The sequence below is a fragment of the Grus americana genome, chromosome 2 (assembly GCF_028858705.1).
Source record: "Grus americana isolate bGruAme1 chromosome 2, bGruAme1.mat, whole genome shotgun sequence".
Taxonomy (NCBI): domain Eukaryota; kingdom Metazoa; phylum Chordata; class Aves; order Gruiformes; family Gruidae; genus Grus; species Grus americana.
The window spans coordinates 32,406,913-32,479,001 of NC_072853.1; the positions used below are offsets into that span (position 1 = coordinate 32,406,913).

The 72,089-nt window shown below is 41.5% G+C and overlaps 1 protein-coding gene across 1 annotated transcript; it reads right to left on the bottom strand.

Moving 5' to 3' along the window:
* Positions 1-454: 454 nt before the first annotated feature.
* STMN2 (stathmin 2) lies at positions 455-43,438 on the bottom strand. The gene is made up of 5 exons (XM_054818446.1): positions 43,123-43,438; positions 15,095-15,190; positions 14,298-14,470; positions 4,610-4,801; positions 455-1,806 (listed from the first exon to the last, which is right to left on the bottom strand). Exons 1-5 carry the CDS (start codon positions 43,139-43,141, stop codon positions 1,747-1,749), a joined length of 540 nt encoding a protein of 179 aa, XP_054674421.1. The 5' UTR covers positions 43,142-43,438; the 3' UTR covers positions 455-1,746.
* Between the last annotated feature and the right edge of the window lie 28,651 nt (positions 43,439-72,089).

The window sequence follows — 72,089 nt, forward strand, 5'->3', positions numbered from 1 at the left end:
GGCAGCTTCCCTAGCGATTTTGTGTTCTTCAATGAATCCTGTAAATGAATCCCTTTTACCCTGAAAATCAGTGTGTTAACAGCCAGGATCTTGCTGCAGCTATTCATGTATGTACCCAGAGTTACATTATTCACTTTTCTTTCCCGAAATTCCTTTTTTTTTTTTTTTTTCCCCAATATTGTGTCAGGATTAAGGGGTGCATGTGCATGTGTGTAGCTAGTGCTCTTTTTTAATAAACTCAGTGCTGGAGGTCACATTTATAGTTTATACAGTAATTTTTAAAACCAACTAGCCTAAGCACTGGAAAACACATTGCAGGGGTTACTCCTGTATTACCAGAGAAATAGGCTTGGTTTATTAATAGGTCTTATTTAAGTGTCATTTCCATGTTTTTATGACTACATCAGGTTTTCACCTCACAGAGAAGTAATGGAGCGAGAGAAGAGACAAGCCCTTTTTCAGTTCACAGAACCCCAATTCTTTATTAATCACAGCTTGCTCACAATGACATACAGGAAAATAGCACTAATGAAGAGTAGAATATGCAGGCAGCAACCTCCAGGGGGGTAGGGACAACTTCAAAACTGCAGCTATTTTGGGGATGATGTGTTAGGTTTGGTGATACTGTACTTGGCACAAACACCCTGTCTAGTCATTCCTCCTGCTTCAGCCCTCTTAGTCTTAGATGTCTGTCACTAGGTAGGGTCAGCTAACACTGAAGAGTAAAGGTCATGACGAATGGAAGTCAGCAGTGTCAAAAAAAAAAGGTAACAACTGGCTCATGGGTTCCAGGTGAAATATTCGGTAGCCTCTTGTACTATTAGACATGTAATGTGGTAGCATCAGATAAGTATCATAGATCATGGCACCTACAGATAAAGCCACTTGATGCTATCTATTAGTTGCTCCATCAATAAATTTTCAAGTGGTGAATTAAGCTCACTTTACAATTAGCATTTGTATGGCTGTTTGGCATCATCCAGAATTTGTCATAGCTTGATGGTTACAATGTGCCTCTTAAATTTGCCTCAAATGGATCCTACTTGCTTTCACTCTGTTGCACAGCTGTATTTGTTGCCTCTCACCGCAAAAAGCAGAAGCAACAAGTACTGCACCTGGCCATTTAACCTCAATTATATAGCGCACTACAGAGTCCTGTAGCGTAAGTTGCATTTGAAGAAACTACATTTTAAGAGCCTTTTGTCTTGGACAGCTGAATGTGAAGTCACGATACCTGTGATCTAGTCACTGTTTCAACAAAGCTTATTGATGGCAAAGCAGTCTAGGTTATTAGGCAATGACTGGTCTCTAGCACCATAGAACTACTACTGACCTCGTGGTGGTTGGAATGAAAGTCGCAGGGAATGCAATTAGACGTGAGGTGCTTCAAATGAACAGACCCAGCAAATTCAACTGAGTGGAAATAGACAACATCAGAAGCCTGTTACAGGACATGTAAGATTATGAAATAACTTGCATAATGCAATACTTGTATTTTTTAACAAAAATGTAAGTATTTACAAAATAAGATCCAAGTTTTTTAAACATCAAGCAAATCATTCTGCAAAGAGACCGCATTGTTTTTGTTTTTATTTTTGTTTCTTTTTTAAAGTTTTTTATTGAGTTCTTGATTTTTTTTTTAAACCATGTCATACATTTCCCATACTGATATCGCATGATCCATAATAATATAGGCAGGGGAAGTTTACTAATGGTGGGGATGGGTCACATCCACCATTGCTGTTTTCAGCCAGACAGTTCCACCTGGAGCTCCTTGTTTCTACGGACCTCTGCGGCATGCCTCTCCTGGAAAATATCAAGAAGGGAAAAAAATCAAACCTCTTTCTCATTTCACCTTCCCAGGGAGACTCCTGATGACAATTTGTTTAGGTTGTGCATTTGATGCCTGTGCAAAACTTATTTCGCAGCACAGCCATCTTTAAAGGATGCAGCTCAGGAGAGGTGTCATCCACCAGACCAGCCTGAGGCATTCCAACACTTACGTTCTGCTTATGCTCTGCAGCTCAGTCTTTTATCTGATATGGCCTTATAATCCTGGGCACCTCACAGAGTTTCATTTTAAAGGCCCTCATAGAGAGGTGCTGCTTGCAGCATAAAATGTGCCACGTGCTCACATTTGCTCTTTGAATTCCCAGGTGTTAAACTAAATATAGGGAAGGATGAGTGGGCTTGAATTAATTGCTTGCACACTGTATGGACAAGTGTTAGTTACTGTGTTATCTGTAGCATTTAGGAACCATATATAAAGGTCTGAGCATTTAGTTCCTCTAAAATGGGTCAATCTGAACATCTCAAATGTCCCTTTAGACACAACGATGAAGCTAGCTGTCCTCTCCATTCTTTCTCTGGCTGTGATGGAGAAGGGACACGGTTACCAAAAGTCAATGCTAGGCCCTTCTGTCCACTTCCAGTTGTGCTGTCTTCCCTTTTACAAAGGAGTCATAATTAACATAGATTTATTTGAGCCACTGTATATTCAGATAGGTCAGTGGAAATGGGCCTGTGGTCTGGAACAACAGCTGTCAAATGAATTTAGGAATGTTCTACTTTGGATGTGTTTATAAAACTATTATTTTTGGCAGCTTCTGGGTTTTAGGGTTTTTGGTTTATGCCTCTCTCCTTTCAACTGTCAGACTATCAGATTTTTACTTCTTGTGTCTGATCACTGAAAAAAACCCCCAGACAACCAATTGACAAGTACAAGGTGACTACAGAAGCACACATCCATCCCTAGCTGACTTCATTTTAAGGCACTCCCTAGGTATTTCCATGCATTGGAAGGTCTTTTATTGTAAGAAATTCACTGAAATCAACAATTACTTTTTTATTGGTTTTTTTAGTGTCTATGGATCACAGGCCAAGACAGCTTATTGCATCAACTGACTCTGTAAAGCAGAGTTTCTTATAATATCCGGATTTCCGAATGCTAGATTTTATACGGGACTTGTTCCTTGCTCCTGTTAACTGCAGTATACAGAAGTTAGCTTTGATTGTAGGCGCTTCTAGACACCAAAACCTCAGGGTGTCCACAGTTCTGTGTAGCTTTTGAAGATTTGGACCCAGATATCTCACTTCTTTTCCTGCATATTCAGGGTTCACTTTTTTGCCTGACTATACGGGCAAACCTGTATAAACATGCAATTTTAAATTACTGGTCTGTACAAATGTTCCCAAATAAGTTAGTCATCTTTGTTCAGAAGCATTCTTTGGATTTGATGAACATATGCCATCATATTGCTGCGGAAACAGGGCTTAATAGTCTTTTAACATTAACCTAGGATAGAGAGATGCTTCAGCTGTCCTTCCCATTTCCTTTTGGACCTCAAGGATGGCTAATTGGTTTTTCCTTTTGTTTTCATAAGCTTTGGGATATGTGCCTGCAAACTAATCTAATGCAAAAATGTCAAGTAATCTGGGTACAGTTCTTAAGCACAAGAATTATCCCATTTGCGTAGTCACTTGTAACATCATCCTTTGGTTTCTGTTGTTTTTTTCTGCTCTCTGAGACTTTTGTCTCCATCAGAGAAACAGGAGTGCTTACGGAGAAGATCTCACTGAAAGCCACTGAGAGCTATTTTCTTTCTATTAGTCAATTTACTAACATATGAGAAAGTTCAGCACTGAGAGAAATAAGTGATCACTCGTGCATGTTTCCCTCTCTCGTGTGGAAGTGGTGTTTTTTTGAGAAGGGCACGCTTGGTCCTGCATGGTGGAGTTTGTGATTTACCTGTTTCCTCTGGCTGTACCAAAGATCTCCACAAGAAAATTTAGTTTCTTTTATTTGCAAGACTTCTGGAAGAACAGACCCAAGATTTTTTTCCCCCTATTTTTTCATTTTTCTCCTGTGAGAAACCAAGAATTACAGACACAGGACAACTATTTGATTTGATTAATGCCTCTTCTTAAAAGCTGAAATCTAAACACAAGTGACTTTCATTCGTTCACAGCACTTCTCAGAAGCTAGAAAATCAACCTTTCTCTGGAGAGACTCTGGTGAAGGGCCATGAAGATTAAGGAACTGGAGCGTCTCTCAATCTCTGTTATGAGCAAAGATTGAGACAGCTGGGATTGTTCAGCCTGGAGAAGAGAAGGCTCCAGGGCGATCTCATCAATGTGTATAAATTCCTGAATGGAGGGTGCAAAAAGCCAGGCTCTTTTCAGTGGTGCTCAGTGACAGGACCAGAGGCAACGAGCACAGACTGAAACACTGGAAGTTCCCTCTGAACATCAGGAAACACTTTTTCACTGTGAGGGTGACCAAGCACCAGCACAGGTTGCCCAGGGAGGTTGTGGAGTCTCCATCTGGACATGGTCCTGGGCAACCAGCTCTAGGTGGCCCTGCTTGAGCAGGGGAGATGGACCAGATGATCTCCAGAGGTCCCTTCCAATCTCATCCATGCTGTGAATGTGTGATTACAGAAGTTCAGTCTTTTTCAAAAGTGAGTGGTGGTTTAGGTAGGCATCAGGAGCTCTGACTTAAAAATTGCTCAAGTGTAGCAACTGAGATAAGAGCTACCCACAACATCTCATCAAAATATTGATTATAATTTCCTCTCTAGTCTAAGGTGAGGAGTGATGGTGTGGTTACCTTTTCTTGGAGACGTTCAATAAGAGCAGCTAAATTAGCTTCACGGTTTTCTTTGATCTGTTCCATTTTCAGTATCAGCTTTTCCTCTGCCATTTTGCTGAAGTTATTGTTCTCCTCCAAAGCCTTTTGAAGCACTTCTCGCTCATGTTCTCTCTTCTCTGCCAGATGTTTCAGCACCTGGGCCTCCTGGGACTGGAAACAGAAAGACGTGCAGCTGAAATGAAATACTCATGTGGAGCAAAGTAATTCCCACAGGGCAACAGTCCACTGAGTTTGGAAACTGAATAAAAGTTTGTTGCTTTGTTGTGACATGCACTGTTTGGAAAGATCACTTCTGTGTATAAACCAGATTAGCTTCAATAACAGGGGCTTAGAGGCACTGGCTAAATGTGAGGTATGTGCCTCAGGCAGCGGCAGAGAAGTGTCCAAAGCACTTCTGTTAACAAGAAATGCTGTCGTGTGTTACTGTCCTGGGTTGTCTGGGTTACTGCGTGGTTGCTCAACCTCTGACAGCTGCAGTCTCTTAGCCATGAGAATTTTATTTGCAGAGATACGCAATGGAGGGCTGAAGCTATGTACAGTGTTAAAAGGGAGGTTGCCAACACAGGAGAGGTGCATTTTTCACCTAGGTTGGACTATCCTTTAATGTGCTCGAATAGTTAATAATAGACGTTGAAGTTTACTGTTGTGAAAGACAGACAGAATCAATTCAGACAATGCTTTTTTCCCATGCTATTTATGTTGGGCTTCATCTCTTTGATAAGGAAGGGAAAAAAAGGGGGTTATTCTACAGAAAATAACAAAAAAGCTATTTTTAGTTACAAATCCAAATTTTGCAAGGAAGATGAAAACTTCGGTAGGAATTAAATGGATGCAGCTTATGCACAATACTGTGTTATTTGTCTTTGTAAACTCATTGCTTAGAAGCATAAGCTTGGTTATTTATTTTAAATCAAATTACTAACATGAAACCACTGATCCTAGGAGACAAGCCAAAGAACTTGCAGCATTGGGCCCATCCTCCAGGCAAGTCAGTCGAAAAGACCATATGTTTCAAAGGGGTTATTTAGAAATGATAAACAACATTGTGTGCTTTTGGAGAAAATAAATTAGAGGGAGCACGAGAAGCAAACAGAAATCAGGGAATGAAATATGGCTCTGGGAAGCTTAGTGTGTATTTCATTGCAGATCACAATGCACTGTTGCCATTGTTATCCATAAAAATGAATTAGTTTAAGGCCTAAATTAAGGGCTTTAACCAATAATTACAATTAGTGATAATGAATCCTATTAAATTCTATCATGTGGCTTTAAATGGAGTGAAAAAGGCTGCAATTCTTTTACATGAGCGAGATCCAACTAGGAGGAGAAAACAAGTATTTTAACGAAGGTAAGATGCACATAAAGCCAAATGCACTGATGAGGCAAATTAAGCAGATTCTAGAAAAGGCTGCAAAAGCCAGGCAGAACATTTTGCAGCAAGACACTGGAGTAAAACATATCTGGTTTTGCAAGGCTGTAATGGCTTGCTTGAGATCAGAGGAAAAAGCTAATTTCATCCATCTTGGCCACTTAATGCACTTGCTTTCACCTCTGGCCTGGTTGCAGTTAAAGGCTCATTTCTCAAACTGTGGTGATGGGAATGGTCTGCTGAAACAGTTGGTACTTACAAAGGCTCTGCCTTGCTCTTATCGCCATTACAGCATACACTGAACAGAGAGTAATAGAGCAAGCATTCTTCAGATCTTTGACTCAGGGAGAATAACTGCTGTGCAGACCAAAAGATCTTGCAAATGTGAACAACACGTCCCCAGACAGGTGCAGAAGGAGTTTGCACAAGTACAGGTTAGGGGTTGACCTGCTGGGAAGCAGCGCTGTGGAGAAGGACCTGGGAGTCCTGGTGGACAACAAGCTCTCCATGAGCCAGCAACGTGCCCAAGAAGGCCAATGGTATCCTGGGGTGCATCAAGAAGAGCGTGTCCAGCAGGTCGAGGGAGGCTATCCTGCCCCTCTACTCTGCCCTGGTGAGGCCACACCTGGAGTTCTGTGTCCAGTTCTGGGCTCCCCAGTTCAAGACAGACAGGGAACTGCTGGAGAGAGTCCAGTGGAGGGCTACAAGGATGATGAGGGGACTGGAGCATCTCTCTCATGAGGAAAGGCTGAGAGACCTGGGGCCTGGAGAAGAGAAGACTGAGAGGGGATCTCATCAACACTTATATAAGTATCTGAAGGGTGGATGCCAGGAGGGTGGGGCCAGGCTCTTTTCAGTGGCACCTAGAGACAGGATGAGGGGCAGTGGGCACAAAGTGGAACACAGGAAGTTCCACCTGAATATGAGGAAAAACTTCTTCACTTCGAGGGTGACCGAGCACTGGCACAGGCTGCCCAGAGAGGTTGTGGAGTCTCCTTCTCTGGAGACATTCAAAACCTGCCTGGACGCAATCCTGTGCAACCTGCTCTATGTGAACCGTTCTGTGATTCTGTGAGTTTCACTGGTGTAGAATGGAAGGAGCCAGAGGGAAAAAATTGCTGGGCAAAGAAGGAATTTTGTAGTCTAATTGAAAAATCGTAAAAGCCTCATGAGTTTAAAAACATCAATAATTTTAATAATAATTTAATAAAAATAGTTTTTGTGGAAGCAAAATATTTGATTTCAGACACTTAGCATTTAACAGTTCTTTGTAGGCTATTTCAAAATGTAAAAACTTATTGAAAGATTTGGTACAATGTGAAATTGAAATAATTGAACATCTTCATCTTGCTTTACCATTTTTGGACCAACTTGAATGGCTCAGTTTGACCAGTGCTTGTGAAGTGATTCTGCGTTTTCTGTTTAATTTACTGTTCAATGGCAAGCTTTCATGTAATTTTGAAAAAGTTATCGTCATTAAACTTTGGTTGCTGATATGAATTTTGTGAATCCTTTGCTTAAGTGATCTAAAAGTAACTTTGATAATCTAAGAATCTATTTCCCTTCCTGTTGGGAGTTTGAATATAAAAGATAGTATGGTATTAACTGTAATATCCTTTCTCATGAAACATTTAAGTGACTTGTTAATTTGGACAGCTAACATTCCATGGTGTTTAAATATGTATATATAGAGTGTTATAAAATCAAGCATTTTTAGATTTGGAAAACAGACATTTCCAAGGACATATCCAGGCCCCATGGAGATGCTAGAATGAAAAGTTAGATTTGGACTGTGCCTATAAGCAGAATTTTTGAAAAGAACATTGGCTTTCAACATGAGCAAAATGCCTTTGAGACTTTGGGGCACTTGCCCATTTTTCAGGATTTGTTTTTTTCCATTCAGACCCTTTGCCTTCTGGAACTGCTTCTTATTATCATAAATCCAGGAGAACAGTGAAAAATTAGAGTTCCACATCAAAGTGCACACAGTTCTGGAGGCTATGCTGGCAGACAACACATTCAAAAGTAATTTGTCCACTAATGCATGATAATGAAGAAAATCTTTATACGCTAATTCAGTATTTACTGGATACGAATTGCATTGGCACCAGTAAGAGTCTGAACGAAAGCTAAACCAGGCCTCAGGAACCGACTGCACACCCCTAATGCGATTTTCCTTTACGATATGCCTTAAAGAGCATTCCTTTTCCTCCCTCAAAATGTTCAAGGTACCTGGGACCGGTTCAAAACAAAGGGACCCCCTCCCCACCACAAAACGTCCATGGGGTAGTGTGGCATTTAGACTGACACCCCTCTTCTAATACTGTTACACCCCAGCTGTGAGTCTGCCTGTTTCCCTGGGGTTCGGGCCATTTTTGAAATCCGCTTACGACAATTTTGGAAGGTGGTTGGTTATGTTTTTGTACTGGATTGACAAACGATTTTCTGTTTCCAACACATTTGGCAAAAGAACTTGGCCACCCTGTCTGTTCAAAGTGTACACATCCAGGAACGGCTAAGTGAATGACCCCAGATACCTAGTGGGGCTCCCTTTGTTTGTGTTGGCTTTTAACTGCTGCGTTTGGGCTCCCATGGTCTTGATACAGGATTCCAACATATGTAGGAAGTTTTTATTCCAAGTTTATTTTCGAGATTGTATTGTTTGAAATGCTGGAAAGGATATTTTCAAATCCTTGAGAGTCGATGTTCTAACACACTTGTAAATGGGTTATGATATGTGCTTTTTATACAGCTATTGTGAGGAAATGAGTAAAAGAGGCTGGAAATGGGGTGAAAGATAAAGAAGATTAATAAGGAGAGAAAATTATGGAATGGTGGAGAAAGGAAAAAGCAATCCTCAGGGGGGAATATTCAGAAGACTTCTTAAATATAACAACGCTTAATCAATGTAGCTACAGCTGCAGCGTCTAATGCTAGATGTAGAGGAATAAGAGTGTTGTAAAACATTCCTGGTACAGATACATTCGCCCCTAGAAATGTATTACTGTGCTAAAAGATGGCTAATACAGGCAAACTTCTATGACATTCATGTCATATTTCTAAAGGATCACGTGTGTCCCCAGTTTTCAGAGACTAGTGCTTCAAAAGGAAATCCACATCTCATATTTAGTTGGCCAGAGATAGATGCAGACAACTAAACATTCACTTAATGAGCAAAATTATTTATGGAAACTGGCTTTGGAGATACATATATTTTTTAATTATTACTCACAAGAAGAAAATTCTACTTATCTCAGTAACAGGTGTTTTATTTTCTCACATTTATCTATTTTTGATATGTGCATCCAAATACTGAAGTAATTTATGCAGAGATAAAATTAAAGGATTACTTCTATCAAGAAATGGGCTCAGACAACTGCTTTTAAAATGGGAATTTCAGCTTGAATGCATTCACCCGACCATCTTAGTTACTAGGATGTATGAGGCACACTACCAGTCGTGAGAGCTCTGCTTTCATAACACATTCATTCACTGGCTGGATTTTTTAAAATTAAATTGTTCAGCAGAAGCTGCATTAACCTTGGTATTCTTCAGTGTATTGTGTATTTAAGAGATACTATTAATGGAGCAGAATATGAAGACAGGATTAAAGGCTCCTACTGCAATGTAAATGCCAAGGTGAAGCCTAGGTATTAGTCAGAAAGAAATGGTGAGTTGAAGTAGTGATGTTTTCGGAGGAAGTAATTGAGGTTGGGATTTTTCCATGTAAAAGCAAGGGAATGGACTCAAGACCTCGCTCATGGCACTGGCTTCCTCAAACCTCTGTATGGTTACATCCTGTTCCTCACTGGGAATGCTATTATTTGTATTCCATTAGCACCTGTTCTGGCTGTTGTGAGGACTCACTGTCCCCGGCAGCGTGCAAATACACAGGGAGAGGCAGTTCCTCTCCCAAAGTGATGGCAGTCTAAAGAGACACGAAGAAGAGGGGCATGATCCTGCTCCATGGGATCACAGAGCAGAGGAGTGAAATGGCCATATGGCTGGAGAGCCAGAGACATCTGAATGGTAACCGTAGGTCAAGTCCTGCTTCTACTGAAACCAGATGGTGCAAAATTTTGTTTGAATTTAGATGAGAATCCCTTTTTTTTTTGTCCAGTCACCAAAGGACCTTTGGGCCAGAACTACTAAGAACATGAAGCAGAGTAAAAAAAATAAAAAGCCCATCCACAATGTGATTCAAGAAAACTCACTGCCTCTTCCTCAGCTGGCACAAAATTGCTGCTCTCGGGGTTGTGACCCATGGGAGTGAACAAGGCATGCTGGAGGGATGCAAGCGATATCACCTGAGCCCTCTACCTGACGTTCTCCTATCTGCTCATGAAGCACTTCTTGATCTGCTGCAGTCTGAAGCCTGGCATTTTAAAGTTAATGAAGATCAATGATGTCACTTTGTCTTATGACTGTTCATTAGCAGCAAAGCCCACAGTAGACTGTGGAGAGCAGCTTTGCCAGCACTGGGATATATGCTGTCTCTGCTCATGACTCCATGTGCTCCGAGACAGACCCTGCTGCCTAACAGCAACCCTCTGCTAGCTGGTAGCAAACATCTTCCATGGGCACATATCCCACAGGTTTATGCGTTTTGGATGAGGAGCTGCGGAGTAGCTTGCAGTTTTGGCTATCTTTTGTAAACATTAGGAGTGAAGCGCCACATATGGAAATGCTATGGTGTAAATCAAAATGGGGCAGAAATACTCAGTTCTGGTGCTGATTCCACACATATTGCTGGGACCTTTACATGGAAAAGCATTTCATGCTGTATTCCCCCTCCGCACAAGCACAGCTGAGGGCCAGCAGCAGCAGAAAGGGAGATGAGTAGCTGGGCAAGATGGGGCAAATGTCTCGGGCAGTGCCTGTCCTCCCAGCCTGCTCGCTTACAAATTACAGGAAACCAAGGACGGGAATAGGAATGAATTGGAAGAACAAAGAAAGCTCTGCTTTTGCCAGGGAAGGTGCTGATCCTGGCTGATCCTCTTGCCTGGAGCGGCAGTTTTGTAGGTCCCGCGCAATTTTTAGGAGGGGGCATTTGTTCCCCTCCGCCTTCCCGGCCTGGGTGAAGCCTTTTCCCTCACAGCCTGCTGTACCATGCGGTAAAGCACAGGTGATTTTTTCAATGCCAAAAGCGAGATGGATCGAGAGTATTAAGAAGTGCCTCTGGGCAGGCTGTGGGGCTGGCTCAAAGGGGCAGCGAGTCGGGTGCTGAAGCCGGACGCAGAGTGCGGCCACGATGCTGCAGAGACGCCCTGGGCTGCCTGCCTGCTCCAGGGAGCACAGCAAGCCTTGCCCAGGCTAGGCTGCACGGGGGGCTTATCTTGCAGCATTTCATAGTAATGGTATTAAAAACTCATATAGCTATAAGTCTATATCCAGCCACATGAAAGTTAAAAAATATGACTGTTCTCCTGCATCCTTTGTGGTGCTAAGCACTAGGGATGAGCCTGATTCAATTTCATCCCAATACAAAGCCATTAAGAGGATTTAATTAGATATGATTTCTCTCCCATAATCCAAAGTCCAGTAGAAATGTGCGTCACCTTAGTATTTCATTTTTATGCTAGTAAGTTGAATATGGACAATAAAGATACATAATTCAACATATGGTTCTTGAAGTCTGTACATCAAATATAATAATAGCTGAACATTCATGACCAATTGGATAAAAATTGATAAAAGTTAAAGGTTCTGTAACAAATAAACTTCTGCTGCTTACAATGTCACTGTGCTCTAATTTTTCAAGGGGGAAGGATGAAAAAATCTTTCTGATTATCCACCAAGGTGGGAAAATATAGCACACATATGCCAAAAAATTAATGGGATAATAATGACATGCTGTAAAGAGGATTCTATAAACAGAAAGGACAAATCTGTAACTAGCCAAAATGGGTCTCAGTATGTGGTGTAAAAGGAAAAAATGCCTCAGGTGAAACTCTTGGTTTGGTCTGAGAGTACAAGGTCACAGTGACTGTCAAGTGAGGTTGACAAAAAGGGGGAGAAAAGGAAAGAGCCCTGTAAAAGGTTATAAGGGAATAAACAAGAATGATAAACAGGAAACAGCATAAGCAGGAGACTTGAAGTGTATGTATAGCTGTTCTCATGAGTTTGAAAATTTATCAAAGAACACTGCCTAATTAACAGAGCAGAACCTAATTCTTAAACAGTGTGAAATCAATTAACATTTTTTTCCAAAAAGGCAATTCTTATCCATTAGTTATACTTGATTTTAATTAGAACTGTGCTGGAAGGACATGATCTAGAATGGTCATGCCTGACAGCTGCTCTACATAGATTGAAAAGTATGATAACAACTGCCATGCTGGATGTCAGAAAAAGTTTGTCTGGTTTGTCTAGCAGCAGAAAGTGGAAGATGCTTAGGGAAAGTGAAGACGAAGTTGGGCAAATCTGCCTGGTCCTCTCCTTGGAAGATATAGATATATATGTATGTAAATATATGTATATATATAGTTTCCTAGCTTTCAGCAGTCGCTAAGTTACATATTTTCTGAGCCAGAGGTTGCATTCATAAAATCATTTTCTACAAGGTAGCGCTCTATCAATTTTGCTAGTATCTTTTTGAAATAAATAATATTTTAATAATCTCTGAATAGTCTGTGATAACAGATATAGCTTGATTAAACAACACATGAAAAGGTGATTCCCTCTCTCTGTTTTGAAATTGCTATCTGATGCTTTCATTGAGTGTTTCTTCTCCTCTGGATTGCGTGAAACAGAATATAATTGTTCCTATTCATCTTCTCATTACCGTTCATGACTTTGTGGACTTCTATCTTATCTTCCATTTGCTGTCTCTTTCCAAGCTGAAAAGTGGACTATTTAATTTATCTTCTTAAGGAAGATGTTCTGTTCCTCTGATTGCTTTTTTACCCTTCTCCAGACTATACTCTTTTGCAGGCCAAAACTGAAGGCAATAGTTGAGAAGTGGGAGCACCAGGGATTTTAACAGTGAGGTAATGAAGTTTTCTGCTCAGTTCTTTGTTCCTTTCCCAGTTGCTGCAATGCTAATATGTGGAGGATTTTGCCTATTAAAATAACTCAGTTATATGTTCATTCAGAATGAATACAGTACCAAGGGGAAGAAATGGCAGGTGTCTGTATTGCTATCACTGATTACCAGTTTATTGCATAATGAGTTTTTCTTTAGGAAGAAATGAACAGTAATGAAATCAATGAAATTAAATCTCTGGGACATTCAATTTATATTTCCCACTAAGTATATGCATAATATCAGGCTTCTTAATTGCTGCCATTTCATTCTGTGTCCATATCTTTTCTTGAGTATTTGTACTCAGTACAGAGGCACTTCACAGATTCAGTCTTCGGGGCATATCATCATTTGGGTGTGTGAAAGCTCATGCTTCTGGGCAGGTGCAAGTGCAAATGCATATTCCTTTCACATACAGTCATGTCCTTTTACTAAAATGAATACTTTGAAAGATGTATTTATCTGAAAGCTCTTAAAGTAAATAAAGACCTCTGCAACACATTAGTCACGGTGAAAACCAAATAAATAGTGAAGTTGTGCTAACCTTTGTGAAGAATGTGTAACAACCCTTCCAAGCCCTATTTGACAAACTTACTGATTATGAAACAGTGTCAAAAAGGAAGGAAAGACTTACTCTGTTGATAACCCCACAAGACCAACTTCCAGCACTATTCATATTGTCTGCTAGAAATGTCTCTCTTACTAGCTGTGTAACTATTGCCTTCACTCAAGTGTGTGGTGAATGATCCAGAACGGTCTTTATTCAGGGCTGAAATACCTCTGTATTGCATAAATAAGACATTTAAGCTGCCTCAGGCAGGCCTTGTGAGTAATTTCCATGGGCACTACTAGGAGTCAAGATCTGGTAGCCCAGACAGTAGCCGTTTGAATTGCACATCCATCTCTTAAACTTAGAAGGATTGCACTGGTTTTTGGCCACTCTTATAGATGCTCTGAATGAACCACTCACACTCACACAGTAAGCATGCATATTTGAACCCATTTGGGTTTCCTATCCAAAGCTATCTGGATTTTGTGACTCATACTTCCCAAGCATCAAAACCAGTGAGGTTTGTTTGCAAGCTGCTGAAAGAAAATAAACTCATCTGTTTCTTTGCACATGTTAATAATTTTTGTCTGTGCAGGCCACTGTGAGTTGGTGATGGCAATGGAAAAAATACCAACGGATGGGAAACTTGGCTATTATTCTGTACACTAAGTCAGGTCTAATTACTTTTTTTAAGGAAAGATACCTTTCTCCTCTCCTCTGCAGCCTCCAGCTTTTTCTGGATCTCCTCAAGAGACAGTTCTTTCTTCTTTGGAGAAGCTAAAGTTCGTGGTGCTTCTGAGACTGGAGATGGCGGCTTTAGGATCAGTTCAAAGGCCTGGCCCGAGGCACGTTTGTTGATTTGTTTCACTTCCATGTCTGCACAATAAAGTGAGAAATGGTAAGCCCTTCAATACCTCAGCGGTATTGAGGAGAGAAGCAGCACAGACGTTAGTGTGGGATCAGAAGTACAGACAGAAGATTTAGCATCTTTGCCTCGGGCATTTTAAATGCAATGGCAGATTATGGGCTGAAAACTGTTCTCAGGAGAAGTACATTCCATTTTATCTGTAATAGCTTAATTATACCTTAATCTCATAAAGATACAAAAGTACAGCAGTTTTGGAAGCTTATTGGGGTTCTGTGTCATTTCACACCCCGTGTGAGCAGTGCCCAAGCTGATTAGTTTTTTAAGCATGCTTTCATCTTTTCTCGGTTTCCTTGGGAATTATGTCAGCTGTGAAGAGCTGTAATTTTCAAATGGGTAGTAGGAAAAGTAAAGCTCAGTATGAGAGGGCTAGCTTTAAGAGTTTAGGAACAATATCCAGCATCACAGGTAATACACAGGTAATACAAAGATAATAGCCAAAACCAGCAAACAAATTGTTAAATCAGCAAAACATCTACTGACTAACATTATGGACTGGGACGGTGAACTGAGTCATTTCCCAGCAGTAGCAGATTATCTGACCTGCAGGATGATTTCCAGAGAAAGTCACTCACCATCATATTTATAGATGTTCATGTTGCGAGGTTCAGGGTAAAAACAGGAGCAGATCAGAGAGAGCATGGACAGCTCCTTCATCTTTTCCTTGTAAGCTGAAACGAGAGACCACGTTAGCACGCTTCACTTCCCCAGCTCCTTCTTAGCGAATTTCTGACTGAGGTGACTGGCTGGGGACCAGCAAATCTGCTCCATCACCCACCAGGCAGATTTCTTTAGCATATTTACATTCACCTATTTCTTCTGAACGTTGAGCCTTTATCAAATCACACGTGAGATGCTCGGTACTGCAGAGACTGCTTCTGATCTCCTAAATGACCTCGGCCTTGGTTGTGATGCAGACAGTCCTCTCTGGTTTATAGAAAGTTAATCTAGCTTTAGCATTGGAAGAGTGCCATGACTTCACTCTCTCCTGGCAGGTGGAGAGACATGAAGATCTTACAAATTCTCTGACGTGTCCAAATGCAATTGGGAACAGTTCTGAAATGCTGCCCATGTGTTGTCATAGGCAGATGCTAAAGACATTATCTGTTACAAATGAAAATGTCATCCAGATAATTAAAAATAAAACCAGAAAAGAGGATACATTTATCAAATCCTTTGCATAATGTCCTTAATATGCGTAAGTACTTGAAACAAAGCTTTACCTTCTTCACTTACTGGCCAAAACATGTTGCTTCCATACTCAGGTTTAAAGTATATCAGCTGATGCAATAAATACCCTTGTAATTTACCTTTACGGTGTTACCTTTACTGACTTTGTAAGGCCTATAGGCCCCAGTCATGGACTGAGGAGGAGTTGGTCTAGAAATGGGGATACCAATACCTAACCATTAAATAATGTTCTGCGTTCACCCTTTCTAATTGTTATCATCCGTAAGCAGGAAAACAGTCTTGTATCTGGTCACTTGGCAAGTCAATGACAGAGCTCAGACTAGAGCCAGCTCCTGAGTCCTGGGGCAATACCCTAGTCACTGCACACACTGCATAAAGTATATATGTTGAGGGGAGGTGCTTTAAAATTCATCTTGGCACACACAAACCCTGCTACTATCAAAATCATATCTACAGAGACAGACACACTTGGTGCCAGCACGTGAAAAGATGGCTTAAAATATAACTGTGGATGAAAGTATTGTACTTAATAGATTAGACCAAATTAGAATCATAGAGTCATAGAATCTTTAAGGTTGGAAAAGACCTCTAAAATAATCAAGTGAAACCGTGAACCCAACACCACCATGTCTACTAAACCATGTCCCAAAGTGCCACATCTACATGTTTTTTGAACACCTCCAGGGATGGTGACTCAACCACTTCCCTGGGCAGCCTGTTCCAATGCCTGACCACTCTTTTGGTGAAGAAATTCTTCCTACTATCCAATCTAAACCTCCCCTGATGCAACCTGAGACCATTTCCTCTTGTCCTTTCCCTAGTTACTTGGGAGAAGAGACGAACATCCACCTTACTACAACCTCTTTTGAGGTTGTTGTAGAGAGCGGTAAGGTCTCCCCCCAGCCTCCTCTTCTCCAGGCTAAACAACCCCAGTTCCCTCAGCTGCTTCTCGTAAGACTTGTGCTCTAGTTCCTTTACCAGCTTTGTTGCCCTTCTCTGGACACACTCCAGCATTAATCCTTGATGTTACTAAAGGAAAATTAGACAGCCCTTTAATCTTCAAATTGTGGATACCTATGAAATTGTCATTCAGCCATGGATGCCTTTGTGCTTTTTGAATTTGATTTTCCTACTCAGGAAGGCCCCCGAGGCTGATGAGGGCTTGAGAGCCTTTGGGTGCAGCTCAGAATGGTAGTATTTGAATGACCCATCAGTTCAGAAATGGATTTCTAACTGCCAGTGGATGATTAATTAATCTAATTAAGCTTTGCATGGGGGTCTCTAATAATGGACACTAAATAACCCACCTAAAGGACATATAGCTTTTTGGAAACCATTGGTGAAAGCCAGCATCTCAGGTCAAGAGTGTACTTGAGATTTTGCCTTCTGTGAACTGAGGTTGTCAAGGAAGAACTTGGACTTGACAAGTTTTTTTTGTTTGAAACATAAGTACCAACTTGCAAGGAATAAGTCAAAAATCCTTTGAAGAGACAAATCATGTCCAACTTATGCCTGTTAATAGTCAAACATAATGATATGTTCATTTAGGCCTCCACCCAACAAAGCATTTAAACACATGCATCATTCTAAGCACACAGGTGTGATAGTCCAGACTGTCCTTTGAGAAGGGCTTGCCCAGCCAGCTGCCCACACCACCAAAATTGCATCCTTTTCAGCAGGGAGGTTGTGGAGTGGGAGCTCATGAGACCCTGCATGCTGCCTGGGAAAAATTCACATTGATGACACAAGCTGAATTCTTGTATAAGCTCTGCTGTATCACTGTTACGATGTTTAACTTGAAATATCTTTATAGAAAGAGGTATGCAAAGCAGTGTCCTAGGAATCCAGCCTTTTGGGGCCATTGTTATTATTTTTTATATTTGCTTGACATTAAATATGTCTTGTTTTCTAACAGCATTTAAAACAATTAGTAAAAGTTGTTTGTTCTCCCAGCCTGTCATCTGCAAACCATGGCTGGAGAAAGATAAGAACGTGCTCAGCTCTTTTTCCTTTCAGCACAATAGCTGCACTGAAAGCACGCTGGCGAAATGATCGTCCTATTTCATTCTGGCCACTGACAGAATTAGGGTGACTTTCTATGCTTTACAAGCATTACATTTTCTTTTTTCATGGTATTGATTTAGTCTCCATTTGCCCTAGAAAGTCCTTCAACTATAGCTGGAACTTGTCTTGAATACTCACAGCAAGTTCTGGAGGCTGCTGCAACCCTGGGAACCAAACAACCTGCCGTGCTGACAAAAACTGTCTTTCCTGTTGGAGACTTTAGGGTGAGGTCCTCAAAGGAACTGAAGACCTACACACCTCCTCAGGTATCCAACATCAGCATTGTGATGACTTGTGCCTCTTGACCAGGCAAAGAACAGCTTATTTGGCAGCACTGAGTAGCAGGAGCCCTGCGTTGCTCAGCTGTCATTTCCTTAAACTGCCACACATTAAAAAAAAAAAAAAAAAAAAAAGGCAGCAATGTTAGTCCAGGTAATGGTCTGACTAGAGTGGCTGGCCCATGTCACACAAACAGGGAGATAACTGTGCTTTCCCAAATCCTGAGGAGTTAGTCTTTTAGCCATGGAAGCCTGTTCTCTCAAAAAGAAATGTTTTTCTATTAAAAAAGCAGCACACTTAGGCCAGAAAGCCAACAGCACAGCATTTATGCAATCTGCACAGGACCTCTTATGTTAACTGAAATAGGCACAAAAATTATGTCTTATAGTGGAGCTTTTAAAAACCCTTGAAGACAAGCAGTGATTGCAACAAAGTTTATTTTCCAAATGTGTTTAAACTGGCTTGCTAATTATATAGCTCCTTGTGCAGTCATGTAGGGTACATATCATTCCATTAACTGTGCAAGTTAAATGAAGGAAAGTAAATGATGGTAATCGTAATACTACAAAAGCTTTGATAAGGAAATTGCTAGGAAAGAACAATGTTGACAAAAGACAGCAACAGAATCTTCTTAGTTATATCCAGCAAGATTTAAATGTTTAGATGCATTAAAACCTTCTAAGTTGGGCAAGAGCAGAACACTGATTTTTGCTAAAACCAGAAGGGAATTCAGTGTTAGCAATTCTTGCAGTTTTGCTGTGAATAGCCTAGTATTTACAGGTCATCTTAATTTCTGAAGCTGTGTGATTATTGCAGAACCTCATCTATTTTTTAAAAAATAAATCCTCATATTCAGAGTTGCAGAGAAAGCCTTAGAAATACTATCTAATGCCCCTAAAAGCTTTGACAGCTTCAGAGAAGAAGAAACTCAGATAGCTTTGAAACTCAGGAATGCATGTTTTTTTCCTGAGTCCCAAATGCACCTTAATATAATTGTTTTAAGCCAGTCTCACCATTTTCTCAAACCTCAGGCATTATTTTTAACAGCTGTGTTTAGAGAACATTTCCATTCTCTTTCTTTGTGGGCTCTTTGCTTGATGGTCCAGGTAAGATCTCCTGGAGGCTTTCAAAGGTGCCAGTGCTACATTCGCATGAGCAAGCAGGGAAGCACAGCAGGACTGGATCTCTGGGGGGAAACAATTCTAAGGACCCTATGCCCATGCTGTATATATTTTGGCAGTCTTTTCTTTAGACTAGTTTGGTCCTATGGTTTGAACAACCATTAATGCCTGGAGCATAGCAGATGTACTACTAACGCACATCTTCTAGTTTCATTACCTACCAAGTAATCATACAATCCTAGAATCACAGAATGGTTTGGGTTGGAAGGGACCTCAAAGATCATCCAGTTCCAACCCCCCTGCCATGGGCAGGGACACCCTCCACTAGACTGCGTTGCCCAAAATCCCCATCCAACCTGGCCTTGAACACTTCCAGGGAGGGGGCATCCACAGCTTCTCTGGGCAACCTGTGCCAGTGCTTCACCACCCTCACAGTAAAAAATTTCTTCCTAAGATCTAATCTAAAACTACTCTCTCTTAGTTTAAACCCATTCCCCCTTGTCCTGTCACTACACTCCCTGATAAACAGTCCCAGTTTGTGCACTCTGAGATTGCTCTGCAATGTGAACCAAAGCATGGTCAGCTGGGGTGTTTTGATGATTCTCTTTGAAAATACTCTCCTGATCTCGGATAATATGCTTATTCAGATACATCCCATATTCCTCCACTAATGACAAAAAAGTAGTCCATCGCCAGTCCTGCAGCTCACTTGCCCATTGAGTAAAGCTAATAGGGAAGAGTGCTATGACTGCCGTTTGAAGTCAGCAACCACTTGTTTGTTGCTGGGAGAAATAGGAAGACTATGGAAAACACTGGTAAAACCACCCTGTCTGTTCTCATCTGTTATCCAATAGCTATAAGGAATTTTTTTTATAGTTTACACTGCAAAATGAAAATCTGTCCTGACTGACAGGCTACAGGCAATTTGGGTCACATTTTGTTCCTTGGCAAAGCACAGCTAGGACAGATTGCTGTGTCACAGCAGAGACCATTATTCATAAGCAAGACTATTTTTAACACATGAAAGCAGAGAGATAAGTGTAAATGTTAATTATAATTAACATCTGATGAAGGCAAATCTGTTGATTCCTTTTGCCTTACTGAATCCAGTCTGCATATAATAAAGTGTTACTGATTTTTGACATTTCAAGACCCACTAGCCAGCTAGGTCTTGAAGTTCTGCACACCTGCCAGGAAACAGAAACTGGCACGTTGCCCATGGTCAAAACGTGCAACCCATACACGGTTCAGCCCCATGTTCCCTTGCCAGGCGTCTGTGAGACAGCCAGCTTCCTGAGAGTGCACTGAAATCCTGCTTTGTGTTCTGCTTTGGAAGAGACTGCAGGAGTAAGAAATAAGATTAGGTGAAGCATGAAACGCAAGGTACAGAAGACCTACCACAGCCATTCTTTACATTGATTTCTCACGGATGTTATTGACAAAGCAGTTTGTTACAAATTTCACTTTGTTAATGCTCCCTTTGAGGTGCTACAGGTTTTGGTTGTCAATGCTTTAAGTCACAAAAAGCCATGTCATTTTGTGAACACCAACAGGCACACTCTGTTGGCCAGTAATTTTTTTTATTTATAATCCATTTTAGTAGCGTGCTGCATGCTTTTCTGTCAAATGAAATGGTGTTATATGATCATAACTGTAATTGTTTCCCCGTAGCTGGTGGGATATTTGAAGAAAGCTGCACGATGAGTGCTGGTGAAGTGGTGAACTAGGATTGGGACTAGTACATGGGACTCAGGGGAGTAAAACTCAAGATGGGGCATGAGTGATAGGGATTCTACATATAATTTAATTTTTGGCACTCATCTGAGATATACGTATGAGTCTGGGATTCACTTTAATTAATGCTGGTCATCTAATATTTAAGACAGCTGATTTGCAGCAGTCATGAAAGCTTTCTTTTTAGTCAATGGAGAGATAAGGACCACCAGAGACTGACTGGTCCCATTTCAAGACAGATGTCTAAGATAAATGAAAGAGGTTGTCTTAAGGCCAATGAATCTCCCTCCGTTGTCAGAAAACCTGAGGATGTTTATAGGCTTATGGAGTCACCAGTGATGGAGGCAATGAAAGCAAAAGTGCATGTAGTGAATACATCTCAGCCATCCCTTATGTTCAGTCATGAATGACATCTCATTTTGGTGGTTCACACAGATGGGGCTTATTTTGTGACTGTCTCTCTGAATGCAAAACACTGCTCAAAAGAGCATTTGGTGTGAGTCCATCTTGCAACCTTATATACACGTGTGCTTTTCCAGTTTCCTCAACAAAAATAAGTGTCCTGGTTTCAGCTGAGATAGAGTTAGTTTTCTTTCAGCCAGTACAGTGCTGTGTTTTGTATTTAGTATGAGAACAATGTTGGTAACACACTGATGTTTTCAGTTGTTGCTAGGTAGTTGTAGTGTCTACGCTAAGTCAAAGACTTTTCAGCTTCTCACACCCTGCCAGGTGCACAAGAAGCTGGGAGAGCACAGCCAGGACAGCTGACCCAGACTGGCCAAAGGGATGTTCCCTGCCATAGAACGTCATGCTCCCTGGATATAACTGGGGAAGCTAGCCGGAGGCAGGATCACTGCTCAGAAACAGACTGGGCATCAGGTTGGTTTTTTGACTTCCTCATGTGGTGAGCAATTGCACTTGTGCATCACTTGTTTTACTATTATTATTATTATTATTATTCTCTTCCTTTGTTATCCTATTAAATTGTCTTTATCTCAACCCATGAGTTTTTTTTCCATTTTCCTCCACATCCCCTTGGGGGGCGGTGAGGGGTGAGCAAGTGGCTGTGTGGTGTTTAGTTCCCGGCTGGGGCTAAACTACAATAATGTTGCTTTAAATTGTCCTAACAGCTCATGAGCTCAAAGCAAAGGCACTCGAGATGAGGTGGACAGAACCGCCTCTTTAATGCCCTACAGTGCTCACCTGTTCCTCTGCTGGGAAAGGTGGCATGGGCCCTCACTCACCTGCGGCCATTCTTTGGTGACAAAGTCTTTTAAATCACACTTTTCATATACTGCAATGCAGTTTAATAAAGAGACGAGTATAGAGTTTTGGTCATGTCCCTTGCCCCTGAATTTTGTGATATTTCTGTACCTAGACCATAGAGGAAGCAGGTACTATGAAAAGGAAACAAGAAATAGGCAATGAGGAAAAGAAATTGTGAATTATTGAGTTTCCTCTGTCAACAGTGACTCTAGCATTTCCTACCATATGTCCAGAAAATGAGAAAGAAAGAAAGAACTTGGACAGATCTAATCTGATTTTGTGGCAACTGAGAGTTTTAAAAAGTAGTCTTAGGCATTAATTTCTGTAACCTTCATGACCATTCTGAAGTCACTAAAGCTACCCAGGTTTTGGCAGAAGCATTAGCAATTTTATTCTCTCCAACAAGAGATCCTTTTAGCAAACGGCTTTAAAATGGCTTGGGATGGAATCAAGCACCAGTGTCATTCATAAAAGCACAGGGTGGCAGTGAAATCAGGCAGCACTGTAGCATCAGTTTCTCAAAAGACAAAAAAAAGATGCAAGCAACAGATCTGACCCTTCAGCTTCCTATTAAGACCGTGTCAAATTGTACCAATGAACCCTGTCCTCGAGTGCAAGCCCTTGCATGCCACTTCTACAGCATAGTTCAGGTGGCAGCACAGCATCTGGCTGGAAAACCCATCCCAAGGAATACACAAGCAGCTGTTTGCTTATGCAAGACTGTCCAATAGTGATTTTCTTGCATCTACGGTGTGTAGATGCAAACACATGCAAATGTGCAGATTAGAGGGTGGCAGAAGTCTGACTGAAAATTGCCCCTAAATCTACTGCTTAATCACCGATCATGACTATGGATTTTTGGACTAAAATGGACTACTCCAGACGTCATGTCTATAATTTTTACTTAATGTGTGTGATTGGATTCAAATATCTTTGTTCACTTTATTTTCTGATGTCAGAATGTTAAGATGTGAAGTTACTATTTTGTATTAATTCAATTTATGTAATTTTCAATGCTGAAGCCATGAGAAAATCCCTGAATATTATGGTCACCTGTGACATGAGTTAATGAGACTATTTTGTCAGGCTAATGCAACCGCATTGTCAAAATAATGGAAGGTTTTTTTTGAATTTGGAAACAAATAATCTTGTTATGGTTACTCAAAACAAACAGTGATGCAGATGCTTTGCCATAGTCACTATTAGAGAGTCTTGGGCCAGATTGTAATGTCTGTTTAGAGAAATGAAAACACAAACATTTCCTTCCATTGTGGAAGGAATACAGACGTGTGCCTGTTCAGAGCTTGTCAGTGCACTCAGAGCCCTGATTGATAGCATCACCACATTGCATGCTGGTGGAACCGTGGGAAGAACAGAAGTAAGCCAGACAAGAAAGCTATGGATAAGCACCTCCTTTTCCAGTTCTGCAGAAACTAGTCCATAGCAATGCCAGAGCCAGATGCTACACTCTCTCTTCTCAGCCAACCCTTTGGAGAGCCAGTGCATCACATCAGCACGAGGAAACTCTTGGTAGTTCAGTTCCAGCGGTCCTCCAGGACTGAGGGGAAGGCAATGGAGCCTAATGCTAATACAGAAGTCTGTGGCCCGCCTGAAATCCATTTGAACATCAGGGAACTTCAGCCAGGGTGAAAACAAAAATTCCAGAGATATTTTTTTCCCAGAGGGAGATGACCTCCTTCTTTAAGGTCTGCCTTGACTTTGCAATTTTTTCAAGGCATCTCCTCCATATTTCTCTCCCTACCTCCACACCCCATCTCCCTTCCACCAATTTTCTTCCCATTGAGCTTTTTATGTGGGAAAGGATGTGAGCTACTAAAACAGACTCTGTAGACAACGGAGAGGACGAACAGTGAGGAAAGAACTCAAAGGCTATAGTACTTCTAAGACAGCTTTATTTCCTGATGGTTAACTAAAAACAACTGTTTAATTTTTTGCAGTGAGAAGTTCTACCCCTGTTCTTCATATGGTTTGGCAGCATCCTAATGTTTAAGATGCTGAACCTATGCCTACCTTCACAAGAGGCCATCGCAGCCATTGATAGTTCCTGATACACTATTATCATCTAAGTGGGAAAGTCATGTAAGCATCAATAGCTTGCAAGTCTTTAAGGCAGCCCCATCCAGTAATCATTCTACTATCTTCTGTCTCCTGTATTCTGTGGAAGCACAAAAGACTGTGGAAATTCAGCTATGGGATGATGTGAGCCAAGGAGATTTTCCTGAATGTGAACTGCATGGAAAACCAAAAAGGGAATCGGTGGTAGCAGCTGCACCAGGAGGAAATAACCCTGCTTTCTTGGCTCACCTTACCTGCTTGAGAACTGTTGTTGGTTTTGTTACATACACGCACACGGGGAAAACAGTCTCTTTTGACTGGCGTTGTAGCAAGCTTGGCTCTGTCATGTCTTATAGAAAAATGCTCAATTTTACTTTTAGTTTAGGACTACTGACAGAGTAGTAGAAATGATTCTGCACATATCATTATGGGTTTGATCCTATCATTAATTTTCCCATTCTTAAGAAAAATCCCTATCCACTGAGCTATCACTGAGAGTCTTACATGAATGATTTAAGGATAAAATCTTAAGCCCTGGAATTTTTGAATGGATGGATTTGCTGTCTGTGATTTAATGATCACTATGCGTTATGCATTTTCTTTGCATCGTATGCCTGAAGGGGCGTCACATGCTCTTTTTGCCAGCACACAGAGCTGTTAAACTCTTTTACTTCTGAGCCAGAACTCTTTTACTTAAAAAGCCAGATATTTCACTCCAAAACTTCCACTAACATGACTTTGAAGATCTCCCCTACTAAGCAGCACTGACCCAGAATCTCAGTCTCCACGCAGGCTAAAAGCAGTGTTCTCAGGAATGCTGATGTTCACGTGTGAAGGCCAGAGAAGCAGAAGGCTTCTCAGTGACTTTCCTCAACACACCAACCCCAGCCCTGCTGAACACAAGTTATTTTGTCTCGGCATTTCTGAGATTGGGGCTACCACCTGTACTAACCTGCCATAACAGCAGCCCAGTAGATTTTGCCTCAGGACTTCCCTGCAGCAGGACAACCCCCAGATTTATGATCCTTCCCTCAGAAGTGGCTGTGTAGTGCTTACAAGCCCAGTGAACCATGTCGTTTCCTGGTCGCAAAGCTGTGGTGCTTGGCCTGGTCCTGGGGCCGCGCTGGTGGCTGAAGCACCAGGGAAGGATGTGCAAAGGAGGTGGAACTTCCTCAGTGTCCTCGTAACAGATAACAAGCGAGGTGTGGGATGGACTGAGTTAAAGCTTGGAAGGACAGAAGTTGCAGACCCCCAGGTGCCTGCTTTCCCCCGACAGCAGGTATCGGTCACCACAACGGCAGCGTGCTTACAGCTTTCTGTGTGCTGGCGATCCAGGCACTGGCTGGGAAGTGCAATTTCGAGTCCCTGTGTTAAGCACACTAGTTTCCCCTGGAGCACCCAGCAGTCGGGCACTAGGCTATTGGAGATGGCTGCTGTCTCCCAGCACACTCTTAAGGTCATCTCATTATTGTATTGAGAGCACACGTGGAGGTCCAGCTGAGATCCGCACTACTTTCTGTACAAACACGTTGGATGCGAACACCCTGTGCCAAAGAGCTCATGGTGTGAGAAAGACAGGCAAGGGATGCTGGAGCCGGGGTGGGAAATGATCCAGAGGTGAAAAAAACTGCCTCAGGTCACAGACCAGCTCTGTAGAAAAGCTCTGTAGAGGACACAGGTCCCCGGATTTCTGGATGAGCGACACCTCTGTTGGCACAGGCTGTGTCTTCAAGAGTGCTGCAGACAGTATGGGTGCTGGCTGGTGAAACAGCCCCTTGAGTGAGGATACAAATCGAGTAAGATGAAATAGAATGGCAATGGTTTAGTTATACAGCCTACTATGATCAAACAGCATCTTCCCAAGGTATGAATTGTGCTGTGGGTTCTGTTTTAGCACAGTAACACTGGGTTACTAGAGCAGGGTGTGACAGAGCTGGCTGCCAGCAACTCTTTCATTTTTCTGAATCTCACCCTCAGCCACGTGTGTTTGGAACAGTGGCATTTATTCAATTTTTCCTAATGATCTCTTCAGAGGCTTCCACTGACTTAATTTTGCATCACCCTGATCCCTTTATGTAGGCTCTTTGAAGACAAACTCTTCCTGGTCTTGCATCACCCAGCCATACATCATCACTGACTGCCATTGGATGTCATTTTATTCCATGGCGGTCTAGAGAGTAATGACATAATCCTGGCATATTGACAGTCTTTGTAATTGAAATTAGAGTTCTGCTACTGTTTCTTTTCATCTGGACACAGCAGATCCTTTCTGGACTTTTACTAATATTATTTCAATTATGTTATGAAATCTCTCCTCCTCATCTTTGGACTGAGATTACAGTCAGATTGTTTTAAGAGTCTTATTGAGCTTCTCAACAAAGTCAGTTTTAGGAATTACCCACATGTTCTGAAAGCAAGTCATTGATACAGCATCAAGCAAAGGAATGGCTCAAAATGCTTCAGCAAAGCAGGTAATTAAGAAAGAATGGGTAAAGAATGCAACTTTTTCTGTTTTCATCATTCAGGGAGTCTCAGCTGTTGTGGAGTACCTCAATCAAAGGAACAGAGCTGCATTGCTACCAGTTTCCATTAACAGAGTCTGTTCCTTTCCATTTGGACATGCTGGAATGTGTCCAAAGAAGAGCAACAAGCTGGTGAAGGGTCTAAAGAACAAATCTTATGAGGAGCGGCTGAGGGAACTGGGGTTGTTTAGTCTGGAGAAAAGGAGGCTGAGGGGAGACCTTACTGCTCTCTACAATACCGGTGTTGGTCTCTTCTCACAAGTAGCAAGTGATAGGACAAGAGGAAATGGCCTCAAGTTGTGCCAGGGGAGGTTTAGATTGGATATTAGGAAAACTTTATTCACCAAAATGGTTGTCAAGCACTGGAACAGGCTGCCCAGGGAAGTGGTTGAGCCACCATCCTTGTAGGTATTTAAAAGACGCGTAGATGTGGTGCTTAGGGACATGGTTTAGTGGTGGACTTGGCAGTGCTAGGTGAATGGTTGGACTTGATGATCTTAAAGGTCTTTTCCAACCTAAACGATTCTATGACTTTTCTGAGATCAGGCATACACGTGGTTTTAATAGAAGTGTAAGTCAGATATAAAATCTGACGTTTTGATAACTCATATAGGGGTTGTAACCACAACCCTCCTTAATACACATCCTGTGCCATTCCAAAGTGCAGATATCTTTGAGGTCTTCCAATATTTTAAAAATTGTGCTTTGAACTGATGAAAGCCAAAATATTAGCTAGTCATAACTTAAGGCTCAGAAAACAATAAACAATTTCAATTGCAAGGTGCATTTTTTTTTTTTTTTTTGCTTTAGGCAAAGAAAATACTGAGGGCAATCAGCTAACTAGACATTTGTGTTTATATTATATAAGATAAATGCAATTATAATTTGCAGTAGGGTTGGACTCTTCATCTTTATATTCCAGTAATTAAATGTATTCCTTCCTCGCTGAGTCATTTCACTGAGTGCAGCACCTATTGCAGTTATTTTCACACCATAATTATCAGGAGAATCCATTTTAGAGACAATATGCTGCTGTGAGGGCTGTGGAAGGTACCCCTCAAATTAATCATTTCATATAGCCTAGAAAACCTATTTAATAGTGTCTGAATAGGAAACACATGGAAGCATTCATTATTCAATTTATATATATGCGTACACATAAAAATTTATATTTATAAAGCTTTTCTGAATTCATTTTATTGGTTGATTTTGAGCAATCTGAATGTATTTAATGTACTTAACCCAAAGCCAAATATGTGTAACTGCATCTTTATGCTACACATTCACCCCTACTGGCTGCCATGACTACCAACTAAATGTCAAAATGCAAAAGACAATGAAAGGAGACAGTTTGAAAAATCCAATTTTCTTCTGGGTTTTGAATGGAATTTTAATTTTGTGGGACATTTTAAAATAAGGATGTCTCATCAGTTTGAATAAAGGCATTAGTTTGCTTTATGCACACAACTGCAAATGACATATCTAAGTAGATTACCTAAAAGTGAAGGGTTCCTATCCTTGCAATAATACAAACAATGGCATAGACATTATAATTGTGCTAATTAACAACAGTATTTTAAATTTGAATGCCAGAACAAAATAAGGTCTTAGTAAATGACTTTTAAGTTTCTGTATAGATCTGTTTAATATTAGAGTTTGCCTGTCAACGTAACTCGTATTTGTGGAGGATTTTGCTTTAAACCCAGGGAGGTGTGATAATTCAAACTGCGTTGCAGATGCCCTGATGCTCTGGTTTATACTCTGGTGATTTATATCCATGGCTTAATTCCCTTTTTTCATGACAAAGACTATAGAAATTTAAATGCTTTTAGACAAATTTAAGAGTCTACTCAATTGGGTATATGTGGGAGCAAGGGACTGTATTTATTTAATTACAAGATATTCCAAAGGACTGAATTTCTGGGTTTAGAGAAATTTAGTCCCTAATTTAGGAAAATCTCCCTATGCAGGAGGCCTATCAAGGGTGTGCTTATCTTTGGAGAAATCCTCTGGTTCAAAAATAATGTCTTTAGGTTTTGAAGGACTTTGAAAGCACCGCATAGAGTAAGCAAAAATGACAGCAACTCCCTGATGTTGATACAAAGCAGATTCTGTAAAACTGATCTATTCATTGGGCATTAGCTCCTAACAAGAGGGTAGCAGTATGACTAGGAAAAGTATCTTTTGGCAGGTCCTCAAATCTAGAAACTGGGGCTACTCCTAGAAATTTCAGTGTTCGACATGTTCACCGTGAAAATCTATTTTCACAACATTTAAAGACATAAGATAATTTTCTTCTAGTCTTCTAGCCAGTCCTAAAGAGAGTACAAATGCCCAAGTGAGATTTCAGATGATGTTTCAGTGTCTGGCTATGCAAACCCATAACTGTTAATGCTGAAAGATGCAATCTAAGCACCAAAACAGGAACGAATATTAGGGCAGTGACTTTTTTTTTTAAATAAACTTACAGAAATAAATTCAACATACGTAGGATGGCTCTGAAAGTCTCACAAGAAGGGTTTTCTTGTTATTTCTTCCACCTTTCTTTTAAAGGGGTCACATTGGGAAAATGGAGATAGGAGGCCGGCCAGAAGCAGAAGTGCGTGTGAATCAGCATGAGGAGAGGTTGGGTTCACTGCTTGCTGAAGGTATTTGGTGCTCTGGAGATGCACCTGAGCTACTGCATCCAGTTTTGGGCCCCCCAGTTTAAGAAGGACATGGAGGAAAAGGTGAAGGTCCAGTGGAGGGCTACCAGGAAGGTGAGGGACCGGAAGCATGTGGCCTGTGAAGGGTGGTGGAGGGGACCAGGTTTGTTTAGTTGGGCAAAGAGGTGGCTAAGGGATGATATACTATCTGTTTACAACTATTTGAAGGAAAGATCAATGAAATGACAGACCCAAACTCTTCCAGATAACAGAAGAAAGAACAACAGCCACAAATCGAGGCTTGGGAATTTATGAGATCATCCGTTCGGGAGCTGGCTAGACAAAGTGGTGATGGTCCTTCTTCAAGCAGGAGGACAGGCTAAATGTCCTTCCAACCAGTTTCTCCATAGTTCAATTCCCAGAGAGCGCTCAATTTCATGTGTGCTGTTGTGGGAAGGAGGGCTTGCTAGCAACTTACAGCCCCAGCTCCACTCCTCTTTGTTATTCACACCTTTTACTGCTTGCTATCCCCCCAAAAATGCATCTCATCTCACTGGCCCTCTGCACGATTGCTGTCATTCAGGATTTGTGCATTAGCTGCAGACTCTTGGTGAGCTCACTCCCAGCACATTACAGAACCAAATCCCTTGCGCTCCTTTCCTGGCTCTTCCCTGAGCCTCTCGCTCCCTCACTACCCTCCATCCTACCTCCTTGCCTGCCAAAGAACCTCACGGTTTCCTTTTGCCATGTTACAAGAGCACCTTGTTAGGGTAGCACCAGGGAGAGACCCTAGCTGTTGAGCTGCTGGACTTCAGACGTGGCCATCACCATAGGCCACTTCCCCAGTCATCCCACCTCTTTTGAAATGCAGTCTTCCAAGTACCCTTTCGGATTTGGTAAAAACTCTCTCAGCATTTAAGCTGGCTTGCAAAGCAAGCAATAAGCTACACAGAATAGACACAGGCAATAAAAATGATACATAAAAACAAATAAAGAGAATTATTGTCTCTATTCTTTTAAATTTTGGCTTTGCCTCACTGGGAAGATTTTGTACAGCTTGCGGAGTCTAAATGATCATTTAATTCTTGGAACTGCTGCAAATAAAATAGCAGCCTGGTCATCAGTGAGTATTCACTTATGTAGCACAACAAATTTGGGGTCTCTGCAAGTTTTGCTGTTGAGCAAAACTATAAAATCGTATTGGAAATAGAGCACGTGGATATAAATCTGCCTCTTTTAAACAGAAATTGGCACAATTGAAAACATTTATATAGGTCAAACTTAAGACCTAATCCAGACCACAAAAGAAATCTGAGAGATTTATTTAGTTGGGCATTCTTTGCTTTTTTTTTTAGTAAAACTGATTTGGGCAGTGACAACAATCAATGGAGCGACTTGTGTGAAGTGATGCATGAAATTTTCAATAAACTTGACTCCTGCTAGGTGACAAGCATTTTCCAATTTGTCATATCCTTTCTTAATCTGATAAAAAAATACATGCAAAGCATGTATGCTAAAATAAAGCTTCAGCTTGAGCACCCACTGAGCTGTGACCAGTTATCAGTGGTCATCAGTGCCCCGTATAGAAGATATGGCCTATGTCCTGCATCATTCTGCTGTCATGAATTTATCCTAACTCCCAGTAAGATTAATCACAATAGGTTGAAATTTTTGTCAGTCCTGATCTTGAGCTGATTAATACCGCTTCACTAGCAATCAGATCATTCATGGATGAAATCCCAGTTTTAAGTCAACTTAAAAGTTTTCTTTGACTTTGGTGTGTTTAAGTTAGATGCTTTCTGGGGGGCTTTCTAAGATGAAATTTTTGAGCTATTCATCACATGTCTGTTATTCTGTGCCTTTTAGATTTTTCTGTATGATCTTTAACTAAACTATCCATGCAGCTATTATTACTAATTACCTGATTTATACTTCTACTGTGGTATCCCGCCATGTCTTTATGCATATATTCAAACATTTGATTGCCTCCATTAAGAAAATAATGATACCACTCAACAGCATATTGCTAAAATTTATCATAGTTAAGCATAGATTATAAATATTATTGAGTACTTTAATCAGAAGATGTGTAAAATTAATGAGAAAAAAAGAAAAATAAAGAATGACAGCCTCTTCTTTGAAACCATGCTGATGGTGCAAAGAAATTAGTATATTATTCAGGATTTATTAAATTGGCTGAGAGAGAACATTTGCTGGTGGGATATTTTTGTTACAATTGACACTATAATAAAACTAGAACAAGAACCACCGGTCAGAGGAAGTGACCAGTATTTTAGGTAGCTTTGCTCAGATTTGTGTAATAGAAACACATTGATTTTTGAAGATGTAAAATTAATGCATAAACATCTACGCTGTAACAATTTATATGGACTTTCTGTAATGTGACTGCTCCCAATTAAGTCTTTCATGATCCACCTCTGTTTTTCATATCTTTCTCTTCTCCTTCCCTCTTTTATACTGTTTTTCAATATAGTGATTTTTTTCCTGTTCTGAAATATTACTGAAGATTTCTAGAATTCATCTGCCCTGCCAGTCTATTTATCTCCTCAGTAGCTATCTACCTGTCTATCTCTCTGTCTCTCGGTCTCTATCTTTCTGCAGTACTGGCCTCCACTTACACAGAAGATTATCTTGATGAATTCAGAGACGCCTCTCTGCTACTAAACTAACCACATGAGGAGTCGATCCCTGCAGAGATGCTCCATTGATTTCTGTGGGGCTCTGGTGTGAGGGCATTTGGCTCATTTAGAATAAAAAGAATCTTCACTTGCAATAGCTATATTTTTAGGGCACTGTGGACCTGCATATCCCAGCATTGACAGTCTGTCATTAAAGGCAAATCAGAACTTCTTTTACACTCTTCAGCTTGTCTCTTATAACAGCCGTATCAAACTTCCAGGACTGGCTTGGCCATCACATTTTTCAATGTGTTCTAAAAGTAACGGGAATTGGAGATATCCAAATGTCAATGTATAACAGCCTGTTTTTCTCTTTTGTTGTATAATCAAATCCTTTTTCCGGTATTAAAAAGTATCTTTTCCTGTATAATCAAATTCTCCTTTATTAGTGTAGCTGGCTTTTATATGACTTTTCAAAATAATAAAGGAGATGTTTCCTTCCTAAGCTGCTGATTCGGGAGATTTACGGGGGGGTGGGAAATGGGTTCATCAGACATAAATCAACATGGATCTACTACCATAGATTTGCACTGGTTTAGGATCTAATTCCAGCAAGATTAGGGTTCCTGGCCTTTTCACATCTTAGCCACTTAAATGTTTGACCCATACACTACAGTGAGCCATTGCTATTTCCCATCTAATGCCACCTTTTTTAATTCCACTGCATTGGAAAATATGGGAGTCCTCCTTCCACAGAGTATGACTTTGTTAAATTACAACAATTTGGCCTACAGTTTTCTTGGCTGGAGGGCTGCCTCTTGCTGAATTTTGGAGAAGCTTTTAGCAAAAATCATTTCACTATTTCTGGGAAGATGACTAGGGAAAAATACATAGCTTGCACGTGGTAAACTAAACAAGTGCTTATTGTATTTGTTTGAAAAGCTCCAGCATTTTGTGCCAGGAAATCATTCCTCATTTGAAAAATCTGCCCAGGCCTGGCCGTGGAATAAGTCATTGAAATATCTGGTTTCAGGCTTTAACCATGGCTGGGAGAGACATGTCTGAGCTTTAAAGCCAATTTCTCTGAAGACACTTTGTGCTGGATATGACTGATTCCACGCGGGCTGAGACTGATGCTTCAAGCACTGCTCCTCCTGGTAGCTGTGGACCAGAGGAGTGCTGGAAATTGGAAAAAGAATAAAAAACAACTATCCCGTGGTCTCATTTCCTCCCCTTCTGGCCCCGCAGAAGTATAGAGCATTATCAGAGGGAATAGGCTGTGGGAAGGGTCGAGAGTTGGATCTGCCTGGTGGAAGAAATTGCAGAGAGCAGATGAATTATAAAAAAACCCACAAAAACCCAACAACGACAAAAAAAATGAAGTCAGTCAAGGGATGGCATCATTGAAACTGGATGAAAAATGAGGGTGTAACTGTGACTGACTGGATGAATAGATTGGGTTAGGAAAATGAGGGGAAGGGTACCAAAGAAATGGACGGGAACTGGAAATTTGCGGGTGGTGGGGACGGAGTAGATGGGAAACTCTGATCTGCATGGCAGATTGTTCAGAAGAAAGTTCAGAGTCTATCTATCTGAAACATAAATCTTCGCGACTGCTAGCTAGGACCTTCCTCTAAAGTATAAATGGCACTAAAAGACCATAAAAATATTAGAGCAGCAGTTCAGGGACAGACTGATGTCAATCTGATACAGTATTCTGTTTCTGGATACTTCTTCTTAATTTTTGTTTTAATCTAGGAAATTATATCCATATAACTACATAGGAATGTATTAAATGTAATTTTGTAACCTTTGTATTGTAGTTTGCTCCTGTCTGCTTCTCTAAATGCCTTGAATTTTCTGCCAGGGTTCATTATTTATTCATATTATTGCAATTTTTTATCCTTGACGGTACTGTTCACATCTTTCACGCAGAAGAGATCAGGATGCCAGCAGCGCTGGAACGTCTAGAATAGCATTGGCAACCTAAGCAAACTCATAATTACAATTTTGTAGAGCACTTAAAAGTACCTCTATCATGTTTAATCCTGTTTTTCAGGCCTCCCATCACTACAAGGTAAAACTCTTTCAATGTTAATCTAATGCAGCAAGATTCCCTACGTAAGATATTTCCCTTCTTAATGTTTCACTGCAAAAAATGTGAATGCACGTCAAAAGGGAATAACTTGAATCTTCAATGCAGATTAAAATAAATATCTTACTATAACTTCTTGAGAAGTCATTATTGACATTTTACTTAGAAAATAATGTTTAGAGGTTGAATGTTGTTTCCTCGGCAAGAAGCTATTTACCTTGAGAACAAGTGTTTTGTTGACAAATATTAAACATTTCTTTTTTTTAAACTACAGTGAGTATAGGCTTCTTTCCTATCGACAACATATAATATTGAAAGCTACCTGACTGCAGTCTTGACAGCATAAAAAAATATCTAAACACATAGAAAAGATACTAGCTTAGAAATAGTCTTTTTTATTACATCTACATAATAAATTGATTATGTACCTGGAGACAAAGACTGTATATTCAAGTGACAATAAACATGACTGTGGAGTGACATCAGTTGCTCTTTCTTTTCACAGGAATGATGTAAGAAACAAATATATCAAAATAGTTAAATCTGATATTTAGTAAAGGCTAATAAAATGGGTTACAGAAGTGAACTTCACTTCCAAAAGAAGTCTTTGAAAAAATATAGAGCTTGATTCATGCATTCATTTTAATTTAAAAGCTTTCCCAGGAGCATGCAAATGTTTCTTAGAACTCCATTCAGGTAACTGGAGGACTTCCAGTACAAAAATACTAGTAGAATAAAAATTTTAATCTTTACCACACTTTTATACACAAAATATAGTTCAAAATTTCTGTGCGTCTTTCACCTGGCTGTGGTCTCTACAGTGTTTTGCGATGAAAAAAAATAACAACTGTAATAATATTAGACACTTCAGGGAGCCCTGCCAATGAAATCACACTGGGAGCCATCGTAGTGGAAACCAGAGGATTAATCTGAACATGTGTGTATCAGAAATCTTAGGCAAAAAGATGTTTGTGTTTTTAATAACTTTAGAAAGGATCAAAAATAGTATCAAGATCAAAAGTTAGAGCTACATAGTCATTTAGTGATTTGTGAATATATTGACATATGAAAAACTTAAACATTAAATAAAAAGTACCTTCAGCTAGCTTCAGGTAAAGCATACCTTAGCTTAAGATAAATTCTCAATTTGTAGACTTCTACACCAATCAGTAGAATAAAATACACACATCATTATTTTTTCTTTACCTAAGAAATTCCCTAAGGATTATAAAAAGTACCTGAATAGCACAGAAAGCTAATACAGCTTTAGAAGGGAAGTTGCTCTGTTTCCTAATCTGATCAGTATGGATTTTTGCAACTTCTATAACATCAGAGCATTGTTACACATTTCCATGCAGTATGGGACATAACCTCACATCACAACTCTGAGGTAAGTATATAAGATTATCCCCATATGTCATAAAATGACTAAAGGACAAATCCAATAAAGGAGCTAGGTGCCAAAAATGATATTTAAGAAAAATTCAGGCTTCTAAATCCAAAATGCAGATTCTGTGAATGCCTGCACGGCTGCGGAGAGGTCATGAAATTCCATAAATACCACAATTCGTACTCTTCAAATTGGTGGTGCTACTTTTTTGTACAAGCAAGGGTGCCTCAGAGTTGAAATGTTTAATCCCCTAACATTAGGAATTGGGTGTTCTTCCAAACCAGTTCTCATCCCCTGAAGAAATCTGTGTCGCCTTTTTCCTGAGAGCATGTGGCACACATAGATTGGACAAGGTCCTTCATAAATGCAGAGGCAGCCACTGCTTTATTTTAAAATGTAGCTGAGGGGAAAAAGTTGCTGGATGTCTTACTCCTGCCCTTTGGGACAACTGTCTACAGTGAGCATCTTCCACTGGAAAATGCCAGAGCTGGGTTCAAACTCTTCCAGAAAGGAGGGATTCAAGCTGAAGGGTCCTAATTGCCATCCAAAGAAACTCAAGTTTTATTTTCTGCTCCCACAACTGTTTCTATTTTGCTGTATCATGCAAAATCCAGTGATGGTTCTATAAGCCAAGGCTTCCCAGTTACTAGGTGAAGGTCATCCCGCGTCCTGTGTGCTCTCTTGTCCTCTCTCCAGCATGATGCTCTTCCCACCGGAGGGTGGGAGGGCTCTGGTGTTCTCCAGTGAGGGAGGACACACAGGGACAAGGGCCACCACATCCCAGCGCCACACTTGGAGGCCAAACACCATCGGTTTGGCTGAGGGGGAGGAGTACACCCATTGCTACCTCTTCTTCCTCCCACCATGATGGTGAAGACCAAAGCAGGGCTTCTCTGCAGTGGCAGGTAAATCGCCCAAGGGATGGTTGAAGTCTCACCATTCCCTCCTGTATTTAACACACCTCATCACTCTCGGTCACTGAGTGATGAGTACATCCACGCTGGGCAGACCTCAGCAATGTGTTGATGGAGGTACAGGCACACCTGTATCCCACCACAGGTGTCTTACAGCTTTACTAACTCTGTCCTCAGTCACCTCCCTAAACTAAACCACCTGCTTGGGGCAAAATTGGTGAAACCCCCCCCCCCCCCCCCCCCCAAAACCCACCAATCCTGTTTTGTGATTGTACATGTGAAGGATCACAATTTCTCTACACAATAACTGCTACAACAGCGATGAGTTTTGTGTATTAGAATGAGAGCATAAATTATAATTTATTTTTGAACTTCTTGGATTAGACAGCTACTCCTACAAAAAATAACATTTTTAAATGTATTCAGCAAAGCCTAATGTTTCATGTAGATGCTGTGTATCAGTTTAACAGCACAACCTGGCAGAAAGAGCTTAAAATCGCTTCATTGGTTAAATTGCGTATTAGCAGACAGGAAAAAGAAAAATGTAATAAGTGGAAGAGAAAATGAAATAATTACAGAGCAGCTTTGTATGCTGGTATTGCTCAGACACAGAATGTCTTGAAGGTTTTGTTCCTAGGGGCCAGCATTTATGCATTAGTCCATTTTATTGACTGAGGATGCAGGTCTCTGCAAACTGAAGTCTCCAAAGCCTTTTTTTTCTGTTTTTTGAAAAGCACTGAACAACTAGAGGAATAGATACTGCCTGCACTGCAGCCATAGGTGCCCAGCACCTTTCAGGATCGAGATAATGTGTCTCAGGTAGAACTGCTGGCTGATGTTCACAGGGGCCTCACACTTCCAAGTGGGATCAACAGTATTTTTAAACTGAATGAAAATCAACAGCACCTCAGACTGTACCCACAGAATTCATACCATGAGGATTGTGTGTAGTCTAGAAAGAATTGTGGATAGCTGCCATTCCTCCAAACCATCTATCAGTTTCTGTGTCCCCATGGGCTAAGGATTGTGCTGAGGCCAGCGGCTGAACTCCATTGGCTCCAGTGAGACAAGACTCATTTGCAAAAATTGGTTCATCTATCATCCATTTTATGGATACTGCTGAAGAAGACATGTTCTCTACAAGCCACCTGATGACAGCAACAGTTTTTGTTTATAAAGGTGACTCGTATGGAGAACATTGGATTTTTGAAGGCGGTTACAGCAGAGGTAAGTAAGGACTGCTGGGTCATGATGTGACATTTGCTCCTCCTTAAAGCATTGGGCAGAATTACTGAGAGTGCCAGGATAAAGGGCTTTGAAGCCTGATAACATAATTTGAAAGACGAATGTAGTCAGTATATATGCAGCCTGGGGGGAGCACAGTCTGTGAGAAGACTTGTTGGAGGACTTCACTTCCAGATGTGGTGTTGTCCACTGGTCATCGGGCTAGGAACCACCCTCGGTCTCTTACATTCAAGTGGTGGCTTTCTTGCCCTATAATCTTTAGCAAAGCTTTTAGTGAGTTAATCTTCCAACTATATCAATTATTCGGAGTGACACCATTTTAGGATGCCTACTTTAAGACACCTAGGGCTTGATGTTTTTCAAGAGTGCTGAACATCTCTTGTTCCTTTTGACTAGGAACTAATCAGGTAGTTAAATTAGACCTACATGAAAATACTGCACAGGTCAAGTACTGCCCAGACCTACCTGTCGTGGGAACCCTCTGATCTCTGTGTTTCAAACTACATAATAATGCCTACTTCTCACAGAAGGCTCTTAAGAGAATTAATTAGATAATTTTGTACAGTCTTTGAAGGCTAAAATGCTATCTAAATATATTACTGGATATGAGTGTTCTCTCTTTTGTAATGAGTTTTTTTTAACTAGTGCTCTTAATATAAAAATGGAGAATTCTTTTCTAAAGAAATTAATATAAATGTCACCTGAGAAAAATCTAACCATGAGGTTAGACTACACATATATTTATAGTAAAAAATAGGTGTGAAAAATGTGATCTAGAGAAATGTACTATTGTAGTACAAATATCAAAGAAATAATAATTAAAAAAGTATCCAGGCTTAATTAATTAAAGGAAATTCAAATTGTCAAAATCAATATGAATGAATTACAGGAATACATTATTAAAAGGGGAAGCCTTTAGTCTAAATAGCGCTTATATTGGGGGACAAATAGGTGATGGAGGTAAGAAAACATTTTGGAAGTGTTTAAGCTGCTGAATTTTATTTTTATTTCCTCAGTGCATCAGGGATCTCTTCCATAACATGATGGAATAGATGACGCTCCATCTTCCTGCTTGTATACTTCACAGAGTAAGTAAAGAACTGCTTTGAGGCAATATAAATTCTTAGCCATAATGGACTGGTTTTTAAATTATTACTGCCTCAACTCTCAATAGCAGGAAGAGTAATCTACTCTTTAAAACCAGGAAAAGAATGTGAATAATTGTTAATCTTCACTTCTCTAGTGAATTGTACTTGCCAGCAACTTTATATTAGCTTAGTAATCAAAATTCTCAGAAACAATAAACTAATTGAAATGTTTCATCTGCCAGATCTTGACAAAAGTTGGAATAATGGTGTCTCAGTCAAATCACATTTCTGTTAACATTATGAGACAATAAACTTTCTGAATCTTGTCTACATTCATTTTCATCTTAAAGTAATTTCCTATTTGTCTATTCAGTAAGTAATTTTCTGACAGTTGAAAATAATTCAGTGCTGACTTGTGTTCATTTATTTATAAAAGGGGAAGAACCATATTTATTTATGAAAGGGGAAGGTTACAACCTTCTGGTATAAACTGCGTAATACGGAAAGGAGCATGTCAGTCCAACATCGGCCTGGTGCTTAGCCTCATGGTGTTTAACTTGAAGCTTGTTGCTGCCATTGATGTCCAGATGACTACTTGCGTGCAATTGTTGAAGATCGAGCAATTGTTTAAGTGCACTGGCAGATCAATGCTTACCCCTTTGCAGTGAAAGAGCCTAGTTATTGAAATAATTGAACCAGTTAAACTCAACAACCATACACTTACTTATGACTTCATATGTGTGTTTACATACCAGATAAAACAATAATGTGGTGCTCAGTTAATAGACAAACTTAGCAGTGACACTGCATCCATCAAGCTAAGTATCGAGGTCTGAGCTTGTAACTAAAATGCAAATGACAAAATCGCAGACGAACTCTGAAGCACTTTTACCAGACTTTAATTGGTTTTACTGAGCTATGCAGAGGAGGCAGCACGGGGCTGCCTGAATTCCCATATCCTCATAATCCCACCCATTTATCACCTCACAGAGTTCCTGACTATCTCAAAAGGAGTCTGAATTAAAACACTTCTTTAACACATTATTAACGCATATCCCATGTATTTCTGTTAAACAACTTCCTATAAAATAAACAAGAACCATAATCGGGACTGAGACTTTCTATTTGATAATTGTCTGAAGAGGTTTTCATAATAAATATTCTTAAATTAAACACCGCAAAGGCAACAATGAAATAATGGTTTCAGACACCTTTTTTAGTTCCAGTGGCATCACTGACTGTTTCGCCCTCACACTGCCGTGTAGATACCCTAAGAAAGTTTATCCAACCAGATACATGGCCTCTCAGGTCTGCAGTGACCCCACCTGCAAAACCTGCTGATTTATGTAACACATATCCTCCATGGTAGGGAGCATAAGCCATGGAGCAGTCATTTGGAAGATGGCGTCAAGGGGAGGATGCAATTTAAATGCCCCCAGAATTTTTGTACAGTCATGTTATAGGAAATTCTAAAATAAGACACACTTAAATATAACTAAATGAATAAATAAATAGATGTGTGTGTTGCCTGGTGTGTATCATTCATATACTATGTAAACTAAACAGAAAGAACCTCATGGGCATTCAGGGTGTACTGAGCTCCAGAAGTTCCAGCAGCTGTTGAAATTCCTATGTAAGTCAAAGGATCTTTCCTTGAAAACCTTTTATTTAGCAAAGCCTAAGCAAAAAACGAGGCTTGATTTTGCTTCCTATGGCAGCATATAAACACAGGCTTATAGCCTTTAGCACCTACCTGACCTGAGTTATGTGAAGGGTTCTGTCCAAAGCCAGTCGGACTATTCACATGCTCAAACTCAGACACCTGCTTAAGTGCCTTGCTGGACCAGGGCCAGAAACATAATAGTGGGCCAGCTTAAGCTGATTAGAAATGTTCTGTTGGCTCCAGTGGCAGCAGGATCTAGCCTTTATTGCCACTTTACAAAATACAGTGCTCAACAGGGGGAAAAAAAAAATAAAATCAGGCACTCTGTAGTTCTCTCAATGGTCTATTGGGTAAAGCTTGAGTACAAAAGAAATGTAGCTTATTTAGCTGTAACTGGAAATGGGTATGACTGAGAATGCGTCTATTTTTCCAGATGAAAATAAAATTTGTTGCCTTGAAGAAACTCTCGAAATAAAGTGGCTTATTCTAATGCGCTGCCTAGATCCAAATTTTCTCTACAAATAACTGTAACAAAAAAGAATAAGGTTTAAAGGAATGGTGAAGAGAATCCTTAACCTTCATGAGTTTAAAGAGGGAAGATGCTTTTAATAACGTATCTTTCATTTTTTAATTGAATGCTATTGTAATTAGTGTTTTTAGAAACCTGAACTAGGTAGTTACATTGCTTTTTATTGCTTGTGTATGTAGTTTGTTAACCAGGTGTTAATAGGCAAACTGGCGTAACACAGTCGATCTGTGTCTGGGCAAACCTAATGATTCCAGGCATCTCTCTTGCTGCAGAAACCTTTGTATTTGTGTGCTTCGAGATCATTAATCAAAGGCTGAAGAGCCTTTTCTTCCCTAGTGACAGAATTCCTAACAGGGCCTTCTGCAGTGATAAGTCTCCAAGTGACTACAAATTATCAATACTGATTACCAGATTGCTGCAGTGGGGAGGGGACGGCGTGCTCGGCACTGCAGGGCTGGCCAGACTCCCACAGCCCTTGTCTCCCTCCTCTATTTGCATCTACAGCTGTCTCATGACTTGTTCCCAGGGGTGCCACAGCCAGGTTAAAATGCTTTCAATCCACACCGATTATTCCTCGGGAGCAGAACATCAGCATTCAAATAAATAAGTGTATAACGCATCGGTTACAGCCAGTGCCAGGAGGATTCGGTATAACTTTGTGCAATGTGATTAAGAGCAATAACGGAGTCTGCACAGAAAAGGAATTTGAATGGGATTTGCTTCTTGGGGAAGGATAATAATTGCGTTTGGGCTCTTCATATTCTGTGGGATTTGTATGTGCATGACTTTAATGGTGAATGATTGGGAAAACTTGAATTTGAATGCGTCAAACGTAGGTCCTGCCTCATCCCCCCCCCCCCCAAAAAAAAAGAAAAAAAAAGAGAAAAATCAAGGAGTAATAGGGTTAGGATGCTTTCAGCAGCCTGACCCCACGGTTGTTCTCCTTTTCTCGCTCCCACGCCCTCCACTGCGATTTTTCGCTCCCCCACCCACTCCAGCAGCCTTCCTCGAACAAAGGGGCCGGACCCGGGCTGCTGCCTTTGGCTCCCGCCGCCGGCGCCAGGACAAGCGCCCCGTGGACAGAACGGACCCGAGGGCAAAGGGCTCCCCGAGACCCGGAGGCTCCCCGGGGCCGGGGCTGCGGCGGGGACCGCGCACCTCCCGCCGCCGCGCCCCGCCCGGCCGCTCCCCGGGGCCGAGCAGGGGGGCGGCGCGCCGCGGCGGCAGGGCGCAGGGTGCGGCTCCTGGCCGGGAGGGGGGAACGGCACCGGGGCGGGTGGGAGGATGCTTTGCTTTGCAGCTGAAAAACGCAAGATAACAACAGCCCTGGAAGCTGCCCCCTGGGAGGGCAAACCAGGGTGGGAACTGCTAGAAGATACCAGCTATCGATGGTGCAGTGACCTACTTCAGCTCCCCCCCATCCCCACCCCGCCCGGGCAGACTGCAGGTGCGGGCAGCGCCGGGGCAGCAGGCAAACGGCGGCTCCTTCTCCTCGCCCCCCCGCAGCCCCTTGCGCCGGGCTGGGCGCGGCCGGCCCGCAGTGCGCGCCGCGGCAGGTGCCCGCCCCGCTGCAGCCCCCCCCCCCCCCTCCCCCGCACCACGGCCCCCCGCCGCCGGCCCGACCCCCCCCCCCCTTCCCCGGGCCGCCACCCGCAGCCCCCCGCCCCCGCGGTGCTGGGTTTCGCTCGGCGGTGCCTCTTTTCCCCCTTCTCCTACCCCCGCGGTTCGTTTCAGAAGCAGAGGGGAGCCCTCGCCCCGGCCTCCGGGGGCGTTGGGAGGCATATTTATAGCGGGGATAACTTTCCAGTTCCTTTTATCTTTTTTTTTTTTTTTAAATGCCATTATATATATCTATATCTGTCTATCTTTAAAATAATGAAAGCCATTTCAAAATTAGGCTGTGCTCATGTGCCGACTTCACCCATCAGTAAATAATCTGATCTTAGGTGAGGACGTTAAAAGAGTCCCAGGATCCCACCTCCCTCCTTTTTTTTTTCTGATCAAATAAATTAAAAATATGTTTACCGTTGTCTTGATTTTTCTAAACTTTAGGGACACTGAGATGAGCACCCAGTGTAGGCAGCAGTCTTAGGAAATAGTGGCTGTTGTACTGGCTGAAGAAAAAGAGAGACAGTTTCTTACCCATTGCTGTTTTAGCCATGGTGGGATGTGCAGGCTCTCAGAGGTGGTGAAGGCAAAGGGGTCCAGCTACAGCAGTGGAGAGAGGGAGAGAAGACTGAATAAGGCACTGAGTCAGCAGAGTGGGGCTGTGCAAGAGAAGGAGCAAGAGGCAGGAGCCCATGAATAATTATCAGTCCTCTACCCAAGCAGATTGGCTCTAGAGGTCCCCTGACATGACTCCTGCAGAGCCAGAATCTCTGGGCATTAAATATTGATCCACCAATGGTGCTGGAGTACAAAGTGCCAGAATGCAGTTTGAAATGGAAATCAGTCCTTGAATGCCTCTCCCCCCTCGGTCTGGCTTTAATAGTACATTCCATGTCAAATGTTTTATGTCTTACATGAAAAAAGCCTATTGGTGTTGAAGGCTCTGCTGTTGCTACCTGTAAAACATGCACAATTTCCTTTTAACACATTTTATTCCAAAGATATGAGAAAGAAAGGACCAATGCAAGGGACCATTTCAGTAAAACAGCTGTTCAGATTGTTTTTACCTCTGCATCACATTTCCTACAAATGTATACAGATTCCATATACAAATGTTTTATGCTGAATGTTCCTGCATTTCAGTATTTATTTTAGTATCCCCAGATCTAACCCTGGACAACTCGAACTCTGTTAAAACTTGAGGAAAGGCAGCTGAACCTGCTTTTACTCTCAAAGTGCTCTGGAAAGCCAAAACCAGGATAAATGTGAAAAGAACTGTCATTAACCACTTCCCTGATGTACTATAACAAGAACCACTGGGAAGCTGTGAGCTTGATTTACTTATTAAAGTGGGCAGAATGGGACCTGATATGATTATTACATGAAAGGGGCTGGACACATTCTAAGGATTCTCTGCATTAATTTTAAGGATTCTCAATCCCCAGGAGGAAGAAAGCCAGTGACATGACTGACAGCCACTAAACAAATGTGGGTGGTTAATTGAAATTCTTGCTAGAAACATGGCAGTGGTGGAACCTATTTGTACACCTCCTAGGGCTGGAAGCGGCTGCTGGCCTAGAGGAGACAGTATCCAAGATGGTGGTACAAAGAGGATGACACTCCATCTTCACACTAGCATCTCATCCTTACATAGTCCAACTGGAGCTCATTTGCCTCTCCCAGGGGAAAAACAGCCTTATTGTCAAAAGTTGGCAGTGAAAACAGACTCCCACACTGCTTGCAGACAGACAGGGCATAGGACGAATTTTCAGCTTGGAATTTGGAGGACACTACTCGTGGGGTTGTTTCATGGTGTGTATGGGTAGGTGAGGAAAGGAGAGCGGGCAGAGGTCTCCAGGGTGGAGGTGTGTTCTCCCAGAGCAGGCAGGGCACTGGCACTGGTGTCCTTCCTTTGGTGGTGCCATTTGCAGCTGCACAGTCCACGCAGTGTGCCATCACTAACTGCAGTGCTCTTCCTCTGTGTGTGCTTCTCTAGAACAAGTAACGCAGAATTATGCTTTTCGAGCTTCCTTGAGGTCAGTAAACAGCATCTTTGAGTAAAACGACCCAGAGTATGAGTCTGAGTCCAGTTTTCTGAGTCACTATAGATCATTTCTGAATCGCAGGGACTGGTTTCTTTCTTTAAACGAGAACAGTGAAGACTGGAAGTGAGTCGGGGGAAGGAAACATCCCCAAACTGTACGGCATGCACAGAGAGACGCCTGTGATTCACCAGCATGTGAGCTGCAGCACGGCAGATGCTGTGATGGCTCCCTGCTGAAGCAGCTTTGGCTCGTTGGCAGGAGAGGGGTGAGGCACGTTTGCTGGGATGCAGGGGGTGATCTGCTTTCTTGGAAGGCCCTGCCCTCACGGAGAGCAGGAAGGCTGCCCCAGGGGCCCTGCGGCATTTTGGGGTGAAACACTTCTGGCCTTCAGCTGTGTGGCTGCATGTGGGGTAGGGTGAGCGGGAGACAGAGATCTGATTGTGCCGGGGTGTCCGTAGGGAGAGGTTATTCCTGAGAGGAAATGGTGAGAAACGGCTGAGTGATGCGGATATAAGGGCGGAGAGAGGGGGACGCCTCACAGGGCTGAGGAGCCTCGCCCTAACCGAGAGACACCCTCCCGACCCCCAGTACCCCGGCGGGGGTGGCCCTACCCCGGGCTCAGGCGGATGCATGCCGTGCTGGGGGGATGGCCCGGCGGGGCGACAGGCGGGGAGCCCAGCCCAGCCCGGCCCGGCCCGGCCCTGCGCTGCACGGCTCGGTGCGGCGCGGCGCCGGGCGGGGCGGACGGAGGGTGCCCGGGCGCTCTCCGTGGTGCTGGAGGCGGCGGCGCTCCCCGGGGCAGCGCCCGCTCGGCTCGCTGCGTCCCGGCCAGGGCGGGTAGACGGGTGGGGGCGGGCAGGCAGGGAGGGGACAGGGAGACGGAGTGGGGGCAGGAGACGGGCAGGGAGGCAGGCAAAGAGGGGGCAGGGAGGCAGGCGGGGGGAGGCAGGGCAGGAGGCAGGCAGGGCGGGGACAGGCAGGGGTTAGGCGCGGCAACGCGGCGCGGTGCGGCTGCCCTTCCCCCTGCACCCCCGGGGCCCTGCGCCAGCGCGGCAGCAGCAGCAGCGCGGAGCGGGTGAGGTGCAGCGGTGCCGGCTCCGCCCGGCTCGGCCGCTCCCCGCCGCCCTCCTGCCTTCCCGGCACGGGGCGGCACCGGGGAAGCGGCTGGGTTCGGCTTGGCTCTGCGGGGCTCAGCTGCCCGGGGGCGGAGCGGACACCAGGACTGCGCTGCCATAATGCATCTTGGCTCGTCTCGGCTCCCCATCCCCCGCCGCGGCACCCGGCACGCCCAGCAGGCAGCAAACCCGCCCTGGCATCTGTCTTTTTTTTTATTTAATTCTGTTTTTCCTCTTCTTTGAACTCAGCCGGCAGCAAAGGGCGGCAGGCAGAGCGGGAGGGTTCCCGTCGGCGGTGGGTTCGCACAGCCCCCGCAAAAGGACTTCACTTTCGGCTTTCCCGTCCGCCCCCGCCGCAGTGGCCGCAGCATTTCCCCGCTCCCTTTGCCGGCGCCGCCCCTGCCACCCGGCGGTGCGGGAGCGCCGCCTCTGCCCGGCCGCCCGGGGCCGGGGCCGGGACCCTCCGCAGCCCCTTCCGAGGGAGCCGGCGCGCTGCTGCCGCGGGTTGTCAGGCCGGGGGCGGGGGGACAGCTCGGCTCTCCCCCAAGAAGGGGGTACCAGGCGACCATGCTCCTGGGGCGGGGGTTGCCGAGAAAGCAGTGCAAGAAATTGCATGGCAATCACTGTCGTGTCAAACCCGTGGCATATACAGGAGCAGTTACTAGACACTCCATATATCATTCCTGATCCACTGCCATCTTTTAATGTTGTGTTTCACATAAATTTTAGAGGGGCATGAATTAAGGTCCAGCATGTCCTAGCAAGGCTGGGACTTGTTTTCATTCACAGGCTGGGCCTTCTCTTGACTGACATGAAAATGCATTTGCAGCCCAGCCTGCCTCCAGTTCTGTGGATGTCCGGCTGTAAGGACGTGCTGCTGAGCAAAGCACTCCTTAGCTGCTTCTAAGCAGTGGGATATAACTGGGGCTTTCATCCCACTTTTGCTGGACACTTCTTTTGTGGCCTTGGCCAGATCACCGAAAAGCTTTTGTTCTTTTTTCCCATTTGTTGTTTTCTTCATTTGTTAGAAAGGATCTTACTTTTTACCCACTTGCAGACAAGAGAGAAGGGAAGGTGATACTGGAAAGATAAATGTTTATGCAGCACTTTGAAGACAATTGTTGCTAGGTAAATGAACTGCATTGGCACTGAAATAATACAAATGGCAGAGATGGGAGTAGGTCATGAATCTCTTGCTCTCTGCCTGTGCTTTGTGTCTCTGCTGCATAGGTTGGGAGGCTGCAATGTTGTTTAGTTTTCTTAAATAATTTGAGAAATTCAGCTGCTTCTTACTGACTTTTGGGAGACTAGTTTATACTTAGCCTTTGTCATTAGGAAATGTACTGGACCTTATTTAGAGCAACTGATTTTTTTTTTCTTTGGTCACTCCTTCTTTAGGCCTCCTGGAGCAATTTCTCTCTGTGACTATGCAATTTTAGAAAATAAATTAGTAATTAGTTTATGATTAGCCCTATTGCTTCCAACCCCTCAGCAAAACCTATGGTAAAAGATATTATTCAGACTATATGACGAAGTCCTCAAAAGTCAGAGAAGAATGGTGCCTGTGCAACCTTAATTACCTTCCTGTGCATATATATCATGATACAGCTTTTAATTATATACTCATGTGTTATTTTTTCCAGCAGATTCTCCTTACATACAAAACAAGATGGATGGTACTCCCTTGGTGAGCACTATTTGGTATTTTATTTTCATTCTGTTCTCATAAAACAGAACCTTGACACAGTCCTCTATGCCCTTGAAAGCATGGGTACAATAAAGATTTTCTTGCAGGAACGTTTGTCAGAATATTTTCCTAACGTTGGTGAAAAAATCTTTTTCTTATTCTTCACAGCAGGTTAAGTATAGATTAGATGTTAGCATAGTTTGTGTTTCAGTAAGCAACTAAATCCTGCGTATTTTAATGTGAAATTTAGAGAGAGAAGACTGCAAACATATGCATGTGTGATTTTGTAATTTTTGTAATGTTTTGGGGTTTTTTGTAACTTTTCCTGAAATTTTCTACAGAATGCTATAAATATACCAAGCAGATGAAAAGATTAGCTGTGTACTGAAAGCATAGGCAGAAAGAAAGAGCACTGATACATATGCATAACTGTGTCTTATATCTGAAGCATGGTCACCATTTTCTTCTTGAATTACATTTTTCTTATCCTTTCATTTTCCTGTGTACCATTCGAGTTCTAAAGCAGTAACATGCTGTTACGTTTCTATTAGCATTTCTCCGCTTCTGAAATTGTGCTTTTTTGCTGGGCATAGCCTGTCTAAAAATCAACTTATTAAAGCTTGATAATGGCTTGATAAGCCAGCTGCAAACAACGTCACCATTAGTGATGTCAGCTGCTGCTCACTCCACATACACGTTGGAATAGTGCAGCTTTAGCGCTAGCCTGGTTTCACGCAGGCTTTTATACTTGCACGGCTGCACATGATATTCCTTTCAGCAGCGTTCAGGATCACAATGGGGAAGCTGAAAAATAGTGGTACGGTATTTGCGGATATTTTTTTCCCTAGAAATGTGTAAGTAATGGCTTAATGCTAACATGGGGATTGTACATAATGAGATCTCCCTCAACACCCTTGTCTATGAGATGTGAGCTAGAGCTGTGCAAGACTGCACTACGGGAGTGACTTGGTTGCATCTAGACTCTGTCCTTTGCTGCAAATACCTAAACCACCATAGGTCTTGTGGAGGACGTTGGGGGAGATTGAGGCAGAAACCAATTGTGTGATTCTGAATGAGGACAGCATGTTCATGAGACCATGAGGACTGTTGGGTAGGATCAGACCAAGGGGCCATCTATCCAATAGCCTGTAAACTATTGCCTCCCCACCAGATAATAGGATTTTATTGTCTGTGATGTTCTTGCCTTGGGTGAGCCTGTCATCTGCAGCTCTTAGAGGAGGCATCTTGAAGGGGAACCCCAGTGCCTGTGGGATTTTCTCATCCCGACCCATCTCCAGGTAGGCCACCACTGGACAGCCTCCCCAGGTCCTTGCATACTTTCAGAGTGCTCACAGAAGTGAGGGCTGTTAGAGATGCTCAGCTTGATGTCCCCCTGTGAATCCCTGTTGTCTTTGACTCTCCCCTGCCTTCTTGTTTCGAGTTCCATATTCCCCTGCATTTGTTTTCCCTAATTTCTTTCCTCTTTAGTTCACTGTTCACAGGTAGAGTTTTAGGGGTTTATTTTTTTTTTTAGGGAAGAGCTGGCACCTGTCTCTGAAATAGGAAACCATGTAGGAAGAGCAGCCATAAACACAGGCCTAGGAGTAGCAGCAGAAGACAAGTGTGTATGGTAGAGCTCCTGTTACTCTCCCAGTGTATACGGTTTGAAGTCTTCCTGTGGTTTCTACACATGTAGTAACGCCCTAGTAGTCCAGTCTGTCCCTGTTATCACTGGCTGTAGGTGAATGCTGAGGGAGGACTAAGAATAGGACAAGCACGTGCTGCACTCCCCCAAGGGATTGTTCCAGCCACCGACTGCTCTCAGGAGATGCCTGAGCCTGATACAGTTTTCGTCCTCAGTAACCCCTGATGGTTTGTTCTTTCTTCTACAATATCCACAATGTCCTGAGGCAGTCGGTTCCACCAGCCAGCTCCTTGTTGTGTAAAGAGGCATCTTTTGCTTATTTTAAGCCTGTGTTCTATCAAGACCTATGTTTATCTAGATGTGGGATACCAAGTTGGCTTTCAATCCTAGAACCACAGGGTTCTTCACTCTTTAAAGTAAAAAGTAATGGGGGGGAAGAGTACCAGCTCCAATTCTCCTTTTAAAATGGGAGATGATAAGTCAATGATGCAGAAGTTAGATTAGGCTGAGGGGGGACAACGCCATCCACTGCACCTCAGAGGTTCATAATCAAATTTTCCTAGAAAAACAAAAGTGCCAATACTCAGCAGATCTAAATCACAAGTCTTTCCAAGACCAGGAGGCCTAGTTTGAAAGTGTCCTCCTATTGAAATGAGGTATATGGTGGCATGTTTCTGATTTGGTTTGCTGACTGCAGTTTTCTGAACAGCAAAATGCCTTGTGTAACAAGAAATAGGCAACAAAAGCATGCTGCAAAGCGCCTAATTCACTTTGCTCTGTCTCCTTTACTGTTTGCAGTGACATGTACACAATTATTTTAACTTCCTGTTGCTGTTTTTGCTCCTCTTTAGATTGATTAAATTTATTGTCACTGTTTGCTGGTTATCAACTGTTTCATCATGGCTTTTGTCTCACACCCCTTGGAGGAGACCAACAGACCATTTGATGCTCTAAGTATATTCTAGACCATTTTTCTCTGTGTAGTCAGGCATATCCATAGATACGTGCATTTTAGGACAATAAGCATTATGTTGTTGCTGGTTCTCAAACAGAGGTCTAGTTCCTGATCTCAGGCTCATCATCTCTTCTTTTTGCAACTAAAGTTTATTTTGACTTACTCAGTGATTTATCACAGTAAAGACAACAGGTGATGATAAAGGAAAAATATGCTGAGGATAGATAAAATAGACTGAAGATATTAGTTGCATTTGGTTGAAATTCATGCTTAGAGGGAAACAGTAGCAGAAAACCACTCTGACAATGAAGTGTAAGAGAACTTTTTTATTTCTAGTCTTGCTCTTAGCCCATTAAAAAGTTTAAAGAAAATTTCATTTAACAACTGTTTTTGCTCACAGCTTTGCCAGACTTCATTATCTTCATCTGACATTTTCAGTGTTGCATGCCCATTGATTATTGTTTGTGTTTGAAAAAAGTCAGCTGAGATGTCTTAGCTGGTTTTGAGGATAAACCTTATGCAACATGACAATGTTTGGCTCATTCTGGTGATCTTTTCTTGGAAATGTGGTAGCATGCTCTATTCTGCAATAGATAATTGAAATCTGGCAGGTAATTGTTTTGGTAGCGGAGAAGTGGACTGTCTTTTCACTGTAAAGATCCACTTAAACTTGACAACATTTTAATGCTTTAGAAAAAACTGCTTTATAATGCTTTTGGAGACACTTGCTAAAATTGTAACACCTAAAATGTCTGAAATGTCTTTTCTCACTGAGCATGCTACATTTTTTTAAACAGTATCTGTCTCATCTTTTGGGACTGAGAGCTGGTCAGGCAAATAGGAAGTGGAATGGACTAGGTGCTAATTATGAGGAACACAAAGACAGAATAACAACTGGAGTAATGAGGGAAAGCTGGTACTGGCTGGACAAAGAAACTGCAATGAAGAAGCCTTTGGGAGCACGGGTAATTAGGGTTGCAGAAGCAGATTAGGGAAAGAGTAGGGTTGCGAGACAGGGCCTGGCATTTGTTTGCTGAAGAGATGGAGGACAAGGATTTGTGGCATAATGTGGGGAGGTGGTTGCTTGGCAACCTTAATTCGGTCCCCTTATGATAGATGTGTGATCAGATATTGTTTTTATGCAGGATTTCTGGCTCAAGCATTGTGCAGGATGGACCTGCTCTAGGGATGTACTAGTGCTGCGCAGGAGAGACGAGTGATGCTCACGTGACTCCTGCCACGTTTATTGCTTGAGCTGGGAAGTCATTAATGAATGAAGCAAGGAAGGGTCAAGGAAGGTCATGTGACTGACATAGTGCACTGTTGCACTGGACTTTTCCTAGCTAGTGCTATTATACCCACTGAAACCAGTTCTGTAGGTGCAACCTCTAATAGTCTAATAGCTTCTAATTATCTAATTTTTAATGACCACGTTTAGAGTCCTAAATCCAATTTGCTCAGCAGTCACACCCATGACTGATGCTGTAACCTCTGTGTTTGAAATATTGTTAAATACTTTTAAATTACATCTATGGTGCCTCAGACAGGACATCTAAAATCAGTGACTACCTCTGCCCTTAATCTTTCTGTAACTCCACACCCTATATCTTAGACAGCAGTACTACCTTTTTTTTGCCACTGTGGATTTTTGTGAAGCTAAATTAATTTGCATTTGTGCAGCACTCAGATACTGAAGTGATGAGCACCGTTGAGAAGCCCTGGAGGAAATTAATAATTCTACCATCATAACACAAATGAATAATGGGCAATAAACAAAGCATGGGCCACTCAGTGAGTTATGAGGTGAAAGCAAAATATTGATCAGCTTTTTGGTGAATGAAGCAGTGGTCCTATGCAAAAATAGTGATTAAGGACTGTGTCAAAATACATAGACACAAGATGTTATTATCACCGTTTTACAGGGGAGATATCCAAAAGGGGGGTTAAACAATGCACTGATGCCCCATGTACCCTTTTCTGTCTCTAGGGCAGGACTGGTTGTTTGGCTAGTATGGAGTTTCAGGTTCACGATGAGCACTTTAATGGCTATACTCCTATTTTAAGTGCGTAGGGTTCATGAGTGCACTTTGTGCTGAGCGTAGAAGGTGATTGAGTTTCTGGAGGTTCTTGTCTCTTGTGGGAATTTGCTCCACACTATGCCCCACATAGTCACTGCCTCTGAGTAGTATAGTTGGGTACCCTAAGGGTAAATAGTGCTTAGGTAGAGGTTTAATTAGTGACATGGAATAGAGTGGCAATGCATTAACAGCTTGTGCCTGGTTGGAGATTAGATAAACATCTTTAATGTTACTGTTAGCAAGGAAAAAGTTGTTATAGTAAAAACTCATGCAGGTAAGGAGCTGCTGGCTTAGTAACTCACAATAACAAAAATTGTTCAAAGAGAATAAAGAATAGTTTCCTTTTGTATTGATCTTTTGTTTTGATTATTGATACACACAAAGTGGTTTTTGGTAGTGTCTGCTTGTAGGTATGGGGCTCAATAGGAATCTACTTTTTGGATCACATAAAATTTCTCCCCAAGTTTGTTGGTTCAGCTCTGAACTTACAAAAGCCCACGTACCACGAGTTCCAGCTCTGTGACATGGGTGATAGTTCTGCTGACTGGCATACATCTGTTCTGTCCCTTTTTGCCTTTTCTTGTTTTTATTTTTATATGCAGCTCTGCAAAGCCCGTATGGTGCAAGTCCCATATCACGAAGTGCTCCCTCAGTTTTTGCCCTTTGGCATAATTAAAACAGACCTTTGGGTTTGCCACATGGAGAAGGTGGTAAAAAAACAGTGCTACCAGCAGCCTATACTATTTATGCTTTTTGCTGTGCATAGCTGTTTCTTTTTTCACGTCTGGAGTTTGAATGTAATCACTATGTCCAGAAGGAATGAATCTTTTCTAGTAAATCTTCAGACAAAGAAGTAAAAGAGAGTTTTATTAAACCACAGAACTTGAAAAGACCATGAGCTATTATTCATATGAGCTAATTCAGCAGCCAATTAAAGCAGTAACTCACTTTTATCTTTTCTAGGGCTGAAAAATTCCTGTCTGACTTCTGATTTCCTATTCAGTCAAATACTATTAGATTCAAGTCATATAAGGGTTCTAACTTTAGCCGGAAAATGGGAAAAAAAGAGCAAAAGCTGCCTGCCTTTGTCAGTGGCTCGATGGTACATTGTAGTAACCAAACATGGAAAATCACATTATATTAAAACTTCCAGTTCAGCAGCTGAATGGGACTGGCTAAGAGTACATTTTCATACTGGTTTTTAAACTTAAATTCAGAGTGTTCAAAAGTTCTTTGAAGTGTGTTGGGGGGTTTGGAGTGGACTTCTTGTATTCCTCCAGAAAAGCTGGCAGACAGAGAAGTCAGGATGGGTCACAGTGTTGGTATCCTGCAGGCTACAGCTTCAGTCAACACATGAAAGCTGGTTTTAGCTGAAGGATGAAAAAGACAGATGATTGAGGGAAGTTCCTGGGCAACAAATGAGGCTGTAAGCTGGAGAGTGAAGAACTCCTTTTCTAGGGAAGATTCAAGTAGAAATCTACACTGGCAGATGAATATGTACTGCTGTTGCCAGCCACAGTTGTATTCTGTGGACTGCTATAGGATATCAGCTTCCAAAGGCTGGTAGCTTTTACAATTAAGTCTACTTTAGAATTAGAGATACTTCATTAACTAAAATTTCAGAATATGGAATACCACATTTATTTGATGGTTTGTAGTGGAAAATCCACCTGCTAACCCAAACTTTTTGCTGTCCTTGGTATTCTAACACATCTCTAAAGTACAAGCAGCATTTTGGTACTGACTGAAGTTCACAAACCCAAGAAAACTAAGGCTCATCTCCTTTTGAGGCTGTTGCATTAGAATATTGCAGTGTATATGTAACATGAGATCAAGCGATATGAGGAGGGTACTACAAGTGTAACACTATGACTTTCAGGATGACAACTTTATGCTCTTGGATTTCTAGATTGAACAGTTAGGCAAGGATCAAATTCCATTCTTTCAAGATGTGGATCTTCTGAAATTGCTTGTTAGGTGCCTGGTTAGCAGTGAATTAGTGGCAACAGGATTAGTTGAGCCAGAAACCCTTGATCTCCTTTAGCCAAAATCCTTCCTCTACTGACCTTTCAACCTTTGCAGATGGACGGAACAGAATAGTAAATCATAAAGTCTCTTTCTTTCATGTATTGAACACGTTACTCTTAATACACAGTTACTCTTACATTCTAACAGCCATTTGGCAAAATGACTCATATTTTCCTAAAATTTTTCTAGAAAGATATCTAGTCTTCACCTGAAGGCACTGAGAGATGAAAAATCCACTAACCTTTTGTGGTGGGTTGAGCCTGGCTGGGGGCCAGGTGCCCACCAGAGCCGCTCTCTCACTCCCCTCATTCACTAAACAGGGGAGAAAAGGCATAATGAAATGCTTGTAGGTCGAGATAAGGACAGGGAGAGATCACTCACTAATTATCGTCACGAGCAAAACAGACCAAACTTAGAGAGGGAATTCATCTAATTTATTACTAAGCAAAACAGAGTAGAGGAATGAGAAAATAAAATCAACTCTTAAAACACTTCCCCCCACCCCTCCCATCTTCCCGGGCTCAACTTCACTCCCGGCTTCAACCCTTCCCCCCCTCAGCGGCACAGGGGGACGGGGAATGGGGGTTGTGGTCAGTTCATCTCACGGTGTTTCTGCCGCTTCTTCATCCTCAGGGGGAGGACTCCTGTCATCGTTCCCCTGCTCCAGCATGGAGTCCCTCTCACGGGGTGCAGACCCTCAGGAGCAAACTGCTCCAGCATGGGGTCCCCCACGGGGTCACAAGTCCTGCCAGCAAACCTGCCCTGGCGTGGGCTCCCCTCTGCACGGGTCCACCGGTCCGGCCAGGAACTTGCTCCAGCGTGGGCTTCCCACGGGCCGCAGCCTCCTTCAGGTGCCTCCACCTGCTCCGGCGTGGGGTCCTCCACGGGCTGCAGGTGGAATCTCTACACCCCCTCATCCTTCCTCCATGGGCTGCAGGGGGACAGCCTGCTTCACCATGGCCTTCACCACGGGCTGCAGGGGGATCTCTGCTCCGGCGCCTGGAGCTCCTCCTCCCCCTCCATCTGCACTGACCTTGGTGTCTGCAGAGTTTCTTACATGTTCTCAGTCCTCTCTCCGGCTGCAAAAGTTCGCTCTCTAAGTGTTTTTCTTCTTCTTAAATATGTTATCACAGAGGCGCTGATTGGCTTGGCCTTGGCCAGCGGCGGGCCCGTCTTAGAGCCGGCTGGCATTGGCTCTATCAGACACAGGGGGAGCTTCTAGCAGCTTCTCACAGAAGCCACCCCTGTAGCCCCCCAGCCACCAAAACCCTGCCACGCAAACCTAACACACCTTTGTAAAAAAAAAAAAAAAAAGATATCTAGCTTTTAATTTGAATTTCTCTGCCTTCTGAGTCAATCTTCTGGTTTTATTGTGTCTTTTTCTGTTTTAGTTTCCAGTTTCTTCTCAGTCCTTTTCCTGAAAAAAATCAAGATGATCTGGCCCCTCAGGTATTATCTTGGGCCTGAGCTTTATGGCTCTTTTTGTTCCATTTCTGTCCTTCTTTTTAATATCTTTTTTTAAAAAAAAGTAGTAGACAGGAACATATTATTCTGAAATGATCTCATCAAGAGGCAAAACCTGCCTCTCTGCTTTTGCTCTTTTTTTTTTTTCTTTTAATGTATTAAAAAATTGTATTAACTTTTCTGGCCATAATGTAGCTGCTTAAGAGTTCGTGCCATTTCTCCACTGGGACCTATAGATCATTTTCAGACTCTGCTTTCCAGGTTATTGTTCTCTGTTATGTTAGACTGCCTATTTCTGGATCTATACCTTTGTACTGGAACATATTATTATGGAAATTTGTATTATTTGCAAAATATAACAAATCGATTTTTTCCCAGTGTGTTGCAGTCACCATCTACATCTTCATCGCTATAGTAATGATTTAAAGTTAACTGATAAAAGAAATGAACCAAGTACCCTTTTGCATCTGATTTTTAACAGTGGTGTTTCATCAAGTATCAGATGCTTCAATTTACATGTCTCATAAGTAGCTTTATATTCATACGTAGGTAAGCATAAGATACCTGAAGCTAATGCTAAACACACCCTGATCCCACCAGGACAAGCAGTAGGCTCCTCAATAGGCCACCCCATGAACATGAAAATGTTTGAACGTGGAGGTGTTTGCAAAGAACTGGGGCATAGTATCATCCTGCTGAGTATTATGTTTAATTCTGTCAACAGTTTCATTAATTAGACATATTGAAGTTGCGGTAAATGCTCCAATCAATAGAGTGTCATCAGTTCATAAATTTTTAAGTCTGGAAAGGGCTATTACTTTCTCTGAGTCATTCTGCAAATAATTATTTATGAAGTCACAAATTTTATTAGTATTTTCATATCTACTAGCATCAGTTTAATAGTTCTGTTTAGATTACTGACAAATGCTGCCTCACATCTGATTTAAAGTAGATCCTTTTTTGGGAACCTGTCTAGAAAGTACCTAAAAGCATAAAGGTGCTCTGCTTGTGATTGTTTTCTTCAGTGTCTCTGGTTAATCACCCACCCTTTAGTGTGGGTTAATCAGAATTTAATGTGGTCACATTTTTTTAGTGCATTTCCAAAAAATCAAAGCATCAAATTAGTTCAAGTTGAAATGTATCTTACAGAAATCTGCCATATAAATATAACAAATTTATATTCCTTGTGAGCTTTTTCATGATATTGCTCAAATTCTAATTCCTAAGACAAAGTAAATACAATTTTTTAAATGGGATTCCTAGGTATTAATATAGATCAATGAAGTATTCTTGTATTGTGAAAACAGTTCTGATTCCATTCATTTGGGTTTATTTGCAATCCTTCCTCTGGTAATAGATTTTACAAATGGAAGAAATTAAATTGTCTGAAAGGATGATAAGAATCCTGAGCAGCAAAAGGAATGCAGCATCCGTCACTTCTGAGAAACCATGTATCTCTATTGCTAAAAAGTAATAATTTTGAAAGTAAATAAGGCACATTTTGGAGAACTGAAATTTTCAATCCAGCAATGCATTTAAATTGGCATTATTAAACCCCAGTAATGGCAGCAGTGATTCTAAAGTGACAATCATCAGCTAAAAGTGCAAAATTCAGTAGATTTGAACTAACATAGTACAGTCCTTGCCCTTTTCTATCTCGGTAGTCATCTATCTCACCATTTTAGCAGTAGGATAATAGCTTTTCCTATGGTTCTAGGGGCTAAGAATTTGCTTTGACTAGCCCCTGGAGAAGAAAGGACTGTAGCATAAAATTAATTTTTTAATATTAAGGTGACGTAATTATTTGAAAATTTGAGTTGTGGTGAAGAACAGAATTGCTATGACAGTAATACCGCAAGCAATCTTCTTTTTCCTGCTGTGTCAAGGTTAACAAGATTTTGTTCCCATTTTAAAGTTATGGAAGCTGAGGTCAGGTGGTAACGCGACTTTTGAAAGGCCACAGCTTGACAGCATGTTTCACTACAAAATGTGTTTTCTTTATGCAGGAATCTGGGTGCTCAACTAAACCTTTGTATATCAAAGATCTTTTCATCTGGTAACTGTCAGTCTTCTAATACAATTTTATTTCATCTAAAGGAGTCCAGTTTGCATGCTCCAATCAATAGTAAGATGTCCATTGATAAACAGATTCATTATAGGAGTGTGGAGATGTCTTCTCTGAACGGAAAGGGAATATTGTATCCAGTTCATATTCATATTTAAAAAACTGTTCAGAGATTTGAGAGAGCAAGGGAAAGAACTACCAAAATGATTCATGAGCTGTAAGAAACACCTCATCCCATGAGAAATAAAGAAATTGGAATGTTAGTGAATTAAAAACAAGACTCAGAGGTGACCTCATTAAAATGCGTGAGCATATTCATAATAAGAAATTTCTGAGTACTACAGAAGCAATGGCTGGAAGCTGTCACCAGCCAAATTCAAATTAGAAATTCTGTGCCCGTTTTTAACAGAAAGAGTGATTAATCATTGAAATACATGATGAAGGGAAGAGATGGATTCCCCAGCTCTCATTTTCAAATTAAGACGGGATGTCATTCTGGAAGATGTATTTAAGTCAAACACAAAGTTATTGAGCTCAGTACAAAGGTAATGGCCTGTGATAAGTAGATCAGATTAGGTGATCACAAGTGGCACTTCTGGATTTAAGTGCTGTGACTCCATGAGATCACGTCTCTGCCAAGAGCTGGATGAGCAGCTGGTGTTTTTTACGTGGATCATAAATTGTACAGCTTGTAAAATGCCACTTGCCCAGCCCCTACGCTATTATTATTCAGGTGTGTGGAGTATTCTCTAGAAGAATTTCTTTGTGATAATCCTGGCAAAATTAACTAGACTGATCCAATGACCAGTGAAGCTACTGAAGACTGTTGACTTTAATATATCTTGGATCAGGTGACACAATTTTGTCTGTTAGCGCCGTGTAAAAACTTCCATACCAACTCAAATCAAATGTCCATGTGGCCCTCTAACTTGTTTCTGACACCAGCTAGGGTGTTAACAGTGTAAGAAATGAGCATGAATAGAGGGATGTGGCACATTTCAGGTTGGAAGACACCTCAGGAGGTCTCTGGTCCAACCTGCTGGTCAAAGCAAGGCCAGACTCCGAGGAGACACCAGTTTGCTCAGGGCTTCCCAGCTTCTGGTGACCACTGGTCGAGAGGTTTCTTAAGCAGCACCAGGAATGCTGTGTTTAATGTCCTGCCCCCTGAATTTGTCTAGGGCTATTTATATGTTGACTGGTCTTAGATCCGGTGATAACGAGTTCCACAGTTGTACACTGTACAGAAAGCCCTGCTTCACTTTACCTTAAACCTGCTCTTTACCCACGGCTTATCCTGTGAGAAATAATGAATAATCATTTTTCTTCTCCCATGGTCCACATTTTACTAAAGCTCTAGCATAGTCTCCTTCTTTTACCCTGGTAATAAAATGCAAATATATCTTTGTGCTGTTCCCACTTTAATACATGAGATTAAAATGTGATGTTGATGACATTAAAAATAATGGAGCAAACACACGTTGTTCCTAAAGGTCTTAGCTATAATGAGTTTTGGCTTCACTCAATAAAAAATCTTCTACAAAGCAGAGCCTATTCAAGACTGAGTAAGCTGTGGAAAATCAATTTTCCATGGCTGCTTTGGCCTTGTGCAAAAGCTTAGTGGTTTTTATAGTGAACCAAGCCTTTTGTTTTATGATTTGTTCTGCTTATAAATTGTGAGGATTGAGCTACTAATTTACAAAGGACAAACAAATCTTGTGTGACAGTTTAATCACCTAATTAATATCTTAAGTCAGAAGTTTTATTGTATTTTGTTGCATTTGTGGCATTTTGCACATTAACACCTGAGCAGGAACATGTAGTAAAATGTATCATGAATTTATCAAATGCCAAAACCCATGACACAGCTTCAAACTATAATTTTTGATATTTGAATAATTATCACGTTGTAAAACAGCAGCCCTGTGGAGGCTAATGGAAAACTACATTTCAGTATAGTTCCTGAGGACTGCTCCCGATGCATTAATTAGGAAAATTACCGCTCGCTTTGTCGGGATGAGATTGGGTCCAATTTCTTGGAATAACAATCTGATTCTGTTATGCACACTCATGTGCCATAAATCTTCTGCACCTCAGGGTGCCAACTTTCAAGCCAAAGCATTGTACACCATGAATAAGCTTGGGTTTAGTCCTGCAGGCTGCAGATATTAGTACAAAGAGTCAAGACCTGAGCAGAGAGGGTGTATTATTTGCTTAGCACGAGTGAAGCCGCGTTTCTGCGCTCTGCAGAAGAACTGGAAACACACACAGCCCTAACAGGAGCCTGTGAGCGAGCAATAACCGGCAGCAGGGGCTGGGGAGGAGGAGAGACCTGGCTATGCCACAGTTCATTCACTGCAGTTGATGACCATGGTTGCCAGCTCTCAGGACTTGGTTTGATCCCCAGCAGGAGGTGGCAGCCTCCTTGGCCAAGGCTTGAAGAGTTGATCTCTGGAGAATTTTGGCTTCGAAGGATTTTGGCAACAACATCCCAAAAAGGCAGCTGCTGAACATCCCAAGGTGGATGCTAGACTCAGCTTTCACAGGTCTCCTGTGTTTGTGTCCCTCGTCTTACTGAACTGGAAACAATTAATTGTCATGTTCAGCAGCTCCACTGGTTTCTCAGCAATGTTTTTTAAAGTCAGTTTGCTGACTCCCTGAACGACATAATTATAAAGTCATATATGATGGTTATGACCAGCTGCAGTTAGCAGACATATTTCCATAGGTTTACTCTGGATTTATACCAAAGATAATACTTTTTACAGAGGTATTTACTTTTAGGTTAGAGCATTGTGATAGCGATGTTGTGAACTACTTAAAGTGGTTTCTGAAACTGAAAGCTTGCCTAACATGGGCTTTTATTACTAACTTCCATCAGCTTTCCTGAAAGATTCACTCAAGTTGAGGCAACTCTGGGGTTCATGCCTGAAGATCTCTGCTTCAAAGCAAACCCAAATGAAATTCAGTGCTTCCCCCTGGGTATCTCTTTGAAATGTGGAGTTCATCTGAAACCTCCTGCAGATACTTTGGAAATTCTGTAGTGTGGAAGCAACAGGAGTGACACACATTCAAGTAATCACAATGGGAGCCATCCAGGATCCTCATAGCCTAGGGTGGGGGTTATTACACCTTTCAGAAGAGTTAGGAGCAATCTGTATGTTTCAAAATTAGGCATTCAGGTGCCAGTCCCGCTCCCATTACTGCGATGGTGCATTGATTCATTCTGTAGCGTGTCTCACAGCAGCATTTGTGCATGAGTGAGAGAGAAATAGAGAAAAAAATAACACTGTTTAAGGCTGAAAATGTCTGCTTTTACACTTTCATATCCATAGACATGTATTGCATCATTACTTTTATGGCATAAAACCAGATTACATCTTTGTATACACCTATAACCTTAACAGTGAAGGAAAATACAAATATTTGGTTCAGTTAGTGTTTTGTCTCAGATGGTTTTGAATTTAGGATGGAAGAACGTGATGTGTGTTTATACAATCATTCTCCAGGTTTTCTCCCTGAGATTGTCAGTAAATGTGTTCATCCCATTCACATAGCAATGATTGCTGTAACACTGTCAGAGAAGGAGTCGCAGAAGTAATTGTGGGCCTGTTACCATGGTGTGCCCTGCTTCAGCTGCTGGAGTAATAAGCACAATTCAAGTGAACGATTATGTAAATGTCCTTGAGAAAACATCAAGTGGTGAAAACATCAACAGCTGTAAGGGCAGGACGCACTTATTAAAAAAAATAAGGTCAACTAATCCATTGAGCTCCCTGAGGAGGAAGAAAAATGGCTTCAGGGTAGTTTTACAGGAGGAACCAAAGTTTCATAATTGGACTTTCTTTTTAGAAGACCCAGGTGTAAAAAAAGGTAGAGACTGGAAGTTGAAAGATGATTTCAGGCTGTAAGTATGGATTACATTTTTAACTGTGGAGGTTACTAATCATCTGAATTACTTCTCAAAGGTTGTGATGGTTTTAGCGTCACTGGCACTTTTACAAGTCAATGTTTTCTTAGAGGTATGTTCTTATCCAAACAGAAATTAATTCAGGAAACATCTGTATGGTTGCAGAGAAAATTGTGTTTCATTATTCCAGTACTCTCAGCTTGCTTGGCGATTGCTGATTCACTCATAGTTTCTGACTACAAAAAGCATGATGACATCATATGCATTGACTTGTATATGGTCGCTATAAGCACGGTCATAACACAGGCACGGATTCTTCACTTAGTTAAAACCAGTCACGTAGAGGAAGGACATTTCTATGTGCTGCTTAGATCCTCAACAGTTATTGTTTGCTCTGTAGCACTTTGATGTGCCAGGGCTGTCTCTCCCTGCCCTTTCGTCTATTTGCTTGTCCACCGGTGGTGCCTGGCTCTGAGGTCACCACAGCCCCAGGCTGGGTGGCAAGGGAGAAGGAAGGCAAGGCATGGTCGGGGACCTCTTTCTCTTTGTGCTGCTGGGATGAGGAGGCACAGCATTCTGCAGGGACCTTCTCCAGGTCCCCACAGCAGGTCTCTACCCAGTGCTTCTGGGACTGTGATTTGGAAGACCCAGTGCTGGGACAGAAGGCAGGCAATGAAGATCTGAGGTCCCCTCATTTCCTCTCTTCCTCCTTGACCAGTCCATGCCTATGAGGGTTATATATTATTGCTTAAATTTGACAGAAACCCTTGTGCTGTTCTGTGCTGCATAGTCTGTAGCTGGACTGTGTCTTTTTAAGGCACTGGAATACATATAGAAACAATAATAATTTTAATAATTTCTAACATGTTATCTGAATCTTCTTCAGTGAATGTTTGGTGAGTGCTGATGAAGCATACTATATGTCCTGTCTTGGAGATGGAGCTGCAACAGGATGCATCAAACCCCTCCTTTTGTAAGGATCCAAAGAAGGATATTTTTTGTTCGTTTGTTTGCTTAAAAAGCAGGATGGAAAGCTGTGATCTGTCATCTCTGTTCCCATTGTTCAAATGGGGAGAGTAATAACTCAGAAATCCTAAGGGTCCTTGAATTTTGTTTTGTTGCAAAGCATAAGGTATTCAAAATATGTTATTGTATTCCAGGTTGCACTGCAAGTTTTAGCAAATAGCTGGGCATTTGTTTATTTAAATTTGTTTGTTTGGGATGCTGAAAAGACCATACGTGGCAATTTTTACTGTCAATATAGAAATATTAAATCTTCCAGATAGGTACAAAGAAAATATTTGTGCACAATGAGAATGGGAAACACTGGAATAGTTACCTAGAAAAGTTGTTGAGTTGCCACCCTTGGAGATACTCGAAACTTTCTTGGAAAAGGTCCTCAGCAACCTCATTAAACTGGAAGCTGTCCCTGCTCTGGGAGGTCCGCCTAAGTGACCTAAATTCCTTCCAACCTAAATTATTATATGGTTCTTTAAAATATGTATAGAACAGAGATACTTCTTGTTTTGGAGTTACAGAAGTATGACTAGGTTTCCTGCTAGCTTTGTGATTTTGGTTTTTTTTTTCAATGTCTGTATCATGGAGTGCATAAATAAAGCAAAATTCCTGTAGAGACTTACCTTCTTTTCCATTGTACAGTTTTATGACAAATAATCGTAGGAGCCAAAATAAAAAGAACTGCTCACTGGTGACCACAGCCCTGGCGCAGCATGCCATACGTGTATGTCCATAGTGGGAAGCTCTATGGGAGGGAGCATGTCATTCCTTACCTTGCTGATATGTATCCCTACTCATTGGATAAAGATCACCACCCAGCCAAAGCATTTTCTGCTTTCTTTTGCTCGGATACATCCTTCAATTCTAGTTACTAGCAAGCATTCTAGTTACGAAGTGCAGTATTACGTACCAAATGTAGGGGCATCCGTTTTTTTCCATGTGCAGGAGAAAAGGTAAGGTTTCAATGCCCATGTGCTCGACCTTCAGCTAAAAAGATAACATAATAACAGTGATTGAATGTTCAGCCTATTTAAATTAGTGACAGCAATGAGATGTGCATTAGTCCACAATTGGCTTGATGGTACCCAGCAGAATATTCTTTCCTTACAAGTTCTCTTTCATCTGGCATGATTGCTTTCCCTTTCTATTCTGTGGGGACTCACCTCCAGACCTGCTGGGTTTAGAATTAGTCCCATTAGTCTATTATTTTTCCTTTCAGCCATGACAGCCTCTTTAAAACAGGCCCCTTTTATAGAGATTTTAAAGGTTTTCTGTGGCTTTCGCTGAAGCCTGACAATTACTAAACCATCAGTAAATTAGCCCTGTTGCTCTTCAAGTCAGTGTGCCATTCTCAGGATTTTGCCTTCCCTCCAAGGTCTTTCAGGAATCACTTCTCTTGCCCCCTTCCCCCCCAAGCCCCCTACCAAAACCCCTTCAGCCATACTAAGGATTCCTCATTGCTGTAAACATAACGACATTTTCAGTGCAAATGCTTCACAGGCCCTCTTGCACACATAAGGATGTCTCCTCTCACTTGTGAGACCATTGCGGCAAGGGATCTTTTGCTGTAAATCACAAAGTGCAATGTAAATATACATTGTTACATGGGTTTTAATAGCAATAAGCCCATAACTACAAAATAAAACCCTTTTGGCAAGGCAGGGATTGAGTAAAAGCCGAGAGTCCTGAGTATAGCATCACCATCAAATCCTTGTTAGATTGGCTGGTTTTAGCTTGGTTTCTGCTGCACTTTCCTGTTTATTAAATCCTTCCTTTATTCTGCTTGCGATCTTAGTCTTTTTCATTATTTTACAGCATGGTGCCCCTTATTTCATTTTGGGAACTTCACTGTGTAATACATGCAAATGGTTTTCAAGATTACTTTCAAGCTTGTTTCGAAACATTTTCAAGGGCTTACCAATACATCTGATTTTCTATTTTCTTTTTTCCCCATTTCATGTCTATAATATTATAATTTCAGATGGCTCATCTCTTTAGGTTCAGCCTCCGTTTGTGTTCAGTTTTTCTCCTATTGTTGCAATGAGATCCTGAGTTTCACAGAATCATGGAAGAGCCCAGGTTGTTCTGCCTTCGTCCTTTCCCTTTGTAGGGGATGGGCCGTTCTTGTGCTTCCAGGAGGTCATTCTTGAATAATTTTGCAGAATGTGAACATGTGGTACTGCCAGAAAGTAGGAGGTCAGGAAGTTTCTTGTCGACATCAAATTAAATATCTTCCCTCGCTGATTTGAACTTTTATTTGTTATTCTTCTACTGAAGACCGTGATTCTTGTAGTTTAGTCAAAAATGTCTCTGTAGAAGGACATGGGGAGTTAGCGTTCATGCACACTTGTTTAGAGCAATGAGTGAAGTTAATCTTTCATAGATAAGTAGGAAAACAGGAAGAAAAATGCTTAGTTTTTCCAAAACAATGTAGAAAACTTCAGATTTGTAGGTCCTCCTTGGATCCTCATTGGCCATTTGGCAATAAGGGAGGTGACAGATCCCCTGTCCTGGGGATCTGCAGAAATGTATATAGCCGTGAGTCAGGAAGCTGCCCCTTACAATTGTGGCTTTACTACTGAATCTGTTGAAATCTTGATCCATTCATTTCCTTTTTTTTATCTTGGATTAATTTTTGATGATAAGATGGAATAAACAAGGAAATGTTGTGAACGTTAATTAGGAACTGTTGATTAAACACTGGCTATTTAACATGTGGACTGATAAAAAGACATGCTTTTTTTTTCCGGATTAACAGTAGAAGTAAATTAACATCCCAGAGAAGAACCCTATGGTAATTTTCAAATATAATAAAACTGGAACTATGGATTACCAGAAAAATCTTGAATGCATTCCTCCAGAATTGTTAATACCAAAGCAGAGGGTTTATTTGGAGTGAAAATCTTTAACTTTACCATAGTTTAATTTTCTATTTTAAAACCAATAACTCTTGCTACTGCTGGTGGGCTGTGAGATGTTATTCAGGTCATTTATTCACTATTCCTGGTGGAGCAAGAGAAGGCAGATACAAAAATAGTTGTCTTTATCATACCCAATATGAAATTTTCCAACAAACATCAGATGGGATTGGATTTTGTAGAAAATTCTTTCTCAGCATTTCCAGGGAGCCAATTCCCTATTCAAGGGAGGGAAATACACAATTGCTTTAATTTTACTATAGAAATAAAATTATTGTATCAATTAAAAAAACCATGAGGTTATACAGTTTATTTGGAAAGTTTAGTTGGTTCAGTAGCATTTGGTTTCATAGAAGGAAGGTGCCTGTGAAGTGAGGGAAGAGAGATTTCTTTTTCTGCCAATTGCAGTAACATTTTTAGGGTTTATTTGTTCCCACTGAGGATGGTGACCTATGTTAAAATATAGTGTGATAGGCTATTAGCTTTTCATTCTATAAGACTTTTTTTTTTTTGCCTTTTCTGCAGACTGTCTTCTAATTCAGAAGAATTTGTACTGAACCATCATAGGAAGTCCCGTTTTGTGCTAGTGCTAGGTACAAGGTGCATCTCGTAACCATTGGTGCATCCCTGGAACATGTTTTTTGATTTAGGCATGTGCTTAAGAAGCATTCCTGTTTGGAGGGACAAAATGTTTCATTATTTAGATCACATTCATCAGATCAGTGCACACTCCAGAGCCACTTTGCTTTATCAACTATTATGGTTTAACCCAGCAGGCAGCTAAAGCAACATCACAGCCGTTCGCTCACTCCCCCCCCCCCCCCACCAGTGGGATGGGGGAGAGAATCGGGAAGAAAAGGTAACACTTGTGGGTTGAGATAAAGACAGTTTAATAGGACAGAAAAGGAAGATAACGATAATAATAATAATAATAATAATAATAATAGAATATACAAACCAAGTGAAGCACAGCACAATTGCTCAATGCCTGCAGACCACCGATGCCCAGCTAGTTCCTGAGGCATGGTCCAAACCCCTGGCCAGCTTCCCCTAAGTTATATACTGAGCATGACGTCATATGGTATGGAACATCCCTTTGGCCAGTTTGGGTCAGCTGTCCTGGCCATGTCCCCTCCCAGCTTCTTGTGCACCCCCAGCCTCCTTGCTGGCGAGACAGTGTGAGAAGCGGAAAAGTCCTTGACTTGGTGTAAACCTTGCCTAGCAACAACCAAAATATCAGTGTGTTATCAACATTATTGTCATCCTAAATCCAAACACAGCACTATATCTGCTACTAGGAAGAAAATAAACTCTATCCAAGCTGAAACCAGGACATCTACTAATTATGTTGCCAGCTGTAGCCTAAACTAGAGTCACATTAGAAAGAAAAAGGACACTGTTAGGGATTCCTTCAAAAATTATGTTTCTGGGAGCAGAACAATAATTGATTTGATCATTAGATAAATAACTGTATGTTTTTAACTGCAGTTTGATAGAATGTTGTATAGAACAATCTTTGGATACCTCTCTTTGGTGTCTCCCTAAGTTCTGTAGAACCCCAGGAAAAAGGAAACCATCTCTGTAATTGAAATTTATTGTCTTATTTTTAATGGTCTTTTAAGTCTCAACTCTAAGCAAAAAAAAAAAAAAAAAAAATCAGTGAATAAATCTCATTAGAAGTAATCCATCTTTCTCTACATCCTTTTTGTAAGATAATCTTGTCACCCTTTCTCCTGATTTTTAACATGTCAACCATTTGGTAATAGGATCCATTTCCTAAATAATTTTATATTGCCCATCCCATCTGTGCTATGCTGTCCTCACTACTTCATGACAGAAAACATATTTCATGGTACCAGCTCAAGTGGGAGACTGCTATGAAAACATTAAAAGCTAGTTTCTATTTGCAGTTGTAATGGAAATTACAATAAAAATTACTTACAGAAATTGCCTGTAGAATACTTTGCAGTTCCACTTCTGTATACAATAAAGATTGATTGAATTCATTGTAATGAATATTCAGTGCTTTGAAATCTGATTGCAAGATGGCTCAGACACTTAGGCGAAGCACCTGAGGGACTCTAAGGCTTTCTGTTTCCCTTGACGCACTAGCTAACGTGTCTACATTAGCCAGTACTGCGGTCCAGAGGGAGCAAAACTGTACGGTGAAATGCCATGAAACCCGATGTCCACACTGAATGCATTTCAAGAGTTTTTACTTTGGACTAATTCTTTTCTGGTTTTGAGCACTGAAATTCTGTTTCTGAGAGCTGAAAAAGAATTAATTTGATTCAGGTGCTTTTCTGGAGTATACCTTCTTGTTTAGTTTTATCCGGAAAAAATTAAATTCAAATTCATTTCAGTTTAAATTCAGAATTTCGGCTCCAAAACCCCTCTGTGGTGCAAACCAAAAGTGAGGTAGGTGGGTGATATCACGGCATTTGCTATTAGAAGCACACTCCTGAAGTGAAACACTAAGGTAGGGGTACCATTTCAGGTCTACCATCACTTCCAGAAAGCATGTTGTGCAGAGGGGATATGCAACGTAGGGGTGGGTGTCACACCATGAGGGGTTTGGTTCCTCGGTAGTCCTGTATTGCCATCTTTGCGTTGGATCAATTCCTCCTTACTCACTACCCCTGCTGACAAGTCTGATTCAGCCTCATCTCCATCAGAGGATAGAGAAGCCTTCACGAGGTGAGATAGATATTTGCTCAATTAGGGAGTTTCTGAGCTCTCTTGCCTCCCATCATAGGCTGCAGTTCCCCACAGCATTTTTCACCAGGGGCTGGATTGGATAAAATGAATTGCAGAACTGCCCAGGACTGGGCAAAGCTTGCTGGCGAGGGTGCAGTATTCTATGAATTTAGATATTTTGCATACAGCCTGAGCTGCCTTCCATGCTGCCAGATACTCCAGGAAAACAGTGACAGAAAATAGGTATATTAGTATTAGTAAGGATCATCTTTGCAGTATCTATGTCTCTTTTAATAACATTCTCTAAGTTTGCTAAATGTCAAGATGTCAAATCATATACAGTGAGGTTCATTCTATTGGCATACATTCCTTGGCCAAGCCATCTGGGGTGAAATTCCAATCCCAGTGAGAATATTGCACTTGAAACGGGGGAAAGTAAGTTAATTTCTGGCATATTATTCTCAATTTTCTGCTTATATTTTCATTTAAGCTAAGGAAAAAAAAAGTGCAAATACAATAGATCTGGTGATCTTTTTAAAGCAGATTTCGAATTTTCATGTGAATAACTATGCTAACTATGTTGAAAGGCAAAGTCAGGCTCTTCCTTATTCTGCCCTACACTAAGGAAAGCTGGATGGTAATCCCTCTTCTCTTTGCCTCCCCTCCTGCCCCAAACCCTGACCAGTGGAAATGGAACCTGTAGAGAAGCAACTGAATGATGGAGGTGAGAGACATGTACTGATGGATGAGGTCAAGCTCAGGATCCAGCCAGTCAGCAGGAGCTGGAGAAAGAGTGTGTGTCCCCATTCATACGTGGAGTGAGGCTTTTCCTTCCCGTCTTAGTAGATGATACAGGTAGGTTGCTGCCTGCCTTTCATCTTTACCCCAAACTGTGGGACCTGCGGCTTCTAGCTTTTTGAGGTCTGTAATATGTCTGTGCAAGTAATTGTGGGGTTTTTTTTTTCTGAGTTCAGTTGAGTTGAAAAAAATGGAAGAGCGTGGGAAGGAACAGGTAAGTCAGGTCGTGCCTAACTGACAACATTTTAGGGCACTTTATTTGTTTTTAAACAAGCATAAAAAACCCCAGGTCAAATAAATCAAACAGAATATTTCAGCAAGGGATTCAGTTTTTAGCTCTTTTTGTCCACCTTTTTAAATGGGGGGATAAAAAAAAAAAAAAGAAAAATATTTTTGTTGACATAAGAAGTCGAAATGATCCCTTTTGGAAAGGTTGAGGAAAATGCATTTAGGAAGGTAAAAATATTTATCAAATAGCTTCTTAATGTCCAAATCATTTCAGTGTCCCTCATAAAAATTTTTATTAACTGTTTCTCTTTCCACCTATTTTTCTTTCTTTAGTCTCCAGTCCCAGCTGTTGTTATAATTGGCAGCTGTGATAATTGTTTAAGCCTTTGTTGAAGGCTGTCAAAACTACAGGCTTAAAATTAATTTAAAATAAATTAGTCACATTTGGCAAAGAGAGCTTGTTCATCAGTTCACAACATTAGTATCTGAATGTATTTACCACAAAATAAGAGAGTAAGTTAGCAAAGACTAAGGTGGCCTCTGAAGGACACTGAAAATCTTCCAGTAAGGCTATGTTTAAATAGCTTTGGTCTAACTCAAAATATTTTAATGTTTACCTTGATCTGCTCAGATCTGCTCCAGTAGGTAAACTCCAAAGAAAGTGTATTAGAAAAAGCTCCTTAGGTGGAGCTGATGGAGGAGCACCGAGTCTCTGTATCCTGCTAAGAGATAAGCAGGCGTAAAGGTTGGGTATTAAATAATTCAATATTATTGACACTTAGGCGATCCTATCCAGAGAGAGGCAAGAGAATTTTTCTGTTAGAAAATTAAGCACCCACTGCTGATGATTTCAAGCTCCACTCCACAGGCCCTGGGGAATCCCTGCATTATCCTCAGGGTCTTAAAATAAAGCAAGTTGCCAGTGGCTGTACGAGTCACATAGTCACGTTTATGATGTTCACTGAAAAATGTTTTGGGCTCCACAAACTGGAAAGATGAAGTCTCTTGCTGAAGGAAAGTTGGATGCCTGTCTGGTTAGGCGACAGCTAAGTGCAGTTCAGCTCCCCCTCAATTTCCACTTTGCATGCAATGGTTAATGGGAGAGTGGAAAATGGGGTCCAGAAGACAGCTAGGCAACCGTGTCCTATTCTAAGGCTTCATTACACTGGTCTTCATTTGTAAAACAGAGATAATAACCTCCAGTATAAATCTTGGTCTCATTTGCTTTGAAATGAAAGGTGAACATTCTCTTTGGGTTCAGTGTGGAAGGATCAGGATTAATAGCACTTCTGCTCGCACTCAGCAGCTACAGGATCAGGTTGTCCTGAGGATTGCCCCTCTGCCTGGTAAACAATAAAATACAAATTACCACCATTCCCTAAAGAGAACAATTTTCCAAGACTTTGACCAAATAGCAACTCTTTTTTTTTTTTTGGTCATCTATTTTGGCATGTGTGAATTTTCTTTTTGGGGGCACAATGGTGGAAAAAAAGATGAAAACACGCGGTTCTTGAACAGTGATATGCTCTTAGTAGTCCTTCCCAGATTTTACTCCATTTGCTTTACATATGAATGACTCTAATCACCTCTGGGATGTGATATTGATGCATAGTTCTATTTTGCATCAGGAAGGGAAAAAAGTATAAATAAAACTCCAAAGGGTGAAGAAAGACTTATCATTTGAGCTAAATAATGAAGGAAGGAGCACTGTGGACAAGGAAGAAAAAAATGCACCAAGAAGAATATTAAATCAGAGATGATGACATGATAAAAACATAAAACTTGTACATTTTATTATTCATCACTTACTGTTAGGGAAATGTATGCAGTGGCTCCACTATGATGCATGCAAATCCTCGACCCATTCTTCTGACATTCACCATCTGCATGATTTTCATTAACCTCACCTTTTTAGGTCAGCTTCAAGTGCTTCTGTGCTCTTATTTAAACTAAAAAAAACCCAAACAAAAACCAAAAAGAGAGAGAGAGAAAGAAGAAAAGTGTTCCTAGTGTAACGTAGCATCATGGTGGCTGTCACCAGAAAAGCATGTATGCAGGAACTGAGATCTGCTGATGTGTGTCCAAGTCTCCTGGTGATACGGTGAGAAGGCATGAAACTGATGCTCTGTGTAATCAGTTTGTAATTAATTTCTGTGCTATATTGTCTCCCAGCTCCCTGGTCCCATAGCTGCTTATACTTGGAGGGGTGTAGTGGAAAGGTAACAGGAAAGCACTATCAGTTCCCATCTGCACAATTTGTCTATTAGAAGGACAGACCTCCCTCCACTACCTTATGTCATGAGGTGGAGAATTTAACTTGTCACCCCCAGGGACGTTACCCAGAAGTAGGATTCATAGCCGTTTCTGCTGAGGTCCTGGAACCATGTTTTAGTGGTGTTTTGTTTTTTTTTTTTTTCCCTGAATTCAGGCATTTTGAGATCCTAAATGCTTTAAGTTTATGCTTAATTTTGAACAGAATTCATATGCATGCCCCCATGCTGAAATGCTTTATTGAATCAGTACAGTGGAAAGGGGCACTGCAAAAAAAAAAAAAAAAGAATCACAGGATCACAGTGATGAACCTCCCTAAAAGAGGGTTTATTCTATGATTTTGTTACTAATCTGTTAGTACCATTCTCAGTTAGAAGAGCCCACATATCATCATTCTTTCTAGCCTCTAACATGCAGTGTCTCATAGCTGCTTGTAGAAATACTCGTTAATTTTGTCCAGGAATGTTCTAATTATATTTTATGGGAGCAACGGCATTTCCCAAATACTTTAAAAATGCTTACCCCCTTTAGGCCCAATGCATACTATAGCAGAGTAGTGGAGCTGTACATGAGACTGTAGTTT

What these genes read in the sequence shown, in the direction of transcription:
- STMN2 (XM_054818446.1), bottom strand. An exon ending in GAACATCTATAAATATGATG is followed by an intron (nt 14,471 to 15,094) that starts GTGAGTGACTTT and finishes TTTATTGTGCAG; the next exon opens with ACATGGAAGTGAAACAAATC. An exon ending in CTGCAGAGGAGAGGAGAAAG is followed by an intron (nt 4,802 to 14,297) that starts GTATCTTTCCTT and finishes TTCTGTTTCCAG; the next exon opens with TCCCAGGAGGCCCAGGTGCT.